This window comes from Pristiophorus japonicus, unplaced genomic scaffold (assembly GCF_044704955.1).
Source record: "Pristiophorus japonicus isolate sPriJap1 unplaced genomic scaffold, sPriJap1.hap1 HAP1_SCAFFOLD_683, whole genome shotgun sequence".
Taxonomy (NCBI): Eukaryota; Metazoa; Chordata; class Chondrichthyes; family Pristiophoridae; genus Pristiophorus; species Pristiophorus japonicus.
The window spans coordinates 1,179-73,044 of NW_027254596.1; the positions used below are offsets into that span (position 1 = coordinate 1,179).

Genomic DNA, 71,866 nt, shown 5'->3' on the forward strand with positions numbered 1-71,866 from the left:
TCTCTTCCCGTTTCCCTCTCTCTCTCCCCGTTTCCCTCTCTCTCTCCCAGTGTGTCTCTCTCCCCGTGTCCCTCTCTCTCCCCGTGTCCCTCTCTCTCCCCGTGTCTCTCTCTCTCTCCCCGTGTGTCTCTCTCTCTCTCCCCGTGTCTCTCTCTCTCTCTCCCCGTGTGTCTCTCTCTCCCCGTGTCCCTCTCTCTCTCCCCGTGTCCCTCTCTCTCCCCGTATGTCTCTCTCTCCCCGTGTGTCTCTCTCTCTCCCCGTGTGTCTCTCTCTCTCCCCGTGTGTCTCTCTCTCTCCCCGTGTCCCTCTCTCTCTCCCCGTGTCCCTCTCTCTCTCCCCGTGTGTCTCTCTCTCTCTCCCAGTGTGTCTCTCTCTCTCCCCGTGTGTCTCTCTCTCTCCCCGTGTGTCTCTCTCTCTCCCCGTGTGTCTCTCTCTCTCTCCCCGTGTCCCTCTCTCTCTCCCCGTGTGTCTCTCTCTCCCCGTGCCCCGCTCTCTCCCCGTGTCCCTCTCTCCCCGTGCCCCGCTCTCTCCCCGTGTCTCTGGTGTAGACACATTGGTGAAGATGGGAGTGCTGTGTTGAGTCACCAAATCTATTAGCGTTGGATCATGGGACTCCCAGGATGGTTGAAGGTGATCTCGACGGACCTTGGGTCTCGTTCTGTCCAGCGATTCCTTCAAATAGTGATCTAATTTCCCCTTAGAAGATGCAGTGGTCTTAGCCCGAAACCCTCCCTGGGGCAAAACAACGCTCCCTGTCAATAAATTCCTCCCAACGTCTGTCCTTCCTGGGTTAGTGATTCTATAGTGATGACCCCTGACCCCCCCCCCCCCACCCAGAGGTCACCGCCTGTCCCCATTACATCGACCCTTTCTCCGGCCTTGACCCTGCCCCAGGCCCTCGCGGCCTACCTCCCAGGCATCTCAGTTCCCCAAGTTCCCCATGCAGGGAGGAGTTTGTGAAGTCTCGCTCACCTTTCTGGAGATGGTTCTTCACCTTGTCTCGGTCGGTGTGTGCAGGAGGGGCCAGGGAGAAGGCCTTCTGCAAACACCTCTTCGCAGGCCCGAAATCTCCGAGGCTGAGGTGAATCTGGGGACAGGAAGCGGGGCTTTAATCATAGAATCATAGCAATCAATGGTACCGGCCTGTGATAGAGCTCGCCAATTAGTCCCACTCCCCGCTCTTTCTCCAGGGCCCTACAAATGTCTCCTTTTCAAGTATCCAATTCCTTTTTGAAAGTTACTATTGAATCCGCTCCCACCGGCCTCTCAGGCAGCACGTTCAAGACCACAACAACTCGCTGAGTAACAAAGAATTCTCATCTCCTCTCTGGTTCTTTCATCAATCAGCCTTAAATCTGTGTCCTCTGCTTACCGACCCTTCCGGCAGTGGAAACAGTCTCCCAACTTACGCCATCAAAACCCCCATGATTTTGAACACCTCTATCTGTTATGTTGAGAATAACTCCACAAGACTGTATACTGTAAGCTCAAACTGTTGTGAGCTTGGTCTCTTTAATGTAACTCCAGAGTGAGGAGAGAGCATGGTAGACACCCTTTTATACCTGCTAGCCCGGGGTGTGCAGGTGACCCTGGGGTCTCCCACAGGTGCGCCCCCTGGTGGCAAGTCTTACACACTAGTAAAGTTTACAAGGTCCCACACAAGAGGTTGGTGTGCAAAATTAAAGCACATGGTATTGGGGATAATGTACTGACGTGGATAGAGAACTGGTTGGCAGACAGGAAGCAGAGAGTCGGGATAAACGGGTCCTTTTCAGAATGGCAGGCAGTGACTAGTGGAGTGCCGCAGGGCTCAGTGCTGGGACCCCAGCTATTTACAGTATACATCAATGATTCAGATGAAGGAATTGAGTGTAATATCTCCAAGTTTGCAGATGACACTAAACTGGGTGGCGGTGTGAGCTGTGAGGAGGATGCTAAGAGGCTGCAGGGTGACTTGGACAGGTTAGGTGAATGGGCAAATGCATGGCAGATGCAGTATAATGTGGATAAATGTGAGGTTATCCACTTTGGTGGTAAAAACACGAAGGCAGAATATTATCTGAATGGTGACAGATTAGGAAAAGGGGAGGTGCAACGAGACCTGGGTGTCATGGTACATCAGTCACTGAAAGTTGGCATGCAGGTACAGCAGGCGGTGAAGAAGGCAAATGGTATGTTGGCCTTCATAGCTAGGGGATTTGAGTATAGGAGCAGGGAGGTCTTACTGCAGTTGTACAGGGCCTTAGTGAGGCCTCACCTGGAATATTGTGTTCAGTTTTGGTCTCCTAATCTGAGGAAGGACGTTCTTGCTATTGAGGGAGTGCAGCGAAGGTTCACCAGACTGATTCCAGGGATGGCAGGACTGACATATGAGGAGAGACTGGATCGACTAGGCTTGTATTCAATGGAATTTAGAAGAATGAGAGGGGATCTCATAGAAACATAGAAAATTCTGACGGGTTTAGACAGGTTAGATGCAGGAAGAATGTTCCCGATGTTGGGGAAGTCCAGAACCAGGGGTCACAGTCTAAGGATAAGGGGTAAGCCATTTATGACCGAGATGAGGAGAAACTTCTTCACTCAGAGAGTTGTTAACCTGTGGAATTCTCTACCACAGAGAGTTGTTGGGGCCACTTCGTTAGAGATATTCAACAGGGAGTTAGATGTGTCCCTCACGGCTAAAGGTATCAAGGGGTATGGAGAGAAAGCAGGAATAGGGTACTGAGGGAATGATCAGCCATGATCTTATTGAATGGCAGTGAAGGCTCGAAGGGCCGAATGGCCTACTCCTGCACCTATTTTCTATGTTTCTGTGTTTACACTATCAAAGAAGGTTCACTCGGTTGATTCCGGAGATGAGGAGGTTGACTTATGAGGAAAGGTTGAGTAGGTTGGGCCTCTACTCATTGGAATTCAGAAGAATGAGAGGTGATCTTATCGAAATGTATAAGATTATGAGGGGGCTCGACAAGGTGGATGCAGAGAGGATGTTTCCACTGATAGGGGAAACTAAAACCAGGGGACATAGTCTCAGAATAAAGAGCCGCTCATTTAAAACTGTGATGAGAAGGAATTGCTTCTCTCAGAGGGTTGTAAATCTGTGGAATTCTCTGCCCCAGAGAGCTGTGGAGGCTGGGTCATTGAATACATTTAAGGCGGAGATAGACAGATTTTTGAGCGATAAGGGAGTAAAGGGTTATGGGGAGCGGGCAGGGAAGTGGAGCTGAGCCCATGATCAGATCAGACATGCTCGTAATAAATGGTGGAGCAGGCTCGAGGGGCCGAATGGCCGACTCCTGCTCCTATTTCGTATCCGGTTGGGATGGAGTGTAGAATGTTTCAGTATAAGGGGTGTCGCAGTTGTGTGGGGTGGACTGGTTGGGCTGGGTACTCTTTGCCTTTCCGCCATTGTTCATTGGTTTATATGTAACCTTCAGGGCTGTTGACCGAGGGCCGTGCGGCTCTTTGTCGGCCGACGCGGACACAATAGGCCGAAATGGCCTCCTTCTGCGCTGTAAATTTCTATGTTCTCCCCTTAACCTTCTCTGCTCTCAGGAGAACAACCCCAGCTTCTCCAGTCTATCCACATAACCGAAGTCCCTCATCCCTGCAACCATTCCAGTAAATCTCCCCTGCTCCCTCTCCAAGGCCTAGAGGTCCAACCTAAAGTAAAAAGAATGCTGCATTTTCCACCCTTCTCTCGCGGTCTCGGAGGGTCTGGTTCCATGTCCAAAGAGGGAGATTTGACCCCTTGCTCTTTGGCCGTGGCTTGGCTACCCCTTCACGGAAACACTGATGACCGTGATCACCAGTAGCAACCCGCAACGTGTTTCCTTCAACCACCTGAAGGAAATTACAATCTCCATTGCCTCGTTTCCCAAGAGAACAAGTCAAATTTCCCAAATGTTCCCATTGCAGAGACATGAGGGAGAGCTGCACTGTCGGAGGGGCAGTACTGAGGGAGAGCTGCACTGTCGGAGGGGCAGTACTGAGGGAGTGATGCACTGTCGGAGGGACAGTACTGAGGGAGTGACGCACTGTCGGAGGGGCAGTACTGAGGGAGTGCTGCACTGTCGGAGGGGCTGTACTAAGGGAGTGACGCACTGTCGGAGGGGCAGTACTGAGGGAGTGACGCACTGTCGGAGGGGCAGTACTGAGGGAGTGACGCACTGTCGGAGGGGCAGTACTGAGGGAGTGACGCAGTGTCGGAGGGTCAGTACTGAGGGAGTGACGCACTGTCGGAGAGGCAGTACTGAGGGAGTGACGCACTGTCGGAGGGGCAGTACTGAGGGAGTGACGCACTGTCGGAGGGGCAGTACTGAGGGAGTGACGCACTGTCGGAGGGGCAGTACTGAGGGAGTGCCGCACTGTCGGAGGGGCAGTACTGAGGGAGTGCCGCACTGTCGGAGGGGCAGTACTGAGGGAGTGCCGCACTGTCGCAGGGGCAGTACTGAGGGAGTGCCGCACTGTCGGAGGGGGCAGTACTGAGGGAGTGATGCACTGTGGGAGGGGCAGTACTGAGGGAGTGCTGCACTGTCGGAGGGGCAGTACTGAGGGAGTGCTGCATTGTCGGAGGGACAGTACTGAGGGAGTGCCGCACTGTCGGAGGGGCAGTACTGAGGGAGTGCCGCACTGTCGGAGGGGCAGTACTGAGGGAGTGCTGCACTGTCGGAGGGGCAGTACTGAGAAAGGGCTGCACTGTCGGAGGTGCAGTACTGAGGGAGCGCTGCACTGTCGGAGGGGCAGTACTGAGGGAGTGACGCACTGTCGGAGGGGCAGTACTGAGGGAGTGACGCACTGTCGGAGGGGCAGTACTGAGGGAGTGATGCACTGTCCGAGGGGCAGTACTGAGGGAGTGATGCACTGTCGGAGGGGCAGTACTGAGGGAGTGATGCACTGTCCGAGGGGCAGTACTGAGGGAGTGATGCACTGTCGGAGGGGCAGTACTGAGGGAGTGCTGCACTGTCGGAGGGGCAGTACTGAGGGAGTGCTGCATTGTCGGAGGGACAGTACTGAGGGAGTGCCGCACTGTCGGAGGGGCAGTACTGAGGGAGTGCCGCACTGTCGGAGGGGCAGTACTGAGGGAGTGCTGCACTGTCGGAGGGGCAGTACTGAGAAAGGGCTGCACTGTCGGAGGTGCAGTACTGAGGGAGCGCTGCACTGTCGGAGGGGCAGTACTGAGGGAGTGACGCACTGTCGGAGGGGCAGTACTGAGGGAGTGACGCACTGTCGGAGGGGCAGTACTGAGGGAGTGATGCACTGTCCGAGGGGCAGTACTGAGGGAGTGATGCACTGTCGGAGGGGCAGTACTGAGGGAGTGATGCACTGTCCGAGGGGCAGTACTGAGGGAGTGATGCACTGTCGGAGGGGCAGTACTGAGGGAGTGCCGCACTGTCGGAGGGGCAGTACTGAGGGAGTGCCGCACTGTCGGAGGGGCAGTACTGAGGGAGTGCCGCACTGTCGCAGGGGCAGTACTGAGGGAGTGCCGCACTGTCGGAGGGGGCAGTACTGAGGGAGTGATGCACTGTGGGAGGGGCAGTACTGAGGGAGTGCTGCACTGTCGGAGGGGCAGTACTGAGGGAGTGCTGCATTGTCGGAGGGACAGTACTGAGGGAGTGCCGCACTGTCGGAGGGGCAGTACTGAGGGAGTGCCGCACTGTCGGAGGGGCAGTACTGAGGGAGTGCTGCACTGTCGGAGGGGCAGTACTGAGAAAGGGCTGCACTGTCGGAGGGGCAGTACTGAGGGAGCGCTGCACTGTCGGAGCGGCAGTACTGAGGGAGTGACGCACTGTCGGAGGGGCAGTACTGAGGGACTGACGCACTGTCGGAGGGGCAGTACTGAGGGAGTGATGCACTGTCCGAGGGGCAGTACTGAGGGAGTGATGCACTGTCGGAGGGGCAGTACTGAGGGAGTGATGCACTGTCCGAGGGGCAGTACTGAGGGAGTGATGCACTGTCCGAGGGGCAGTACTGAGGGAGTGCCGCACTGTCGGAGGGGCAGTACTGAGGGAGTGCTGCACTGTCGGAGGGGCAGTACTGAGGGAGTGCTGCATTGTCGGAGGGACAGTACTGAGGGAGTGCCGCACTGTCGGAGGGGCAGTACTGAGGGAGTGCCGCACTGTCGGAGGGGCAGTACTGAGGGAGTGCTGCACTGTCGGAGGGGCAGTACTGAGGGAGTGCTGCACTGTCGGAGGGGCAGTACTGACGGAGTGATGCACTGTCGGAGGGGCAGTACTGAGGGAGTGATGCACTGTCGGAGGAGCAGTACTGAGGGAGTGATGCACTGTCGGAGAGGCAGTACTGAGGGAGTGCTGCACTGTCGGAGGGGCAGTACTGAGGGAGTGATGCACTGTCGGAGAGGCAGTACTGAGGGAGTGCTGCACAGGAGTAGTTAACACATAAGGAGAAATTCGGGCAGATGACTAAAAGCTTGTTCAAAGATGTAGGTAGGGTGGGGGAGGTCGCGGGGTGGGGGAGGTCGCGGGGTGGGGGAGGTCGCGGGGTGGGGGAGGTCGCGGGGTGGGGGGGGTCGCGGGGTGGGGGGGTCGCGGGGTGGGGGGGGTCGCGGGGTGGGGGGGGTCGCGGGGTGGGGGAGGTCGCGGGGTGGGGGAGGTCGCGGGGTGGGGGAGGTCGCGGGGTGGGAGGGGTCGCGGGGTGGGGGAGGTCGCGGGGTGGGGGAGGTCGCGGGGTGGGGGAGGTCGCGGGGTGGGGGAGGTCGCGGGGTGGGGGAGGTCGCGGGGTGGGGGAGGTCGCGGGGTGGGGGAGGTCGCGGGGTGGGGGAGGTCGCGGGGTGGGGGAGGTCGCGGGGTGGGGGAGGTCGCGGGGTGGGGGAGGTCGCGGGGTGGGGGGGGTCGCGGGGTGGGGGGGGTCGCGGGGTGGGGGGGGTCGCGGGGTGGGGGGGGTCGCGGGGTGGGGGAGGTCGCGGGGTGGGGGAGGTCGCGGGGTGGGGGAGGTCGCGGGGTGGGGGAGGTCGCGGGGTGGGGGAGGTCGCGGGGTGGGGGAGGTCGCGGGGTGGGGGAGGTCGCGGGGTGGGGGAGGTCGCGGGGTGGGGGGGGTCGCGGGGTGTGGGAGGTCGCGGGGTGGGAGGGGTCGCGGGGTGGGAGGGGTCGCGGGGTGGGAGGGGTCGCGGGGTGGGAGGGGTCGCGGGGTGGGAGGGGTCGCGGGGTGGGAGGGGTCGCGGGGTGGGAGGGGTCGCGGGGTGGGAGGGGTCGCGGGGTGGGAGGGGTCGCGGGGTGGGAGGGGTCGCGGGGTGGGAGGGGTCGCGGGGTGGGAGGGGTCGCGGGGTGGGAGGGGTCGCGGGGTGGGAGGGGTCGCGGGGTGGGAGGGGTCGCGGGGTGGGAGGGGTCGCGGGGTGGGAGAGGTCGCGGGGTGGGAGAGGTCGCGGGGTGGGAGAGGTCGCGGGGTGGGAGAGGTCGCGGGGTGGGAGAGGTCGCGGGGTGGGGGAGGTCGCGGGGTGGGGGAGGTCGCGGGGTGGGGGAGGTCGCGGGGTGGGGGAGGTCGCGGGGTGGGGGAGGTCGCGGGGTGGGGGAGGTCGCGGGGTGGGGGAGGTCGCGGGGTGGGAGGGGTCGCGGAGTGGGAGAGGTCGCGGGGTGTGGGAGGTCGCGGAGTGTGGGAGGTCGCGGAGTGTGGGAGGTCGCGGGGGTCGTGGGGTGGGGCAAGTCGCGGGGGTCGCGGGGTGGGGGAGATCGCGGGGTGGGGGAGGTCGCGGAGTGTGGGAGGTCGCGGGGTGGGGGAGGTCGCGGGGTGGGGGAGGTCGCGGGGTGGGGGAGGTCGCGGGGTGGGGGAGGTCGCGGGGTGGGGGAGGTCGCGGGGTGGGGGAGGTCGCGGGGTGGGGGAGGTCGCGGGGTGGGGGAGGTCGCGGGGTGGGAGGGGTCGCGGGGTGTGGGAGGTCGCGGGGTGGGAGGGGTCGCGGGGTGGGAGGGGTCGCGGGGTGGGAGGGGTCGCGGGGTGGGAGGGGTCGCGGGGTGGGAGGGGTCGCGGGGTGGGAGGGGTCGCGGGGTGGGAGGGGTCGCGGGGTGGGAGGGGTCGCGGGGTGGGAGGGGTCGCGGGGTGGGAGAGGTCGCGGGGTGGGAGAGGTCGCGGGGTGGGAGAGGTCGCGGGGTGGGAGAGGTCGCGGGGTGGGGGAGGTCGCGGGGTGGGGGAGGTCGCGGGGTGGGGGAGGTCGCGGGGTGGGGGAGGTCGCGGGGTGGGAGGGGTCGCGGGGTGGGAGGGGTCGCGGGGTGGGAGGGGTCGCGGGGTGGGAGAGGTCGCGGGGTGGGGGAGGTCGCGGAGTGGGAGAGGTCGCGGGGTGTGGGAGGTCGCGGAGTGTGGGAGGTCGCGGAGTGTGGGAGGTCGCGGGGGTCGTGGGGTGGGGCAAGTCGCGGGGGTCGCGGGGTGGGGGAGATCGCGGGGTGGGGGAGGTCGCGGAGTGTGGGAGGTCGCGGAGTGTGGGGGAGGTCGCGGGGTGGGAGAGGTCGCGGGGTGGGAGAGGTCGCGGGGTGGGGGAGGTCGGGGGGTGGGGGAGGTCGCGGAGTGTGGGAGGTCGCGGGGTGGGAGGGGTCGCGGGGTGGGGGAGGTCGCGGGGTGGGGGAGGTCGCGGGGTGGGGGAGGTCGCGGGGTGGGGGAGGTCGCGGGGTGGGGGAGGTCGCGGGGTGGGGGAGGTCGCGGGGTGGGGGAGGTCGCGGGGTGGGGGAGGTCGCGGGGTGGGAGGGGTCGCGGGGTGGGAGGGGTCGCGGGGTGGGAGGGGTCGCGGGGTGGGAGGGGTCGCGGGGTGGGAGAGGTCGCGGGGTGGGAGAGGTCGCGGGGTGGGGGAGGTCGCGGGGTGGGGGAGGTCGCGGGGTGGGGGAGGTCGCGGGGTGGGGGAGGTCGCGGGGTGGGGGAGGTCGCGGGGTGGGGGAGGTCGCGGGGTGGGGGAGGTCGCGGGGTGGGGGAGGTCGCGGGGTGGGGGAGGTCGCGGGGTGGGGGAGGTCGCGGGGTGGGGGAGGTCGCGGGGTGGGAGGGGTCGCGGGGTGGGAGGGGTCGCGGGGTGGGAGGGGTCGCGGGGTGGGAGAGGTCGCGGGGTGGGGGAGGTCGCGGGGTGGGGGAGGTCGCGGGGTGGGGAGTGGTCGTGGGGTGGGGGAGGTCGCGGGGTGGGAGAGGTCGCGGGGTGGGAGAGGTCGCGGGGTGGGGGAGGTCGGGGTGGGGGAGGTCGCGGGGTGGGAGGGGTCGCGGGGTGGGGAGTGGTCGTGGGTTTGGTCCAATCCCCAGTGTGGGGGGCAGGGGTCTGACCGGATACACTGGCCTTACGCGAAGCCGCTCACGGACCCACCTCCCCCATGCTGGCGAAGCAGTCGCTCTCCCAGAATGCATTCCTGGCCTTCTGCGCGCTCTCCTGCGCGGCCTCAAATCTCGGCAGGGCCAGCGCGTACTGACCATGGTCCTGGTGGATGCTTCCTAACACATAGTTTGCTCGGTGCAAGTCTGAAAATAGATTGTTCTGCCTGATGGGAAAGGACAAGAAACAAAATATATTAAACAATAAAAACAAAAAAGCTTCCTCTTGTGTCTCACGGCCCAATAATTCTGACCACCTTCGACTACTTTCAAATGAAATGTGCTCACCCATCACCCCCTGTGCTCACTGACCCGTGTCCTAACTCGCACCAAGTCCCGCTCACCCATCACCCCCTGTGCTCACTGCCCCGTGTCCTAACTCGCACCAAGTCCCGCTCACCCATCACCCCCTGTGCTCACTGCCCCGTGTCCTAACTCGCACCGAGTCCCGATCACCCATCACCCCCTGTGCTCACTGCCCCCGTGTCCTAACTCGCACCCAGTCCCACTCACCCATCACCCCCTGTGCTCACTGCCCCGTGTCCTAACTCACACCGAGTCCCACTCACACATCACCCCCTGTGCTCACTGACCCGTGTCCTAACTCGCACCCAGTCCCACTCACCCATCACCCCCTGTGCTCACTGCCCCGTGTCCTAACTCACACCGAGTCCCACTCACACATCACCCCCTGTGCTCACTGACCCGTGTCCTAACTCGCACCCAGTCCCACTCACCCATCACCCCCTGTGCTCGCTGACCCGTGTCCTAACTCACACCCAGTCCCACTCACCCATCACCCCCTGTGCTCACTGACCCGTGTCCTAACTCACACCGAGTCCCACTCACCCATCACCCCCTGTGCTCGCTGACCCGTGTCCTAACTCACACCCAGTCCCGCTCACCCATCACCCCCTGTGCCCCATGTCCTAACTCGCACCGAGTCCCACTCACCCATCACCCCCTGTGCTCACTGCCCCCGTGTCCTAACTCGCACCAAGTCCCACTCACCCATCACCCCCTGTGCTCACTGACCCCGTGTCCTAACTCGCACCAAGTCCCACTCACCCATCACCCCCTGTGCTCACTGACCCGTGTCCTAACTCACACCGAGTCCCACTCACCCATCACCCCCTGTGCTCACTGACCCGTGTCCTAACTCACACCAAGTCCCACTCACCCATCACCCCCTGTGCTCACTGACCCCGTGTCCTAATTCACACCGAGTCCCACTCACCCATCACCCCCTGTGCTCACTGACCCGTGTCCTAACTCGCACCAAGTCCCACTCACCCATCACCCCCTGTGCTCATTGACCCGTGTCCTAACTCACACCCAGTCCCGATCACCCATCACCCCCTGTGCTCACTGACCCCGTGTCCTAACTCACACCCAGTCCCACTCACCCATCACCCCCTGTGCTCACTGACCCCGTGGCCTAACTCACACCGAGTCCCACTCACCCATCACCCCCTGTGCTCAATGTCCCACTCACCCATCACCCCTGTGCTCACTGCCCCCGTGTCCTAACTCGCACCAAGTCCCACTCACCCATCACCCCCTGTGCTCGCTGACCCGTGTCCTAACTCACACCCAGTCCCACTCACCCATCACCCCCTGTGCTCGCTGACCCGTGTCCTAACTCACACCGAGTCCCACTCACCCATCACCCCCTGTGCTCGCTGACCCGTGTCCTAACTCACACCCAGTCCCACTCACCCATCACCCCCTGTGCTCACTGTCCCCGTGTCCTAACTCGCACCAAGTCCCACTCACCCATCACCCCCTGTGCTCGCTGCCCCCGTGTCCTAACTCGCACCCAGTCCCGATCACCCATCACCCCCTGTGCTCACTGCCCCATGTCCTAACTCGCACAAAGTCCCGTTCACCCATCACCCCCTGTGCTCACTGACCCCGTGTCCTAACTCGCACCAAGTCCCACTCACCCATCACCCCCTGTGCTCACTGACCCGTGTCCTAACTCACACCCAGCCCCGATCACCCATCACCCCCTGTGCTCACTGAACCGTGTCCTAACTCACACCCAGTCCCGATCACCCATCACCCCCTGTGCTCACTGACCCCGTGTCCTAACTCACACCCAGTCCCACTCACCCATCACCCCCTGTGCTCACTGACCCCGTGGCCTAACTCACACCGAGTCCCACTCACCCATCACCCCCTGTGCTCACTGCCCCCGTGTCCTAACTCGCACCCAGTCCCACTCACCCATCACCCCCTGTGCTCACTGCCCCCGTGTTCTAACTCGCACCCAGTCCCGATCACCCATCACCCCCTGTGCTCACTGCCCCATGTCCTAACTCGCACAAAGTCCCGTTCACCCATCACCCCCTGTGCTCACTGACCCCGTGTCCTAACTCACACCCAGTCCCACTCACCCATCACCCCCTGTGCTCGCTGACCCATGTCCTAACTCACACCGAGTCCCACTCACCCATCACCCCCTGTGCTCAATGTCCCACTCACCCATCACCCCTGTGCTCACTGCCCCCGTGTCCTAACTCGCACCAAGTCCCACTCACCCATCACCCCCTGTGCTCGCTGACCCGTGTCCTAACTCACACCCAGTCCCACTCACCCATCACCCCCTGTGCTCACTGTCCCCGTGTCCTAACTCACACCCAGTCCCACTCACCCATCACCCCCTGTGCTCGCTGACCCCGTGTCCTAACTCACACCCAGTCCCACTCACCCATCACCCCCTGTGCTCACTGCCCCGTGTCCTAACTCACACCCAGTCCCACTCACCCATCACCCCCTGTGTTCACTGACCCCGTGTCCTAACTCGCACCAAGTCCCGCTCACCCATCACCCCCTGTGCTCGCTGACCTACATTGGCTCACAGTTTGGCCTCGCCTCGATTTCAAAATTCTCATCCTTGTGTTCAAATCCCTTCTTGGCCCTCGCCCCTCCCTATCTCTGTGACCTCTGCCCTCCCCACAACCCTCCCACCCGAGATATCTGCACTCCTCCAATTTTAACCCCTTGCTCATCTCCGATTCCTTTCTCCCCACCTTCGGTGAGTACACAACAACTTGCATTCATATAGCACCTTAACGTTAAAACATCCCCGGGGCTTCCCAGCAGCTGAAATCACACAAGTCCTGACACCGAGCCACACTGGGAGATATTGGGACAAGTGGCCAAACGCTTTCAGGAGCGTTTTAAAGGATGCGAGAGAGAGACGGGGTGGTTTCGGGAGGGAATTTTGGAGTTTGGGGTCCAGACAGCGGCAGGCCCGGCCTCCGATGGTGAGCAATGGAAATTGGAGGATGGTCAGGAGGCCAGAATTGGAGGAGGGCAGAGATCTCAGAGGGTTGTCGGGGCTGGAGAGGATTATAGAGATAGGAAGGGGTGCAGGGCTGGAGGAGGTTACAGAGATAGGGAGGGCTGTAGGAGCTGGAGGAGGTTACAGAGATAGGGAGGGGTGTAGGGGTGGAGGAGGTTACAGAGATAGTGAGGGTTGTAGGGCTGGAGGAGGTTACAGATAGGGAGGGGTGTAGGGGCTGGAGGAGGTTACAGATAGGGAGGGGTGTAGGAGCTGGAGGAGGTTACAGAGATAGGGAGGGGTGTAGGGTTGGAGAAGGTTACAGAGATAGTGAGGGTTGTAGGGGCTGGAAGGGGTTACAGTGTTAGGGAGGGGTGTAGGGGCTGGAGGAGGTTACAGATAGGGAGGCGTGTAGGGGCTGGAGGAGGTTACAGATAGGGAGGGGTGTAGGGGCTGGAGGAGATTACAGATAGGGAGGGGTGTAGGGGCTGGAGGAGGTTACAGATAGGGAGGGGTGTAGGGGCTGGAGGAGGTTACAGATAGGGAAGGGTGTAGGGGCTGGAGGAGGTTACAGATAGGGAGGGATGTAAGGGCTGGAGGAGGTTACAGATAGGGAGGGGTGTAGGGGCTGGAGGAGGTTACAGATAGGGAGGGGTGTAAGGGCTGGAGGAGGTTACAGATAGGGAGGGGTGTAGGGGCTGGAGGAGGTTACAGATAGGGAGGGGTGTAAGGGCTGGAGGAGGTTACAGATAGGGAGGGGTGTAGGGGCTGGAGGAGGTTACAGATAGGGAGGAGTGTAGGGGCTGGAGGAGGTTACAGATAGGGAGAGGTGTAAGGGCTGGAGGAGGTTACAGATAGGGAGGGGTGTAGGGGCTGGAGGAGGTTACAGATAGGGAGGAGTGTAGGTGTTGTTGGCAAGGCCAGCATCAACTGGGCTTGTATTCACTGGAGTTCAGAAGAATGAGAGGAGATCTCATAGAAACGTTTAAAATTCTGACGGGTTTAGACAGGTTAGATGCAGGAAGAATGTTCCCAATGTTGGGGAAGTCCAGAACCAGGGGTCACAGTCTAAGGATAAGGGGTAAGCCATTTAGGACCATGAGGAGGAATTTCTTCACCCAGAGAGTGGTGAACCTGTGGAATTCTCTACCACAGAAAGTTGTTGAGGCCAATTCACTAAATATATTCAAAAAGGAGTTAGATGAAGTCCTTACTACTCGGGGGATCAAGGGGTATGGGGAGAAAGCAGGAATGGGGTACTGAAGTTGAATGTTCAGCGATGAACTCATTGAATGGCGGTGCAGGCTAGAAGGGCCGAATGGTCTACTCCTGCTCCTATTTTCTATGTTTCTATGTATTGCCTATCCCTAATTGCCCCAGAGAAGGTGGTGGTGAGCCGCCTTCTTGAACTGTTGCAGACCATGTGGTGAAGGTGCTCCCACAGTGCTGTTAGGGAGGGAGTTGGATGCAGCAATGATGAAGGAACACTTGCTGACTCACCTCTGTCTCTGAGACATCTCGGGGGGGGGGGGGGGCGGGGGGGTTGTGGGATTGGAGGAGATTACAGAGATAGTGAGGGGCGAGGCTATGGAGGGATTTGCAAACAAGGATGAGAATTTTGAAACTGAGTTGTTGCTTTAGTGGGGGCCAATGTCGGTCAGTGAGCACAGGGGGTGATGGGTGAGCGGGAGATGGTGCGAGTTAGGACACGGGTCAGCGAGCACAGGGGGTGATGGGTGAGCGGGAGATGGTGCGAGTTAGGACACGGGTCAGCGAGCACAGGGGGTGATGGGTGAGCGGGAGATGGTGCGAGTTAGGACACGGGTCAGCGAGCACAGGGGGTGATGGGTGAGCGGGAGATGGTGCGAGTTAGGACACGGGTCAGCGAGCACAGGGGGTGATGGGTGAGCGGGAGATGGTGCGAGTTAGGACACGGGTCAGCGAGCACAGGGGGTGATGGGTGAGCGGGAGATGGTGCGAGTTAGGACACGGGTCAGCGAGCACAGGGGGTGATGGGTGAGCGGGAGATGGTGCGAGTTAGGACACGGGTCAGCGAGCACAGGGGGTGATGGGTGAGCGGGAGATGGTGCGAGTTAGGACACGGGTCAGCGAGCACAGGGGGTGATGGGTGAGCGGGAGATGGTGCGAGTTAGGACACGGGCTGCCGAGTTTTGGATCACCTCTAGTTTACGTGGGGTAGAATGTGGGAGGCCAGCCAGGCGTAGGTTGGAATAGTCAAGTTGCGAGGTATCGAAGGCAGCGGATGAGCTGAGGCGGAGGCAGAGACCGGCGGTGTTCTGGAGGTGGGAATAGGTGGCCTTGGTGACGGAGAGGAGATGGGGTCGGGAGCTTGCCTTGAGGACAAGGTTGCAAACAGTGTGGTTCAGCTTCAGACAGCTGTCACAGAGAGGGATGGAGTCGGGGACCAGGGTTAACGTCTCATCCAAAAGATAGCACTGCCAGCAGAGTAGCGCTCCCTCAGTATTGCCCCTCCCGACAGTCTGGGAGTGTCAGCCTGGATTTTGCGATCAGGTCCCTGGAGTGGGACTTGAACCCACAACCTTCTGACGGAGGGGCGTGGGTGCGGCCCACTGAGCCACGGCTGACACAGTCACACCTTCGTCACCATCACAGGCAGTGCCTCGGAATCGAGGAAGACTTGCTTCCACTCTTAACATGAGTCCTTAGCTGACCGAACTTCATGTTGGAGGAGCTGGAAATGCCTGTGCGTGAGTTCTTTTAACGTGGGGTGGCCGTTCCACACCGGCTATAACACGGGCTTTAGCAGAGCGAGGTCTTGGTCCAGTGGTGAGGGGGGTCCGAGATGACTGGAGACCAGGCACAGCTGTATGGGCCTCGTTGCCTGGGGCGAGATGTTGGCCTCAGACTTGGCACCGAGTTGCGCTCTTGATGGTACCTCCAGCTCTTGAACTATCAGGAGAACAGGCAGAGGCCCTAAAACCGCACATACCAGTTCCATTTGCACAGGTCGACTTTGCCGATTCCGGTCACCCACTCCAAACACCCCGCTCATAATCCTAAAGCTCATCCCGCCCACACTCTCTGGGTAGGTGCACCTAGCCGGATCTGAGGAATGACGGGAGAGCATGGTTCCAAGGGTCTCCGGCAGTGGGAGGTGCGTCACAGGGTAGTGGGTACTCACTGTGCAATGACCATACTCCGCTGGATATACTCCATACTGTGGGCAGATTCCTTCATCAGGTTCCACACAATGCCCAGGTTCAGGTACAGCCCGACACGCATCCTCTTCTCCTCCAACGCCGTCAGTTTATGAACGTTCGAACCTGTGCAAACAAGGGTCATTTCAAAAAATGTCCCAGCAGATTCTCTGCGAGGACCTCCTGTCGGGAGGTCAAGGGCATTACACTCACTGTCAGCAACAAACCTGCATTTATATAGCGCCTTTAATACAGAGAAACGCCCACGGTGCCGCACAGGAGCAGAATCTGACTAAGATGGATGGCGAGTCAAGGAAGGAGATATGGGATCACTTGGTCACAGAGGGTTTCCAATGAGCGTCTTAGAGGAGGAGAGATATCGAGAGCCGGAGAGGTTCAAGGAGGGAATTCCAGTATTTAGGGCTCAGGCAGCTGAAGGCACGGCCAATGGTGGACTGATTCAGTGGGGGATAGACAGGAGGCCAGAATTGGAGGAGCGGAGACATCCTGGAGGGTTGTGGGGCTGGAGGAGGTTACAGACATAGGGAGGGTTGTGAGGCTGGAGGAGGTTACAGAAATAGGGAGGGAGTGAGGAGGTTACAGAGATGGGGAGAGAGTGAGGAGGTTACAGAGATAGGGAGGGAGTGAGGAGGTTACAGAGATAGGGAGGGAGTGAGGAGGTTACAGAGATAGGGAGGGAGTGAGGAGGTTACAGAGATAGGGAGTAGGGCTGGTGGAGGTTACAGAGATAGGGAGCGGTGTAGGGGCTGGTGGAGGTTACAGAGATAGGGAGGGTTTGTGAGGCTGGTGGAGGTTACAGAGATAGGGAGGGTTGTGAGGCTGGAGGAGGTTACAGAGATAGGGAGCGGTGTAGGGGCTGGTGGAGGTTACAGAGATAGGGAGCGGTGTAGGGGCTGGTGGAGGTTACAGAGATAGGGAGGGTTGTGGGGCTGGAGGAGGTTACAGAGATAGGGAGGGTTTGTGAGGCTGGTGGAGGTTACAGACATAGGGAGGGGTTGTGAGGCTGGTGGAGGTTACAGAGATAGGGAGCGGTGTAGGGGCTGGTGGAGGTTACAGAGATAGGAAGCGGTGTAGGGGCTGGTGGAGGTTACAGAGATAGGGAGGGTTGTGAGGCTGCAGGAGGTTATAGAGATAGGGATGGGGTGAGGAGGTTACAAAGATAGGGAGGGGTGGAGGGGCTGGAGGAGATGAGGAGATTACAGAGATTGGGAGGGTTGGAGGACTGGAGGGGGTTACAGATAGAGAGGGTTGGAGGACTGGAGGGGGTTACAGAGATTGGGAGGGGGTGAGGGGGTTACAGAGATAGGGAGGGGGTGAGGGGGTTATAGAGATAGGGAGGGGGTTACAGAGATGGAGAGGGAGTGAGGAGGTTACAGAGATAGGGAGGGAGTGAGGAGGTTACAGAGATAGGGAGGGGGTGAGGGGGTTACAGAGATGGGGAGAGAGTGAGGAGGTCACAGAGATAGGGAGGGAGTGAGGAGCTTACAGAGATAGGGAGGGGGTGAGGGGCTTACAGAGATGGGGAGGGAGTGAGGAGGTTACAGAGATAGGGAGGGAGTGAGGAGGTTACAGAGATAGAGAGGGGGTGAGGAGGTTACAGAGATAGAGAGGGAGTGAGGGGGTTACAGAGATAGGGAGGGAGTGAGGGGGTTACAGAGATAGGGAGGACTGGAGGAGGTTACAGAGATGGGGAGGGGGTGAGGGGGTTACAGAGATAGGGAGGACTGGAGGAGGTTACAGAGATGGGGAGGGGTGAGGAGGTTACAGAGATAGGGAGGGAGTGAGAAGGTTACAGAGATAGAGAGGGGGCGAGGAGGTTACAGAGATAGGGAGGGAGTGAGGAGGTTACAGAGATAGGGAGGGAGTGAGGAGGTTACAGAGATAGGGAGGGAGTGAGGAGGTTACAGAGATAGGGAGGGAGTGAGGAGGTTACAGAGATGGGGAGGGAGTGAGGAGGTTGCAGAGATAGGGAGGGGGTGAGGAGGTTACAGAGATGGGGAGAGAGTGCGGAGGTTACAGAGATAGGGAGGGAGTGCGGAGGTTACAGAGATAGGGAGAGAGTGCGGAGGTTACAGAGATGGGGAGGGAGTGCGGAGGTTACAGAGATAGGGAGAGAGTGCGGAGGTTACAGAGATGGGGAGGGAGTGCGGAGGTTACAGAGATAGGGAGAGAGTGCGGAGGTTACAGAGATGGGGAGGGAGTGAGGAGGTTACAGAGATAGGGAGGACTGGAGGAGGTTACAGAGATAGGGAGGACTGGAGGAGGTTACAGAGATAGGGAGGGAGTGAGGAGGTTACAGAGATAGGGAGGACTGGAGGAGGTTACAGAGATAGGGAGGGAGTGAGGGGGTTACAGAGATAGGGAGGGAGTGAGGAGGTTACAGAGATGGGGAGGGATCTGGCCGTGGGTGGATGTAAGGGATTTAATTCTCCCTCTTTGCTGCCAAGACCCTAATCCAGTCGTTGATCGCCCCGAGGGTTGGGTCCCCCTCACAAACTACAACTTATGGTCCACACTGCACAAAGTCTCATGTCCCCATCGCCCCTGTCCTCACAGATCGACATCAGAACAAACATGTTGTACCTTGCAGCTTCCCATCCACTATCTCCAGGCTTCTCACAAAGGCCTTTTGAGCTTCCTGTAAGGCCTCGCTGGATAGGTCGCATTGGTGCATGAACAAGTACGTCCGGCCAATCAGCATCCAGGCTCGCTGCTCCTCAACGTAATTTCTGATTGACTGAGCCAATTCCAAATAGGCGCTGTGGTGCTGAGGGAGAAGGGGATGGACACGTCACCGAGAGGGAGGGAGGGAGGGAGGGGACCTTCTGTGGGTCTTGGACCCATCAAACCAGGCGTATAATACACAAATACACTGTAAACACTCACTCCCTCCACCACCTCCAACACTCACTCCCTCCACCATCGCCAACACTCACTCCCTCCACCACCGACAACACTCACTCCCTCCACCATCGCCAACACTCACTCCCTCCACCACCGCCAACACTCACTCCCTCCACCACCGCCAACACTCACTCCCTCCACCACCGACAACACTCACTCCCTCCACCACCGCCAACACTCACTCCCTCCACCACCGACAACACTCACTCCCTCCACCACCGCCAACACTCACTCCCTCCACCACCGCCAACACTCACTCCCTCCACCACCGCCAACACTCACTCCCTCCACCACCACCAACACTCACTCCCTCCACCACCGCCAACACTCACTCCCTCCACCACCGCCAACACTCACTCCCTCCACCATCGCCAACACTCACTCCCTCCACCACCAACAACACTCACTCCCTCCACCACCGACAACACTCACTCCCTTCACCACCTCCAACACTCACTCCCTCCACCATCGCCAACACTCACTCCCTCCACCACCGACAACACTCACTCCCTCCACCACCGACAACACTCACTCCCTTCACCACCTCCAACACTCACTCCCTCCACCATCGCCAACACTCACTCCCTCCACCACCGACAACACTCACTCCCTCCACCACCGACAACACTCACTCCCTCCACCACCGCCAACACTCACTCCCTCCACCACCGACAACACTCACTCCCTCCACCACCGACAACACTCACTCCCTCCACCCCCGACAACACTCACTCCCTCCACCACTGACAACACTCACTCCCTCCACCACCGCCAACACTCACTCCCTCCACCACCGACAACACTCACTCCCTCCACCACCGCCAACACTCACTCCCTCCACCACCGACAACACTCACTCCCTCCACCACCGCCAACACTCACTCCCTCCACCACCGACAACACTCACTCCCTCCACCACCGCCAACACTCACTCCCTCCACCACCGACAACACTCACTCCCTCCACCACCGCCAACACTCACTCCCTCCACCACCGCCAACACTCACTCCCTCCACCACACACAACACTCACTCCCTCCACCACACACAACACTCACTCCCTCCACCACCACCAACACTCACTCCCTCCACCACCGCCAACACTCACTCCCTCCACCACCGCCAACACTCACTCCCTCCACCATCGCCAACACTCACTCCCTCCACCACCAACAACACTCACTCCCTCCACCACTGACAACACTCACTCCCTTCACCACCGACAACACTCACTCCCTCCACCACCGCCAACACTCACTCCCTCCACCACACACAACACTCACTCCCTCCACCACCACCAACACTCACTCCCTCCACCACCGCCAACACTCACTCCCTCCACCATCGCCAACACTCACTCCCTCCACCACCGACCACACTCACTCCCTCCACCACCAACAACACTCACTCCCTCCACCACCTCCAACACTCACTCCCTCCACCATCGCCAACACTCACTCCCTCCACCACCAACAACACTCACTCCCTCCACCACCGACAACACTCACTCCCTCCACCACCGCCAACACTCACTCCCTCCACCACCGACAACACTCACTCCCTCCACCACCGCCAACACTCACTCCCTCCACCACCGCCAACACTCACTCCCTCCACCACCGACAACACTCACTCCCTCCACCACCGCCAACACTCACTCCCTCCACCACCGCCAACACTCACTCCCTCCACCACCGACAACACTCACTCCTCCACCACCTTAAACATTCACTCCCTCCACCACCGGCGCACCGTGGCTGCAGTGTGTACCATCTACAAGATTCACAGGCAACTCGCCAAGGCTTCTTCGGCAGCACCTCCCAAACCCGCGACCTCTACCCTCTAGAAGGACAAGGGCAGTAGACACATGGGAACACCACCACCTCCACGGCATCAACGTCTTGAGAATGAATTAAAGAAAGGGTTACTGACTGAAGGTACGGTCATGTCGCAGTTAATCCAGAGCACGTGAGTTCATATATCACCATATATAATATATATCATAGAATAACAGAAATTTACAGCACGGAAGGAGGCCATTCGGCCCATCGTGTCCGCGCCGGCCGACTAAGAGCCACCCAGCCTAATCCCACTTTTCAGCTCTGGGTCCGTAGCCCTGCAGGTTACGGCACTTCAGGTGCACATCCAGGTACTTTTTAAATGTGGTGAGGGTTTCTGTCTCTACCACCCTTTCAGGCAGTGAGTTCCAGACCCCCACCACCCTCTGGGTGAAGACATTTCCCTCAAATCCCCTCTAAACCTCCCCCCAATTACTTTATATCTATGCCCCCTGGTTGTTGACCCCTCTGCCAAGGGAAACAGGTCCTTCCTATCCACTCTATCCAGGCCCCTCATAATTTTATACACCTCAATCAGGTCTCCCCTCAGCCTCCTCTGTTCCAAAGTAAACAGACCCAGTCTATCCAATCTGTCCTCAGATATATATATTTATATCTATACAGTGCAGTAATACACACTGGCATAGAAATTTAATCTCGCCCCAAAATGGGTGAGATGGGGTGAGTATGGGGGAGGGGGGGCGAGCAAGTGAGGGGCAGGTAGGGGGTACAGTGAGTAGGGGGAGGGAGGAACGGGAGGGAGAAGGGATGTAGGAGGCGTGGCCCTGTTGCGTCGTCCCAAACGGCACGCAATATTCAAGCTGCCGGCTCATTATCACCACTCAGGCCTGCAGGCCGTGCCTCCCCACCGCCCCCCTCCCCCTCTGCTGCTGATTGGCTGCACCCCTATCGGTAGGTCGGACATCGCCCAGCTCTGGCACCACTGAAAGGCAGCCAGCATCTCTGAAAGGGGAGGCTGCGTTCAGTGCAGAGCACCGGGGAAAGTTAGAAAGGACAGAAGTGGCCACAGCAAGCATCGATAGGGTACCACGCTTCCCCGAGGCAGCCTTGGCGGCTCTGGTCCGGGGGCTTGGCCGGAGGGAGATCCTGTTCCCGGCCCCCCCCCCACGGTGAGGAAACATAAAAACATAGAAAATAGGTGCAGGAGTAGGCCATTCGGCCCTTCGAGCCTGCACCGCCATTCAATAAGATCATGGCTGATCATTCCCTCAGTACCCCTTTCCTGCTTTCTCTCCATACCCCTTGATCCCTTTAGACGTAAGGACCACATCTAACTCCCTCTTGAATATATCCAATGAACTGGCATCAACAACTCTCTGCGGTAGAGAATTCCACAGGTTAACAACTCTCTGAGTGAAGAAGTTTCTCCTCATCTCGGTCCTAAATGGCTTACCCCATATCCTTAGACTGTGACCCCCTGGTTCTGGACTTCCCCAACATCGGGAACATTCTTCCTGCATCGAATCTGTCCAGTCCTGTCAAAATTTTATGTTTCTATGAGATCCACTCTCATCCTTCTAAACTCCAGTTGATCCAATCTCTCCTCATAAGTCAGTCCTGCCATCCCGGGAATCAGTCTGGTGAACCTTCGCTGCACTCCCTCAATAGCAAGAACGTCCTTCCTCAGATTAGGAGACCAAAACTGAACACAATATTCCAGGTGAGGCCTCTCTGTAAGATCTCCCTGCTCCTATACTCAAATCCCCTAGCTATGAAGGCCAACATACCATTTGCCTTCATCACCGCCTGCTGTACCTGCATGCCAACCTTCAATGACTGATGTACTATAACACCCAGGTCTCGTTGCACCTCCCCTTTTCCTAATCTGCTGCCATTCAGATAATATTCTGCCTTCATGTTTTTGCCACCAAAGTGGATAACCTCACATTTATCCACATTATACTGCATCTGCCATGCATTTGCCCACTCACCTAACCTTGCCAAATCACCCTGCAGCCTCTTAGCATCCTCCTCACAGCTCACACCGCCACTCAGCTTAGTGTCATCTGCAAATTTGGAGATATTACATTCAATTCCTTCATCTAAATCATTGATGTATATTGTAAATAGCTGGGGTCCCAACACTGAGCCCTGCGGCACTCCACTAGTCACTGCCTGCCATTCTGAAAAGGACCCGTTTATCCCGACTCTCTGCTTGCTGTCTGCCAACCAGTTCTCTATCCACATCAATACATTACCCCCAATACCATGTACTTTAATTTTGCACATCAATCTCTTGTGTGGGACCTTGTCAAAAGCCTTTTGAAAGTCCAAATACACCACATCCACTGGTTCTCCCTTGTCCACTCTACTAGTTACATCCTCAAAAAATTCTAGAAGATTTGTCAAGCATGATTTCCCTTTCATAAATCCATGCTGACTTGGACCGATCCTGTCACTGCTTTCCAAATGCGCTGCTATTACATCTTTAATAATTGATTGCAACATTTTCCCCACCACCGATGTCAGGCTGACCGGTCTATAATTACCCGTTTTCTCTCTCCCTCCTTTTTTAAAAAGTGGTGTTACATTAGCTACCCTTCAGTCCATAGGAACTGATCCAGAGTCGATAGACTGTTGGAAAATGATCACCAATGCATCCACTATTTCTAGGGCCACTTCCCTAAGTACTCTGGGATGCAGACTATCAGGCCCTGGGGATTTATCGGCCTTCAATCCCATCAATTTCCCTAACACAATTTCCTGACTAATAAGGATTTCCTTCAGGTCCTCCTTCTCACTAGTGTAGGATTCACAAAAGTCTGGGACCCCTACTCAATGGACATGTGTCTGGAATTTAAAAGGGAACCGTGCTAGACTTCTGGAGGAGAAATGTGGACAGAAATATCTCACTATTAGGCGCCTTTGGACTAAACTAGGGTCTTTTAGATTGAGTTTGAACATTTTAAATTGTATGCTGGGTCTGCATAGGGAAATGGGATCCTTATAGGGCTGCTAACCCACCTGGGAGGCAGGTTCCAGGGAGACATTAGCAGTCTAACAAAAGCCCACTTACCAGGGACCCAGATACATACATATTTTAATAGTTCTTAAAACGGCTATACAGAAAAACCCTGGCATCAGCAAAACACACAAGAGACAGTATCAAGACCTGATTACATTCTAACAGCACCATTCGAAAACCCCATCAACACCTTTGGGAATCTTGTATCAGGCTAATGCTCAATCAGCTCACCAAAATTCTCACAAAAGGGATTACATTCGAGTTGATCAGCCTGCCAAAATCGCACAAAAGCAGTCATCAAATATCAATTGTGCACCCGCGTTTTGGCGTGAAATTTTAAGCAGCCTCTCAGGTATAACTGGGGGCCTTGCTGGTAGCTTGGGCTGAGAAAACACTTTTGAAGAAACGTACCCGAGAACATTCTGGAAAAGCACTTGGACTCTGGGCTCTTTGACTCTGGCTTTGAAACATCTAACTTGCCACATGAGGTTACAGCAACGCAACAAGAAGAACCGAACAAGAAGCCTCGGAGTCACTGAAAAAAACCAACAATCATCCAACGCTGACTCAAGGAAAAAACGTATTTACCATCAAAACATCGACCAGTGCTAATACCGAAGATACCGCAACCAGCCAAAGAATCCACAAGATTGAGGAGAGAGAAAGCAGTGTCAACTGGTCTAAAGTGTGGAGAAATCCTTTGGTGAGCATAGTCCCTGCAATTTCAGAGTCTAACTTAGTCAGTGTAGTGGTGGGAGGTGGGTTTCGTTTCACTGCATAACCTCTGTACCCGTTGTGTATACGTTTTCTCCCTTTTTCTGTACATTTTGTTATATGCTATTAAGTTAATTAGTGTGGTGTGCTATTTTCTAAATAAAATATTTGTTCTTGCACCAAACAGTTGTCTGTCTACATCTATCACATCCCCTAAATAATTCCAAGCCCTAGAACCAAGGAGTGGGATGATTCGAACCATCAAGGTCAGAAAAGGCCACCACCTACACTAGACCCTCGGTCCCCTAGTATTTACGGAAGGTTATTTGTGTCTTCCTTCGTGAAAACAGAACCAAAGTATTTGTTCAACTGGTCTGCCATTTCTTTGTTCCCCATTATAAATTCACCTGATTCTTACTGCAAGGGACCTACGTTAGTCTTCACTAATCTTTTTCTCTTCATATATCTATAGAAGCTTTTGCAGTCAGTTTTTATGTTCCCAGCAAGCTTCCTCTCGCACTCTATTTTCTCCCTCTTAATTAAACCCTTTGTCCTCCTCTGCTGAATTATAAAATTCTCCCAGTCCTCAGGTTTGCTGCTTTTTCTGGCCAATTTATATGCCTTTTCCTTAGATTTAACACTATCCCTAATTTCCCTAGTTAGCCACGGTTGAGCCACCTTTCCCATTTTATTTTTACTCCAGACAGCGATGTACAATTATTGAAGTTCATCCATATGATCTTTAAATGTTTGCCATTGCCTATCCACCACCAACCCTTTAAGTATCATTCACCAGTCTATTCTAGCCAATTCACGTCTCATACCATCGAAGTGACCTTTCCTCAAGTTCTCTGAATTAACTGTGTCACTCTCCATCTTAATAAAGAATTCTACCATATTACGGTCACTCTTCACCAAGGGGCCTTGCACAACAAGATTGTTGATTAGTCCTTTCTCATTACACATCACCCAGTCTCAGATGGCCAGCCATCTAGTTGGTTCCTCGACATATTGGTTCCTCGACATACATTCCAGGAAATCCTCCTCTACCGCATTGCTACCAGTTTGATTAGCCTAATCAATACGTAAATGAAAGTCACCCATCCAGGTAAGGCCTCCATCACCAGTGAGCACAGGTCACAGAGGAGGTCAGTGTCTGGAGCTTCGTTGCCAGGACATGGGTATGATGCCAGAAAAAGTTCAATGACCTCATCACAGGCTTTAAGTTAAGTAACTACTCTAACTTTCTGCTGGCAACTCCACCAGCTCCATCCTCACTATTCACAATAAATTCTTGCATTTCTATAGCACCTTTCACAACCACCGCACGTCTCAAAGGGCTTTACAGCCAATGAAGTACTTTTGGAGTGTAGTCACTGTTGTAATGTGGGAAACGCGGCAGCCAATTTGCGCACAGCAAGCTCCCACACACAGCAACGTGATCATGATCAGATAATCTGTTTTGTTATGTTGATTGATAAATATTGGGCCAGGACATCGAGAATAACCCCCCCCTGCTCTTCTTCAAAATAGTGCCGTGGGATCTTTTACACCCACCTCAGAGAAAAGACGGGGCCTCGGTTTAACGTCTCATCCAAAAGATGGCACCTCCGACAGTGCGCCGCTCCCTCAGCACTGCACTGGAGAGTCAGCCTAGATTTATGTGCTGGAGTCTCTAGAGTGGGACTTGAACCCACAACCTTCTGACTCCGAGACGAAGGTGTTAACCCACTGAGCCACGGCTGACACTGCCTCCCTCCTCTCGCCCACTTCACTCTCCTCCAGTCACTACACCTTCCCACTCCTTGCACTCACCACTATTGCAACCCTCACTACCCCCCCAGCCTCCCCGGGTCTCCGGCTCTCCCATTTACCTGCAGGGAAGACTCGCAATTCCTCAGCTTCAGGAAGCACTCGCCGATCATCCGATGCGCGATGCCACAGCCAATCACATCTCGCCGCGCTGTCAACAGCCGCAACTCCTCTTCGTGCTCCTGAATGGCTTCCTGGAACTGCCCTGTCGGAGGTCGAGAGAGAGAGTGAGAGCGGGGATCGAGGGAGAGTGTGTGAGGGAGTGAGAGAGTGAGTGACGATCAAGAGAGAGAGAGAGGGAGAGTGAGTGAGGGAGAGCGAGTGAGTGAGAGTGTGAGAGAGGATCGAGAGAGAGAGAGAAAGGGAGAGTGTGTGAGGGAGTGAGAGAGGATCGAGAGAGAGAGTGAGAGAGGGGATCGAGGGAGAGTGTGTGAGGGAGTGAGACAGTGAGTGACGATCAAGAGAGAGAGAGAGGGAGAGTGAGTGAGGGAGAGCGAGTGAGTGAGAGTGTGAGAGAGGATCGAGAGAGAGAGAGAGGGAGAGTGTGTGAGGGAGTGAGAGAGGATCGAGAGAGAGAGAAAGGGAGAGTGTGTGAGGGAGTGAGAGAGTGAGAGAGGATTGAGAGAGAGAGTGAGAGAGGGGATCGAGGGAGAGTGTGTGAGGGAGTGAGAGAGTGAGTGACGATCAAGAGAGAGAGAGAGGGAGAGTGAGTGAGGGAGAGCGAGTGAGTGAGAGTGTGAGAGAGGATCGAGAGAGAGAGAGCGGGAGAGTGTGTGAGGGAGAGCGAGTGAGTGAGAGTGTGAGAGAGGATCGAGAGAGAGAGAGGGAGAGTGTGTGAGGGAGTGAGAGAGTGAGAGAGGATCGAGAGAGAGAGTGAGAGTAAGAGAGAGGGGATCGAGAGAGAGTAATGGAGAGGGGATCGAGAGAGTGAGTGAGAGAGGGAGAGTGAGAGTGATGGAGAGGGAATCGAGAGAGAGTGAGTGAGAGAGGGGATCGAGAGAGAGAGAGAGAGAGAGTGAGTGAGTGAGAGAATGAGAGTGTGAGAGAGGATCGAGAGAGAGTGATGGAGAAAGGGGATCGAGAGAGCGAGAGAGAGCAATGGAGAGGGGATCGAGAGAGTGAGTGAGAGAGGGAGAGTGAGAGTGATGGAGAGGGAATCGAGAGAGAGTGAGTGAGAGAGGGGATCGAGAGAGAGAGAGAGAGACAGAGAGTGATGGAGAGAGGGGATCAGGAGAGAGAGAGAGTGATGGAGAGAGGGGATCGAGAGAGAGTGAGTGAGTGAGAGAGGGGATCGAGAGAGAGAGAGTGATGGAGAGAGGGGATCGAGAGAGAGAGAGAGTGATGGAGAGAGGGGATCGAGAGAAAGAGTGAGTGAGAGTGAGAGAGGGGATCGAGAGAGAGAGTGAAGAGAGGATTGAGAGAAAGAGAGAGTGATGGGGGCATAACCTTAGAATAAGGGGCCGCCCATTAAAAACTGAGATGAGGAGGAATTTCTTCTCTCAGAGGAATTCGCTGCCTCAGAGAGCTATGGAAGCTGGGACATGGAATAAATTTAAGACAGAAATAAAAAATGACTGCAGAAGCTTCTATAGATATGTCAAGAGAAAAAGATTAGTGAAGACAAACGTTGGTTCCTTGCAGTCGGATTTGCGTAAATTTATAACGGGGAACAAAGAAATGGCAGACCAATTGAACAAGAACTTTGGTTCTGTCTTCTCAAAGGAAGACACACATAACCTTCCCGATGTACTTAAACATTTCTTAAACAATAAGGGTTATGGGGAGTGGGCAGGGAAGTGGAGCTGAGTCCATGATCGGATCAGTCATGATCGTATTAAATGGTGGAGCAGGCTCGAGGGGCCAAATGGCCGACTCCTGCTCCTATTTCTTATGTTTGTTCTTCGGGTCTTATGGAAATATAGAAACATAGAAAATAGGTGCAGGAGTAGTCCATTCGGCCCTTCGAGCCTGCACCACCATTCAATAAGATCATGGCTGAACATTCCCTCAGTACCCTTTCCCTGCTTTCTCTCCATACCCCTTGATCCCTTTAGCCGTAAGGGCCATATCTAACTCCCTCTTGAATAAATCTAATGAATTGGCCTCAACAACTCTCTGTGAAGAGAATTCCACAGGTTAACACTCTCTGAGTGAAGAAGTTTCTCCTCATCTCAGTCCTAAATGGCTAACCCCTTATCCTTAGACTGTGTCCCCTGGTTCTGGACTTCCCCAACATCGGGAACATTCTTCCTGCATTTAACCTGTCCAGTCCCGTCAGAATTTTATATGTTTCTATGAGATCCCCTCTCATCCTTCTAAACTCCAGTGAATACAGATCCAGTTGATCTCTCCTCATGTGTCAGTCCTGCCATCCCGGGAATCAGTCTGGTGAACCTTCGCTGCACTCCCTCAATAGCAAGAACGTCCTTCCTCAGATTAGGAGACCAAAACTGAACACAATATTCCAGGTGAGGCCTCACCAAGGCCCTGAACAACTGCAGTAAGACCTCCCTGCTCCTATACCCAAATCCCCTAGCTATGAAGGCCTGCTGTACCTGTTTGCCAACCTTCAATGACTGATGTACCAAGACACCCAGGTCTCGTTGCACCTCCTCTTTTCCTAATCTGCTGCCATTCAGATAATATTCTGCCTTCCTGTTTTTGCCACCAAAATGGATAACCTCACACTTATCCACATTATACTGCATCTGCCATGCATTTTCCCACTCACCTAACCCTGCAACCTCTTAGCATCCTCCTCACAGCTCACACCGCCACCCAGCTTAGTGTCATCTGCAAACCTGGAGATATTACATTCAATTCCTTCATCTAAATCATTAATGTATATTGTAAATAGCTGGGGTCCCAGCATTGAACCCTGCGGCACCCCACTAGTCACTGCCTGCCATTCTGAAAAGGACCCGTTTATTCCTTACATTAGCTACCCTCCAGTCCATAGGAACTGATCCAGAGTCTATAGAATGTTGGAAAATGACCATCAATGCGTCCACTATTTCTAGGGCCACTTCCTTAAGTTCTCTGGGATGCAGACTATCAGGCCCTGGGGATTTATCGGCCTTCAATCCCATCAATTTCCCTAACACAATTTTCTGACAAATAAGGATTTCCTTCAGTTCCTCCTTCTCGCTAGAGCCTCGGTTCCCTAGTATTTCCAGAAGGTTATTTGTGTCTTCCTTAGTGAAGACAGAACCAAAGTATTTGTCCAATTGGTCTGCCATTTCTTTGTTCCCCATTATAAATTCACCTGATTCTGACTGCAAGGAATCTACTCTATTCCCCTTGCAAATCCATTGGCCTTCCTGATCACTTGCTGTACCTGCATATTAAATTATTGTGTTTCATGCACAAGGACCCCCAGGTCCCGCTGTACTGCAGCATTTTGTAATCTCTCCCCATTTAAGTACTTTGTAGACACAGCCTACACAGATATACATAAACACACACAGCCCTACACAGATATACAGACACACAGACCCAGACACTGCCCTACACAGGTATACAGACCCAGACACTGCCCTACACAGATATACAGACCCAGACACTGCCCTACACAGATATACAGGCACACAGACCCAGACACTGCCCTACACAGATATACAGACCCAGACACTGCCCTACACAGATATACAGACCCAGACACAGCCCTACACAGATATACAGACACACAGACCTAGTCACTGCCCTACACAGATACACAGACACACAGACTCAGACACTGCGCTACACAGATATACAGGCACACAGATCCAGACACTGCCCTACACAGATACACAGACACACAGATCCAGACACTGCCCAACACAGATATACAGACCCAGACACTGCCCTACACAGATATACAGCCACACAGACCCAGACACTGCCCTACAGAGATATACAGACCCAGACTCTGCCCTACACAGATATACAGACCCAGACACTGCCCTACACAGATATACAGACACACAGACTCAAACACTGCCCTACACAGATATACAGACCCAGACACTGCCCTACACAGATATACAGACACACAGACCCAGACACTGCCCTACACAGATATACAGACCCAGACACTGCCCTACACAGATATACAGCCACACAGACCCAGACACTGCCCTACACAGATATACAGACCCAGACTCTGCCCTACACAGACAAACAGACCCAGACACTGCCCTACACAGATATACAGACACACAGACCCAAACACTGCCCTACACAGATATACAGATACACAGACCCAGACACTGCCCTACACAGATATACAGACCCAGACACTGCCCTACACAGATATACAGACACACAGACCCAGACACTGCCCTACACAGATATACAGACACACAGACCCAGACACTGCCCTACACAGATATACAGGCCCAGACACTGCCCTACAAAGATATACAGACACACAGACCCAGACACTGCCCTACACAGATATACAGACACACAGACCCAGACACTGCCCTACACAGATATACAGACCCAGACACTGCCCTACACAGATATACAGCCACACAGACCCAGACACTGCCCTACACAGATATACAGACCCAGACTCTGCCCTACACAGATATACAGACCCAGACACTGCCCTACACAGATATACAGACACACAGACCCAAACACTGCCCTACACAGATATACAGATACACAGACCCAGACACTGCCCTACACAGATATACAGACCCAGACACTGCCCTACACAGATATACAGACACACAGACCCAGACACTGCCCTACACAGATATACAGACACACAGACCCAGACACTGCCCTACACAGATATACAGGCCCAGACACTGCCCTACAAAGATATACAGACACACAGACCCAGACACTGCCCTACACAGATATACAGACACACAGACCCAGACACTGCCCTACACAGATATACAGACACAGACACTGCCCTACAAAGATATACAGACACACAGACCCAGACACTGCCCTACACAGATATACAGGCACACAGACCCAGACACTGCCCTACACAGATATACAGACCCAGACACTGCCCTACACAGATATACAGACCCAGACACTGCCCTACAAAGATATACAGACACACAGACCCAGACTCTGCCCTACACAGACAAACAGACCCAGACACTGCCCTACACAGACACACAGACCCAGACACTGCCCTACACAAATATACAGACCTAGACACTGCCCCACACTGATATACAGACCCAGACACTGCCCTACACAGATATACAGACACAGACACTGCCCTACAAAGATATACAGACACACAGACCCAGACACTGCCCTACACAGATATACAGGCACACAGACCCAGACACTGCCCTGCACAGATATACAGACCCAGACACTGCCCTACACAGATATACAGACCCAGACACTGCCCTACAAAGATATACAGACACACAGACCCAGACTCTGCCCTACACAGACAAACAGACCCAGACACTGCCCTACACAGATATACAGATCCAGACACTGCCCTACAAAGATATACAGACACACAGACCCAGACACTGCCCTACACAGATACACAGATCCAGACACTGTCCTACACAGATATACAGACCCAGACACTGCCCTACTCAGATATACAGACCCAGACACTGCCCTGCAAAGATATACAGACACACAGACCCAGACTCTGCCCTACACAGACACACAAACCGAGACACTGCCCTACACAGACACACAGACCCAGACACTGCCCAACACAGATATACAGACCGAGACACTGCCCTACACAGATACATAGACACAGAGGCCCAGACACTGCCCTACACAAATATACAGACCCAGACACTGCCCCACACTGATATACAGACACAGAGGTACAGACACTGCCCTACACAGATATACAGACCCAGACACTGCCCTACACAGATACACAGACACAGAGGCCCAGACACTGCCCTACACAAATATACAGACCCAGACACTGCCCCACACTGATATACAGACACAGAGGCCCAGACACTGCCCTACACAGATATACACAGACCCAGACACTGCCCATTCCCACTATTCAGATTTACCGTTCTTCCTGAAGTTCTCTCCCAGCTGATGACAGACCTCAGCCATTCCCTTGGTCCTGTTTCTCTTCTGAGCCTTGACCTTCGTATCCAGGAGCACTGCCGGGTTTAAACCACAAGGTCAATCTGCTCCCGGAGATCTCAACACACAGTGCACATAGCTCAACTTGTCAGAGTGTCAACAACTCTCGACACATCAACTTCATGGGACAGTGTAGAGGGAGCTTTACTCTGTATCTAACCCCGTGCTGTACCTGCCCTGGGAGTGTTTGATGGGACAGTGTAGAGGGAGCTTTACTCTGTATCTAACCTGTGCTGTAGCTGTCCTGGGAGTGTTTGATGGGACAGTGTAGAGGGAGCTTTACTCTGTATCTAACCTGTGCTGTACCTGCCCTGGGAGTGTTTGATGGGACAGTGTAGAGGGAGCTTTACTCTGTATCTAACCCCGTGCTGTACCTGCCCTGGGAGTGTTTGATGGGACAGTGTAGAGGGAGCTTTACTCTGTATCTAACCCCGTGCTGTACCTGCCCTGGGAGTGTTTGATGGGACAGTGTAGAGGGAGCTTTACTCTGTATCTAACCTGTGCTGTAGCTGTCCTGGGAGTGTTTGATGGGACAGTGTAGAGGGAGCTTTACTCTGTATCTAACCTGTGCTGTACCTGCCCTGGGAGTGTTTGATGGGACAGTGTAGAGGGAGCTTTACTCTGTATGTAACCCCCTGTACCTGCCCTGGGAGTGTTTGATGGGACAGTGTAGAGGGAGCTTTACTCTGTATCTAACCCCGTGCTGTACCTGCCCTGGGAGTGTTTGATGGGACAGTGTAGAGGGAGCTTTACTCTGTATCTAACCCCCTGTACCTGCCCTGGGAGTGTTTGATGGGACAGTGTAGAGGGAGCTTTACTCTGTATCTAACCCGTGCTGTACCTGCCCTGGGAGTGTTTGATGGGGACAGTGTAGAGGAAGCTTTACTCTGTATCTAACCCGTGATGTACCTGCCCTGGGAGTGTTTGATGGGACAGTGTAGAGGGAGCTTTACTCTGTATCTAACCCGTGCTGTACCTGCCCTGGGAGTGTTTGATGGGACAGTGTAGAGGGAGCTTTACTCTGTATCTAACCCGTGCTGTACCTGTCCTGGGAGTGTTTGATGGGACAGTGTAGAGGGAGCTTTACTCTGTATCGAACCCCGTGCTGTACCTGCCCTGGGAGTGTTTGATGGGACAGTGTAGAGGGAGCTTTACTCTGTATCTAACCCCGTGCTGTACCTGCCCTGGGAGTGTTTGATGGGACAGTGTAGAGGGAGCTTTACTCTGTATCTAACCCGTGCTGTACCTGCCCTGGGAGTGTTTGATGGGACAGTGTAGAGGGAGCTTTACTCTGTATCTAACCCCGTGCTGTACCTGCCCTGGGAGTGTTTGATGGGACAGTGTAGAGGGAGCTTTACTCTGTATCTAACCCCGTGCTGTACCTGCCCTGGAGTGTTTGATGGGACAGTAAAACGTGCCAAGGGAGTTCACAGGAACATATGAAACAAAATTTGACACCGAGTTGCCTGAGGAGTTATTAGGACAGATGTACAAATACTGTCAGAGGGAGGTTTTAAGGAGCGTCTTAAAGGATGAGAGAGGCGGGGAGGTTTAGGGAGGGAATCGCTGAGCTTGGGGCCCAGGCAGCTGAAGGCACGGCCACCAATGGTGGAGTGATTATAATCGGGGATGTGTGGAGGCCAGAATTGGAGGAGTGCCGATATCTCGGAGGGTTGTGAGGCTGCAGGAGGTGACAGATTAGAAATGTTTAGCTTTAAACAGCTTGTGGCCCGGCTGCGAGAGTGCTGAGCTACTGTCAACAGGCTGGGTAATGGCGGGAAGGGACGGCCCTTGTTTGGGAAAGTGAAACTGAAAGCAAGAAAGTGAATGCCGTTAATCCGATAACTCACATTCCGAACATAAAGAGGCAGGAGACTGGGCGCTGTAAATAGCTTGGGGCAACAGGGTTCTCACCAAGGGAGGGGAGGGGAGGGCCAGGACTGGGGAACAGGAGAGGGCCAGGACTGGGGAACAGGAGAGGGCCAGGACTGGGGAACAGGAGAGGGTCAGGACTGGGAAACAGGAGAGGGCCAGGAGTGGGGAGGGCCAGGACTGGGGAGGGCCAGGACTGGGGAACAGGAGAGGGCCAGGACTGGGGAACAGGAGAGGGCCAGGACTGGGCAACAGGAGAGGGCCAGGAGTGGGGAGGGCCAGGACTGGGGAACAGGAGAGGGCCAGGACTGGGGAACGGGAGAGGGCCAGGAGTGGGGAGGGCCAGGACTGGGGAACAGGAGAGGGCCAGGACTGAGGAACAGGAGAGGGCCAGGACTGGGCAACAGGAGAGGGCCAGGACTGGGGAACAGGAGAGGGTCAGGACTGGGGAGGGCCAGGACTGGGCAACAGGAGAGGGCCAGGAGTGGGGAGGGCCAGGACTGGGCAACAGGAGAGGGCCAGGACTGGGGAACAGGAGAGGGTCAGGACTGGGCAACAGGAGAGGGCCAGGAGTGGGGAGGGCCAGGACTGGGGAACAGGAGAGGGCCAGGACTGGGCAACAGGAGAGGGCCAGGAGTGGGGAGGGCCAGGACTGGGCAACAGGAGAGGGCCAGGACTGGGGAACAGGAGAGGGCCAGGAGTGGGGAGGGCCAGGACTGGGGAACAGGAGAGGGCCAGGAGTGGGGAGGGCCAGGACTGGGGAACAGGAGAGGGCCAGGACTGGGCAACAGGAGAGGGCCAGGAGTGGGGAGGGCCAGGACTGGGGAACAGGAGAGGGCCAGGAGTGGGGAGGGCCAGGACTGGGCAACAGGAGAGGGCCAGGAGTGGGGAGGGCCAGGACTGGGCAACAGGAGAGGGCCAGGAGTGGGGAGGGCCAGGACTGGGGAACAGGAGAGGGCCAGGACTGGGCAACAGGAGAGGGCCAGGAGTGGGCAACAGGAGAGGGCCAGGAGTGGGGAGGGCCAGGACTGGGGAACAGGAGAGGGCCAGGACTGAGGAACAGGAGAGGGCCAGGACTGGGAAACAGGAGAGGGCCAGGACTGGGAAACAGGAGAGGGCCAGGACTGGGAAACAGGAGAGAGCCAGGACTGGGCAACAGGAGAGGGCCAGGACTGGGGAACGGGAGAGAGCCAGGACTGGGGAGGGCCAGGACTGAGGAACAGGAGAGGGCCAGGACTGGGCAACAGGAGAGGGCCAGGACTGGGAAACAGGAGAGGGCCAGGACTGGGAAACAGGAGAGGGTCAGGACTGGGAAACAGGAGAGGGCCAGGACTGGGCAACAGGAGAGGGCCAGGACTGGGGAACGGGAGAGAGCCAGGACTGGGGAGGGCCAGGACTGAGGAACAGGAGAGGGCCAGGACTGGGCAACAGGAGAGGGCCAGGACTGGGGAACGGGAGAGAGCCAGGACTGGGGAGGGCCAGGACTGAGGAACAGGAGAGGGCCAGGACTGGGCAACAGGAGAGGGCCAGGACTGGGGAACAGGAGAGGGCCAAGTCTGGGGAACAGGGTGTGACATGTGTTGGGGGGAGCAGTTTGCAAACCTCACAGTACACACACTCAAAGCCGCTTTGCGATTTCCTGCTTGTGTGGAGCGGCTCGCACTTGTTCAACTTCACATAGGTCTCCTGGTCCATTGTACTCACAGCGGATCTCCTGGGAATCGCTCAGTGCCAGGTCCTGGGAATCGCTGAGTGCCAGGTCCTGGGGGTCTCTCAGTGTCTGGGGATCTTTCAGTGTCTGGTCCCAGGGGTCTCTCAGTATCTGGTCCTGGGGGTCTCTCAGTATCTGGTCCTGGGGGTCTCTCAGTATCTGGGGGTCTCTCAGTATCTGAGGGTCTCTCGGTATCTGGTCATGAGGGTCTCTCAGTATCTGGTCCTGAGGGTCTCTCAGTATCTGGTCCTGGGGGTCTCTCAGTATCTGGTCCTGGGGGTCTCTCAGTATCTGGTCATGAGGGTCTCTCAGTATCTGGTCCTGGGGGTCTCTCAGTATCTGGGGGTCTCTCAGTATCTGGTCCTGAGGGTCTCTCAGTATCTGGTCCTGGGGGTCTCTCAGTATCTGGTCCTGGGGGTCTCTCAGTATCTGGTCATGAGGGTCTCTCAGTATCTGGTCCTGGGGGTCTCTCAGTATCTGGTCCTGGGGGTCTCTCAGTATCTGGGGGTCTCTCAGTATCTGGTCCTGGGGGTCTCTCAGTATCTGGGGGTCTCTCAGTATCTGGTCCTGGGGGTCTCTCAGTATCTGGTCCTGGGGGTCTCTCGGTGCCCGGTCCTGGGGCGGTGTATCACTCTCACACTCCATGGCCATCTAACCGATCTCCACGCAGCCTCGCTATTCTGGACCGCCTCGCTTCCTGCTTGAGTCGGGCTTGTGGGTCTTAGCTCGTCCTAAATTGGCAGCCGGAGTCCCCAGTGAAGCAAAGGAAGAGGCCATGTTGGTGATGGGAGGTCCGGCACACAGGAGCTGACGGGCAGACAGACTGCGAGCAGTGCAGTGAACATCTGAGCGTGCACTGCCGCTGCAGGAGGAGCCCCAGTCTGGCCCCAGTCTAACATCTGATCAGAGGCTGCTGCAGTGGGCCCTGGGCTTGCGGGAGGCCGCTGTTCAGGATCCCCAGCGGACCCCCTGCAGTCTTTTTAAATAAAAACTTGATTCCACAACAGGCTTTGTTCAGCGTTTGTTTGTAGGTGGGTAATAGAAAGATCTCTATCTGTGCAGTGAATACTTGTGTTTGAAAGGTGAAATTAAGCTTTTTTTAAAACCGACTTCATACATTACTGCTGCTCCAGGAGAATACTAAATAGAACTATTATAGTGCACCATGTATCTGACCGAGTACCAGACATTCCAGTAAACCATCACAGAATTGCTTTTTAGAGTTTTCTGGCAGCAGCAAAAAGTACTTAAATTACATGTAACACTTCAAACATTTTTAACCCTTTCTCCTCAGTTTGTTAATTCAAAACAAGGTCTCCGAGCTGAGCAGATGGAACAAACCATTGACCCATCTATGACCCACTTTCAATGTAACAGGAGGTGAACCTGGAGCAGGGGCGAGAACCTTCGCCATTTCTTCCCCCCTGAAGTGGGACACAGTTGCTGTAATGTGTTATACCAGCAGCTCAGCTGAGAATAGCAAAACTGCAGCATGTACTGTACCAGGCAACACTAGTGAAGCCAGAGATGTCACTGCGATGGTGCCCCAAAAATGACGGAACAGTCAGGAGCTTGTAGAGCTGCACTCGGTGCAGTCTTGCTCCGGAGCCCGGAGCTGGGATGTGATCTGTGGTTACTGCACACAGAGCTGTCTTTACTGCCACCTTGCTGTGTGAGGGGGCTCTGCAATTGGTCACACGAGGATGTTGCCTGGATTGGAACATTTTGGCTATGAGGAAAGATTGGATAGGCTGGGGTTTGTTTTCTTTGGAACAGAGGAGGCTGAGGGGAGACCTGATTGAGATGTATAAAATTATGAGGGGTCTGGATAGAGTGGATAGGAAGGACCTGTTTCCCTTGGCAGAGGGGTCAACAACCAGGGGACATAGATTTAAAGTAATTGGGGGGAGGTTTAGAGGGGATTTGAGGGAAAATTTCTTCACCCAGAGGGTGGTGGGGGTCTGGAACTCACTGCCTGAAAGGGTGGTAGAGGCAGAAACCCTCAACACATTTAAAAAGTACTTGGATGTGCACCTGAAGTGCTGTAACCTACAGGGCTACGGACCGAGAGCGGGAAAGTGAGATTAGGCCGGATAGCTCTTTGTCGGCCGGGACAGACACGATGGGTTGAAATAGCCTCCTTCCGTGCTGTAAATTTCTATGATTTCCAGAGATCCGTGTAAATATTAACACACTGAGCCTGTAAATATTAATACACTCCAAGCCCCCTGTAAATATTAACAAACCGAGCCCTGTAAATATTAACACTCTGGCTGGGAACTCAACATCCAGGGGTATTCAACAATCAGGAAGGATAGACAGAAAGGAAAAGGAGGTGGGGTAGCATTGCTGGTTATAGAGGAAATTAATGCAATAGTAAGGAGGAACATTAGCCTGGATGATGTGGAATTGGTATGGGTGGAGCTGCGGAATACCAAGGGGCAGAAAACACTAGTGGGAGTTGTGTACATGCCACCAAACAGTAGTAGTGAGGTTGGGGACAGCATCAAACAAGAAATTAGGGATGCGTGCAATAAAGGTACAGCAGTTATCATGGGCGACTTTAATCTACATATAGATTGGACTAACCAAACTGGTAGCAATACGGTGGAGGAGGATTTCCTGGCGTGTATTAGTGATGGTTTTCTAGACCAATATATCGAGGAACCAACTAGAGGGCTGGCCATCCTAGACTGGGTGATGTGTAATGAGAAAGGACTAATTAGCAATCTTGTTGTGCGAGGCCCCTTGGGGAAGAGTGACAATAATATGGTAGAACTCTTCATTAAGATGGAGAGTGACACAGTTAATTCAGAGACGAGGGCCCTGAACTTAAGGAAAGGTAACTTTGATGGTATGAGACGTGAATTGGCTAAATAGATTGGCGAATGATACTTAAAGGGTTGATGGTGGATAGGCAATGGCAAACATTTAAAGATCACATGGATGAACTTCAACAATTGGACATCCCTGTCAGGAGTAAAAATAAAACAGGGAAGGTGGCTCAACCGTGGCTAACAAGGGAAATTAAGGATAGTGTTAAATCCAAGTAAGAAGCTTAAAAATTGGCCAGAAAAAGCAGCAAACCTGAGGACTGGGAGAAATTTATAATTCAGCAAAGGAGGACAAAGTGTTTAATTAGGAGGAGGAAAATAGAGTATGAGAGGAAGCTTGCTGGGAACATAAAAACTGATATCTAGAGAAGTGTTTGCAATGTGAAGAGGAAAAGATTAGTGAGGACAAACGTAGGTCCCTTGCAGTCAGATTCAGGTGAATTTATAATGGGGAACAAAGAAATGGCAGACCAGTTGAACAAATACTTTGGTTCTGTCTTCATGAAGGAAGTCACAAATAACCTTCCGGAAATACTAGGGGCCCGAGGCCCTAGTGAGCAGGAGGAACTGAAGGAAATCCTTATGAGGCAGGAAATTGTGTTAGGGAAATTGATGGGATTGAAGGCCGGTAAATCCCCGGGGCCTGATAGTCTGCATCCCAGAGTACTTAAGGAAGTGGCCCTGGAAAAAGTGGATGCATTGGTGATCATTTTCCAACTGTATATCTACTCTGGATCAGTTCCTATGGACTGGAGGGTAGCTAATGTAACTCCACTTTTAATAAAAGGAGGGAGAGAGAAAATGGATAATTATAGAAACATAGAAACATAGAAAATAGGTGCAGGAGTAGGCCATTTGGCCCTTCTAGCCTGCACCGCCATTCAATGAGTTCATGGCTGAACATGCAACCTCAGTACCCCATTCCTGCTTTCTCGCCACACCCCTTGATCCCCCTAGTAGTAAGGACTATATCTAACTCCTTTTTGAATATATTTAGTGAATTGGCCTCAACAATTTTCTGTGGTAGAGAATTCCACAGGTTCACCACTCTCTGGGTGAAGAAGTTTCTCCTCATCTCAGTCCTAAATGGCTTACCCCTTATCCTTAGATTGTGACCCCTAGTTCTGGACTTCCCCAACATTGGGAACATTCTTCCTGCATCTAAACCCGTCAGAATTTTAAACATTTCTATGAGGTCCCCTCTCATTCTTCTGAACTCCAGTGAATACAAGCCCAGTTGATCCAGTCTTTCTTGATATGTCAGTCCCACCATCCCGGGAATCAGTCTGGTGAACCTACGCTGCACTCCCTCAATAGCAAGAATGTCCTTCCTCAAGTTAGGAGACCAAAACTGTACACAATACTCCAGGGTGTGGCCTCACCAAGGCCCTGTACAACTGTAGCAACACCTCCCTGCCCCTGTACTCAAATCTCCTCGCTATGAAGGCCAACATGCCATTTGCTTTCTTAACCGCCTGCTGTACCTGCATGCCAACCTTCAATGACTGATGTACCATGACACCCAGGTCTCGTTGCACCTCCCCTTTTCCTAATCTGTCACCATTCAGATAATAGTCTGTCTCTCTGTTTTTACCACCAAAGTGGATAACCTCACATTTATCCACATTATACTTCATCTGCCATGCATTTGCCCACTCACCTAACCTATCCAAGTCACTCTGCAGCCTCATAGCATCCTCCTCGCAGCTCCCACTGCCAACCAACTTAGTGTCATCCGCAAAACTGGTTAGCCTGACATCAGTAATGGGAGATATGTTGGAATCAATTATTAAAGATGAAATAGCAGCGCATTTGGAAAGCAGTGACAGGATCGGTCCAAGTCAGCATGGATTTATGAAAGGGAAATCATGCTTGACAAATCTTCTAGAATTTTTTGAGGGTGTAACTAGTAGAGTGGACAAGGGAGAACCAGTGGATGTGGTGTATTTGGACTTTCAAAAGGTTTTTGACAAGGTCCCACACAAGAGATTGGTGTGCAAAATTAAAGCACATGGTATTGGGAGTAATATACTGACGTGGATAGAGAATTCGTTGTCAGACAGGAAGCAGAGAGTCGGGATTAACGGGTCCTTTTCAGAATGGCAGGCAGTGACTATGTGGAGTGCCGCAGGGCTCAGTGCTGGGACCCCAGCTATTTACAATATACATCAATGATTTAGATGAAGGAATTGAGTGTAATATTTCCAAGATGACACAAAGCTGGGTGGCGGTGTGAGCTGTGAAGAGGACGCTAAGAGGCTGCAGGGTGACTTGGACAGGTTAGGTGAGTGTGCAAATGCATGGCAGATGCAGTATAATGTGGATAAATGTGAGGTTATCCACTTTGGGGGCAAAAACGCGAAGGCAGAATATTATCTGAATGGTGGCAGATTAGGAAAAGGGGAGGTGCAACGAGACCTGGGTGTCATGGTTCATCAGTCATTGAAGATTGGCATGCAGGTACAGCAGGCGGTGAAGAAGGCAAATGGTATGTTGGCCTTCATAGCTAGGAGATTGAGTATAGGAGCAGGGAGGTCTTACTGCAGTTGTACAGAGCCTTGGTGAGGCCTCAGCTGGAATATTGTGGTCAGTTTTGGTCTGAAGAAACACGTTCTTGCTATTGAGGGAGTGCAGGTTCACCAGGATGGCAGGACTGACATATGAGGAGAGACTAGATCGACTGGGCCTGTATTCACTGGAGTTTAGAAGGATGAGAGGGGATCTCATAGAAACGTATAAAATTCTGACGGGACTGGACAGGTTAGATGCAGGTCGAATGTTCCCAATGTTGGGGAAGGCCAGAACCAGGGGACGCAGTCAATAAGATCATGGCTGATCATTCCTTCAGTACCCCATTCCTGCTTTCTCGCCATACCCCTTGATCCCCCCAGTAGCAAGGACCACATCGAACTCCTTCTTGAACACATTCAGTGAACTGGCCTCCACAACTCTCCGTGGCAGAGAATTTCACAGGTCCACCACTCTCCGGGTGAAGAAGTCTCTCCCCATGTCGGCCCCAAATGTCCCACCCCTAATCCCTAGACCGCGACCCCTGGCTCTGGACCTCCCCAACATTAATAAGAACATAAGAACATAAGAATTAGGAATAGGAGTAGGCCATCTAGCCCCTCGAGCCTGCTCCGCCATTCAATTAGATCTGGCCGTGGACTCAGCTCCACTTACCCGCCCTCTCCCCGTAACCCATAATTCCCTTGTTGGTTAATAATCTATCGATCTGTGATTTGAATCTATTCAATGAGCTAGCCTCAACTGCTTCCTTGGGCAGAGAATTGCACAGATTCACAACCCTCTGGGAGAAGAAATTCCTTCTCAACTCGGTTTTAAATTGGCTCCCCCGTATTTTGAGACTGTGCCCCCTAGTTCTAGTCTCCCCGACCAATGTAAATAACCTCTCTGCCTCTATCTTGTCTATCCCCTTCATTATTTTAAATGTTTCTATAAGATCACGCCTCATCCTTCTGAACCCCCAACGAGTAAAGACCCAGTCTACTCAATCTATCATCATAAGGTAACCCCCTCATCTCCGGAATCAGCCTAGTGAATCGTCTCTGTACCCCTTCCAAAGCTAATATATCCTTCCTTGAGTAAGGTGACCAAAACTGCACACAGTACTCCAGGTGCGGCCTCACCAATACCCTGTACAGTTGCAGCAAGACCTCCCTGCTTTTGTACTCCATCCCTCTCGCAATGAAGGACAACATTCCATTTGCCTTCCTGATTACCTGCTGCACCTGCAAACTAACTTTTTGGGATTCATGCACAAGGACCCCCAGGTCCCTCTGCACCGCAGCATGTTGTAATTTCTCCCCATTCAAATAATATTCCCTTTTACTGTTTTTTTTCCCCAAGGTGGATGACCTCACATTTTCCGACATTGTATTCCATCTGCCAAACCTTAGCCCATTCGCTTAACCTATCTAAATCTCTTTGCAGCCTCTCTGTGTCCTCTACACGACCCACTTTCCCACTAATCTTAGTGTCATCTGCAAATTCCAGGTCATCTATGTATATTGTAAACAGTTGTGGTCCCAGCACCGATCCCTGTGGCACATCACTAACCACCGATTTCCAACCCAAAAAGGACCCATTTATCCCGACTCTCTGCTTTCTGTTAGCCAGCCAATTCTCGATCCATGCTAATACATTTCCTCTGACTCCGCGTACCTTTATCTTGTGCAGTAACCTTTTGTGTGGCACCTTATCGAATGCCTTTTGGAAATCTAAATAAACCACATCCATCGGTACACCTCTATCCACCATGCTTGTTATATCCTCAAAGAATTCCAGGAAATTAGTTAAACATGATTTCCCCTTCATGAATCCATGTTGCGTCTGCTTGATTGCACTATTCCTATCTAGATGTCCCGCTATTTCTTCCTTAATGATAGCTTCAAGCATTTTCCCCACTACAGATGTTAAACTAACCGGCCTATAGTTACCTGCCTTTTGTCTGCCCCCTTTTTTAAACAGAGGCGTTACATTAGCTCCTTTCCAATCCACTGGTACCTCCCCAGAGTCCAGAGAATTTTGGTAGATTATAACGAATGCATCTGCTATAACTTCCGCCATCTCTTTTAATACCCTGGGAAGCATTTCATCAGGACCAGGGGACTTGTCTACCTTGAGTCCCGATAGCCTGCCCAGCACTACCCCCCTAGTGATAGTGATTGTCTCGTGACCAGCAATTTTTGGCATGGTTTTTGTGTCTTCCACTGTGAAGACCGAAGCAAAATAATTGTTTAAGGTCTCAGCCATTTCCACATTTCCCATTATTAAATCCCCTTTCTCATCTTCCAAGGGACCAACATTTACTTTAGTCACTCTTTTCCGTTTTATATATTGGTAAAAGCTTTTACTATCTGTCTTTATGTTTTGCGCAAGTTTAAATTTGTAATCTATCTTCCCCTTCTTTATTGCTTTCTTAGTCATTCTTTGCTGTCGTTTAAAATTTTCCCAATCTTCTAGTTTCCCCTAACCTTGGCCACCTTATACGCATTGGTTTTTAATTTGATACTCTCCTTTATTTCCTTGGTTATCCACGGCTGGTTATCCCTTCTCTTACCGCCCTTCTTTTTCACTGCAATATATTTTTGTTGAGCACTATGAAAGAGCTCCTTAAAAGTCCTCCACTGTTCCTCAATTGTTCCACCGTTTAGTCTGTGTTCCCAGTCCACTTTAGCCAACTCTGCCCTCATCCCACTGTAGTCCCCTTTGTTTAAGCATAGTACGCTTGTTTGAGACACTACTTCCTCACCCTCAATCTGGATTACAAATTCAACCATACTGTGATCACTCATTCCGAGAGGATCTTTTACTCGGAGATCGTTTATTATTCCTGTCTCATTACACAGGACCAGATCTAAGACACATTGCTCCCTCGTAGGTTCTGTAACATACTGTTCTAAGAAACAATCCCGTATGCATTCTATGAATTCCTCCTCAAGGCTACCTCGTGCGATTTGATTTGACCAATCGATATGCAGGTTAAAATCCCCCACGATTACTGTTGTTCCTTTTTCACATGCCTCCATTATTCCCTTGATTATTGCCCGCCCCACCGTGAAGTTATTATTTGGGGGCCTATAAACTACGCCCACCAGTGACTTTTTCCCCTTACTATCTCTAATCTCCACTCACAATGATTCAACATTTTGTCCATTAGAGCCAATATCGTCTCTCACAACTGCCCTGATATCATCGTTTATTAACAGAGCTACCCCACCTCCTTTCCCTTCTTGTCTATCTTTCCGAATTGTCAGATACCCCTGTATGTTTAATTCCCAGTCTTGGCCACCCTGCAACCATGTTTCTGTAATGGCCACCAAATCATACCCATTTGTATGATTTGTGCCGTCAACTCATTTGCTTTATTTCGAATGCTGCGTGCGTTTAGAGTGTTTTAATACTAGTTTTTAAACCATGATTTTTAGTTTTAACCCCTCCTGCAGCCCCTTTATATTCATACATATTGTCCCTTTCTATCACTTGTGGTTTACACTTACCCCAGTGCTACTCTGCTCTGTTGCCTCTTGCCTTTTGCATTCTTTCTTGGGGTTCTGTTCACCTGAGCTCTCACCCACTCTAACTAGCTCAGAGCCCTCTCCTGGGTTCCCATCCCTCTGCCAAGCTAGTTTAAAGCCCTCTCAACCGTACTATCAAAACCACCCGCGAGAACATTGGTCCCGTCTCTGTTGAGGTGTAACCTGTCCAACTTGTACAGGTCCCACCTTCCCAAGAAGCGGTCCCAATTGTTCAGGAAACTAAAGCTCTCCCTCCTACACCAACGGGAGAGTGGAGAGCACCAGTTCTCACTGTCACAGGACGGGAGAGTGGAGAGCACCAGTTCTCACTGTCACAGGACGGGAGAGTGGAGAGCACCAGTTCCAACTATCGCAGGACAGAGAGTGGAGAGCACCAGTTCAAACTGTCACAGGACGGGAGAGTGGAGAGCACCAGTTCCCACTGTCACAGGACAGAGAGCGGAGAGCACCAGTTCCCACTGTCACAGGACAGAGAGTGGAGAGCACCAGTTCCCACTGTCACAGGACAGAGAGCGGAGAGCACCAGTTCCAACTGTCACAGGACAGAGAGTGGAGAGCACCAGTTCCCACTGTCACAGGACAGAGAGTGGAGAGCACCAGTTCCCACTGTCACAGGACAGAGAGTGGAGAGCACCAGTTCCCACTGTCACAGGACAGAGAGTGGAGAGCACCAGTTCCCACTGTCACAGGACAGAGAGCTGAGAGCACCAGTTCCCACTGTCACAGGACAGAGAGTGGAGAGCACCAGTTCCCACTGTCACAGGACGGGAGAGTGGAGAGCACCAGTTCCCACTGTCACAGGACGGGAGAGTGGAGAGCACCAGTTCCCACTGTCACAGGACAGAGAGCGGAGAGCACCAGTTCCCACTGTCACAGGACGGGAGAGTGGAGAGCACTAGTTCTCACTGTCACAGGACAGAGAGTGGAGAGCACCAGTTCCCACTGTCACAGGACGGGAGAGTGGAGAGCACCAGTTCCCACTGTCACAGGACGGGAGAGTGGAGAGCACCAGTTCCCACTGTCACAGGACAGAGAGCGGAGAGCACCAGTTCCCACTGTCACAGGAGAGAGAATGGAGAGCACCAGTTCCCACTGTCACAGGACAGAGAGTGGAGAGCACCAGTTCCCACTGTCACAGGACGGGAGAGTGGAGAGCACCAGTTCCCACTGTCACAGGACAGAGAGCGGAGAGCACCAGTTCCCACTGTCACAGGACAGAGAGTGGAGAGCACCAGTTCCCACTGTCACAGGACGGGAGAATGGAGAGCACCAGTTCCCACTGTCACAGGACAGAGAGTGGAGAGCACCAGTTCCCACTGTCACAGGACAGAGAGTGGAGAGCACCAGTTCCAACTGTCACAGGACAGAGAGTGGAGAGCACCAGTTCCAACTGTCACAGGACAGAGAGTGGAGAGCACCAGTTCCCACTGTCACAGGACAGAGAGTGGAGAGCACCAGTTCCAACTGTCACAGGACAGGAGAGTGGAGAGCACCAGTTCCCACTGTCACAGGACAGAGAGTGGAGAGCACCAGTTCCCACTGTCACAGGACAGAGAGTGGAGAGCACCAGTTCCCACTGTCACAGGACAGAGATTGGAGAGCACCAGTTCCAACTGTCACAGGACAGGAGAGTGGAGAGCACCAGTTCCCACTGTCACAGGACAGAGAGTGGAGAGCACCAGTTCCCACGGTTACAGGACAGAGAGTAGAGAGCACCAGTTCCCACTGTCACAGGACAGGAGAGTGGAGTGCACCAGTTCCCACTGTCACAGGACAGAGAGTGGAGAGCACCAGTTCCCACGGTTACAGGACAGAGAGTAGAGAGCACCAGTTCCCACTGTCACAGGACAGGAGAGTGGAGTGCACCAGTTCCCACTGTCACAGGAGAGAGAGTGGAGAGCACCAGTTCCCACTGTCACAGGACAGAGAGTGGAGAGCACCAGTTCCAACTGTCGCAGGACAGAGAGTGGAGAGCACCAGTTCCAACTGTCACAGGACAGAGAATGGAGAGCACCAGTTCCCACTGTCACAGGAGAGAGAGTGGAGAGCACCAGTTCCCACTGTCACAGGAGAGAGAGTGGAGAGCACCAGTTCCCACTGTCACAGGACAGAGAGTGGAGAGCACCAGTTCCAACTGTCGCAGGACAGAGAGTGGAGAGCACCAGTTCCAACTGTCGCAGGACAGAGAGTGGAGAGCACCAGTTCCAACTGTCACAGAACAGAGAGTGGAGAGCACCAGTTCCCACTGTCACAGGACAGAGAGTGGAGAGCACCAGTTCCCACGGTCACAGGACAGAGAGTGGAGAGCACCAGTTCCAACTGTCGCAGGACAGAGAGTGGAGAGCACCAGTTCCCACTGTCACAGGACAGAGAGTGGAGAGCACCAGTTCCCACTGTCGCAGGACAGAGAGTGGAGAGCACCAGTTCCAACTGTCGCAGGACAGAGAGTGGAGAGCACCAGTTCCCACTGTCACAGGACAGAGAGTGGAGAGCACCAGTTCCCACTGTCGCAGGACAGAGAGTGGAGAGCACCAGTTCCCACTGTCACAGGACAGAGAGTGGAGAGCACCAGTTCCCACTGTCACAGGAGAGAGAGTGGAGAGCACCAGTTCCCACTGTCACAGGAGAGAGAGTGGAGAGCACCAGTTCCCACTGTCACAGGACAGAGAGTGGAGAGCACCAGTTCCAACTGTCACAGGAGAGAGAGTGGAGAGGACCAGTTCCCACTGTCACAGGAGAGAGAGTGGAGAGCACCAGTTCCCACTGTCACAGGACAGAGAGTGGAGAGCACCAGTTCCCACTGTCACAGGAGAGAGAGTGGAGAACACCAGTTCCCACTGTCGCAGGACAGAGAGTGGAGAGCACCAGTTCCCACTGTCACAGGACAGAGAGTGGAGAGCACCAGTTCCCACTGTCACAGGAGAGAGAGTGGAGAGCACCAGTTCCCACTGTCACAGGACAGAGAGTGGAGAGGACCAGTTCCCACAGTCACAGGAGAGAGAGTGGAGAGCACCAGAACCAACTGTCACAGGACAGAGAGTGGAGAGCACCAGTTCCCACTGTCACAGGAGAGAGAGTGGAGAGCACCAGTTCCCACTGTCACAGGACAGAGAGTGGAGAGCACCAGTTCCAACTGTCACAGGACAGAGAGTGGAGAGCACCAGTTCCCACTGTCACAGGACAGAAAGTGGAGAGCACCAGTTCCCACTGTCACAGGACGGGAGAGTGGAAAGCACCAGTTCCCACTGTCACAGGACAGAGAGTGGAGAGCACCAGTTCCCACAGTCACAGGACAGAGAGTGGAGAGCACCAGTTCCCACGGTTACAGGACAGAGAGTAGAGAGCACCAGTTCCCACAGTCACAGGACAGAGAGTGGAGAGCACCAGTTCCCACAGTTACAGGACAGAGAGTGGAGAGCACCAGTTCCCACAGTCACAGGAGAGAGAGTGGATGGCACCAGTTCCAACTGTCGCAGGACGGGAGAGTGGAGAGCACCAGTTCCAACTGTCGCAGGACAGAGAGTGGAGAGCACCAGTTCCCACTGTCACAGGACAGAGAGTGGAGAGCACCAGTTCCCACTGTCACAGGACGGGAGAGTGGAAAGCACCAGTTCCCACTGTGACAGGACAGAGAGTGGAGAGCACCAGTTCCCACAGTCACAGGACAGAGAGTGGAGAGCACCAGTTCCCACTGTCACAGGACAGAGAGTGGAGAGCACCAGTTCCCACTGTCACAGGAGAGAGAGTGGATGGCACCAGTTCCAACTGTCGCAGGACGGGAGAGTGGAGAGCACCAGTTCCAACTGTCGCAGGACAGAGAGTGGAGAGCACCAGTTCCCACTGTCACAGGACAGAGAGTGGAGAGCACCAGTTCCCACTGTCACAGGAGAGAGAGTGGAGAGCACCAGTTCCCACGGTTACAGGACAGAGAGTAGAGAGCACCAGTTCCCACTGTCACAGGACAGAGAGTGGAGAGCACCAGTTCCCACTGTCACAGGACAGAGAGTGGAGAGCACCAGTTCCCACTGTCACAGGACAGAGAGTGGAGGGCACCAGTTCCCACTGTTACAGGACGGGAGAGTGGAGAGCACCAGCTCCAACTGTCGCAGGACAGAGAGTGGAGAGCTCCAGTTCCCACTGTCGCAGGACAGAGAGTGGAGAGCACCAGTTCCCACTGTCACAGGAGAGAGAGTGGAGAGCACCAGTTCCCACTGTCACAGGAGAGAGAGTGGAGAGCACCAGTTCCCACTGTCACAGGACAGAGAGTGGAGAGGACCAGTTCCCACAGTCACAGGAGAGAGAGTGGAGAGCACCAGAACCAACTGTCACAGGACAGAGAGTGGAGAGCACCAGTTCCCACTGTCACAGGAGAGAGAGTGGAGAGCACCAGTTCCCACTGTCACAGGACAGAGAGTGGAGAGCACCAGTTCCAACTGTCACAGGACAGAGAGTGGAGAGCACCAGTTCCCACTGTCACAGGACAGAGACTGGAGAGCACCAATTCCAACTGTCACAGGACGGGAGAGTGGAGAGCACCAGTTCCCACTGTCACAGGACGGGAGAGTGGAGAGCACCAGTTCCCACGGTCACAGGACAGAGAGTGGAGAGCACCAGTTCCAACTGTCACAGGACAGAGAGTGGAGAGCACCAGTTCCCACTGTCACAGGAGAGAGAGTGGATGGCACCAGTTCCAACTGTCGCAGGACGGGAGAGTGGAGAGCACCAGTTCCAACTGTCGCAGGACAGAGAGTGGAGAGCACCAGTTCCCACTGTCACAGGACAGAGAGTGGAGAGCACCAGTTCCCACTGTCACAGGACGGGAGAGTGGAAAGCACCAGTTCCCACTGTGACAGGACAGAGAGTGGAGAGCACCAGTTCCCACAGTCACAGGACAGAGAGTGGAGAGCACCAGTTCCCACTGTCACAGGACAGAGAGTGGAGAGCACCAGTTCCAACTGTCACAGGACAGAGAGTGGAGAGCACCAGTTCCAACTGCCACAGGAGAGAGAGTGGAGAGCATCAGTTCCCACTGTCACAGGAGAGAGAGTGGAGAGCACCAGTTCCCAGTGTCACAGGAGAGAGAGTGGAGAGCACCAGTTCCAACTGTCACAGGACAGAGAGTGGAGAGCACCAGTTCCCACTGTCACAGGATAGAGAGTGGAGAGCACCAGTTCCCACTGTCACAGGACAGAGAGTGAAGAGCACCAGTTCCCACTGTCTCAGGACAGAGAGTAGAGAGCACCAGTTCCCACTGCCACAGGACAGAGAGTGGAGAGCACCAGTTCCCACTGTCACAGGACAGAGAGTGGAGAGCACCAGTTCCCACTGTCACAGGATAGAGACTGGAGAGCACCAGTTCCCACTGTCACAGGACTGGAGAGTGGAGAGCACCAGTTCCCACTATCACAGGACAGAGAGTGGAGAGCACCAGTTCCAACTGTCACAGGACAGAGAGTGGAGAGCACCAGTTCCCACTGTCACAGGACAGAGAGTGGAGAGCACCAGTTCCCACTGTCACAGGACAGAGAGTGGAGAGCACCAGTTCGAAATGTCACAGGACAGAGAGTGGAGAGCACCAGTTCCCACTGTCACAGGAGAGAGAGTGGAGAGCACCAGTTCCCACTGTCACAGGACAGAGAGTGGAGAGCACCAGTTCCCACTGTCACAGGACAGAGAGTGGAGAGCACCAGTTCCAACTGTCACAGGACAGAGAGTGGAGAGCACCAGTTCCCACTGTCACAGGACAGAGAGTGGAGAGCACCAGTTCCCACTGTCACAGGACAGAGAGTGGAGAGCACCAGTTCCCACTGTCACAGGACAGAGAGTGGAGAGCACCAGTTCCAACGGTCTCAGGACAGAGAGTGGAGAGCACCAGTTCCAACTGTCACAGGACAGAGAGTGGAGAGCACCAGTTCCAACTGTCACAGGACAGAGAGTGGAGAGCACCAGTTCCCACTGTCACAGGACAGAGAGTGGAGAGCACCAGTTCCAACTGTCACACGACGGGAGAGTGGAGAGCACCAGTTCCCACTGTCACAGGACAGAGAGTGGAGAGCACCAGTTCCCACTGTCACAGGACAGAGAGTGGAGAGCACCAGTTCCCACTGTCACAGGACAGAGAGTGGAGAGCACCAGTTCCCACTGTCACAGGACAGAGAGTGGAGAGCACCAGTTCCAACTGTCACAGGACAGAGAGTGGAGAGCACCAGTTCCAACTGTTGCAGGAGAGAGAGTGGGGAGCACCAGTTCCCACTGTCACAGGACAGAGAGTGGAGAGCACCAGTTCCCACTGTCACAGGACAGAGAGTGGAGAGCACCAGTTCCAACTGTCACAGGAGAGAGAGTGGAGAGCACCAGTTCCCACTATCACAGGACAGAGAGTGGAGAGCACCAGTTCCCACAGTCACAGGACGGGAGAGTGGAGAGCACCAGTTCCAACTGTCACAGGACGGGAGAGTGGAGAGCACCAGTTCCAACTGTCGCAGGACAGAGAGTGGAGAGCACCAGTTCCAACTGTCACAGGACAGAGAGCGGAGAGCACCAGTTCCCACTGTCACAGGACAGAGAGTGGAGAGCACCAGTTGCCACTGTCACAGGAGAGAGAGTGGAGAGCACCAGTTCCCACTGTCACAGGAGAGAGAGTGGAGAGCACCAGTTCAAACTGTCACAGGACAGAGAGTGGAGAGCACCAGTTCCCACTGTCACAGGACGGGAGAGTGGAGAGCACCAGTTCCCACTGTCACAGGATAGAGAGTGGAGAGCACCAGTTCCCACTGTCACAGGACAGAGAGTGAAGAGCACCAGTTCCCACTGTCTCAGGACAGAGAGTAGAGAGCACCAGTTCCCACTGTCACAGGACAGAGAGTGGAGAGCACCAGTTCCCACTGTCACAGGACAGAGAGTGGAGAGCACCAGTTCCCACTGTCACAGGATAGAGACTGGAGAGCACCAGTTCCCACTGTCACAGGACTGGAGAGTGGAGAGCACCAGTTCCCACTGTCACAGGACAGAGAGTGGAGAGCACCAGTTCCAACTGTCACAGGACAGAGAGTGGAGAGCACCAGTTCCCACTGTCACAGGACAGAGAGTGGAGAGCACCAGTTCCCACTGTCACAGGACAGAGAGTGGAGAGCACCAGTTCGAAATGTCACAGGACAGAGAGTGGAGAGCACCAGTTCCCACTGTCACAGGAGAGAGAGTGGAGAGCACCAGTTCCCACTGTCACAGGACAGAGAGTGGAGAGCACCAGTTCCCACTGTCATGGGACAGAGAGTGGAGAGCACCAGTTCCAACTGTCACAGGACAGAGAGTGGAGAGCACCAGTTCCCACTGTCACAGGACAGAGAGTGGAGAGCACCAGTTCCCACTGTCACAGGACAGAGAGTGGAGAGCACCAGTTCCCACTGTCACAGGACAGAGAGTGGAGAGCACCAGTTCCAACTGTCTCAGGACAGAGAGTGGAGAGGACCAGTTCCAACTGTCACAGGACAGAGAGTGGAGAGCACAAGTTCCCACTGTCACAGGACAGAGAGTGGAGAGCACCAGTTCCCACTGTCACAGGACAGAGAGTGGAGAGCACCAGTTCCCACTGTCACAGGACAGAGAGTGGAGAGCACCAGTTCCCACTGTCACAGGACAGAGAGTGGAGAGCACCAGTTCCAACTGTCACAGGACAGAGAGTGGAGAGCACCAGTTCCAACTGTTGCAGGAGAGAGAGTGGGGAGCACCAGTTCCCACTGTCACAGGACAGAGAGTGGAGAGCACCAGTTCCCACTGTCACAGGACAGAGAGTGGAGAGCACCAGTTCCAACTGTCACAGGACAGAGAGTGGAGAGCACCAGTTCCCACTATCACAGGACAGAGAGTGGAGAGCACCAGTTCCCACAGTCACAGGACGGGAGAGTGGAGAGCACCAGTTCCAACTGTCACAGGACGGGAGAGTGGAGAGCACCAGTTCCAACTGTCGCAGGACAGAGAGTGGAGAGCACCAGTTCCAACTGTCACAGGACAGAGAGCGGAGAGCACCAGTTGCCACTGTCACAGGAGAGAGAGTGGAGAGCACCAGTTCCCACTGTCACAGGAGAGAGATTGGAGAGCACCAGTTCAAACTGTCACAGGACGGGAGAGTGGAGAGCACCAGTTCCCACTGTCACAGGACGGGAGAGTGGAGAGCACCAGTTCCCACTGTCACAGGACGGGAGAGTGGAGAGCACCAGTTCCCACTGTCACAGGACAGAGAGCGGAGAGCACCAGTTCCAACTGTCACAGGACAGAGAGCGGAGAGCACCAGTTCCCACTGTCACAGGACAGAGAGTGGAGAGCACTAGTTCCCACTGTCACAGGACGGGAGAGCGGAGAGCACCAGTTCCAACTGTCACAGGACAGAGAGCGGAGAGCACCAGTTCCAACTGTCACAGGACAGAGAGCGGAGAGCACCAGTTCCCACTGTCACAGGACGGGAGAGTGGAGAGCACCAGTTCCAACTGTCGCAGGAGAGAGAGTGGAGAGCACCAGTTCCCACTGTCACAGGACAGTGAGTGGAGAGCACCAGTTCCCACTGTCACAGGACAGAGAGTGGAGAGCACCAGTTCCAAATGTCACAGGAGAGAGAGTGGAGAGCACCAGTTCCCACTGTCACAGGATAGAGAGTGGAGAGCACCAGTTCCCACTGTCACAGGACAGAGAGTGAAGAGCACCAGTTCCCACTGTCTCAGGACAGAGAGTAGAGAGCACCAGTTCCAACTGTCACAGGACAGAGAGTGGAGAGCACCAGTTCCCACTGTCACAGGATAGAGAGTGGAGAGCACCAGTTCCCACTGTCACAGGACAGAGAGTGAAGAGCACCAGTTCCCACTGTCTCAGGACAGAGAGTAGAGAGCACCAGTTCCAACTGTCACAGGACAGAGAGTGGAGAGCACCAGTTCCCACTGTCACAGGACAGAGAGTGGAGAGCACCAGTTCCCACTGTCACAGGACAGAGACTGGAGACCACCAGTTCCCACTGTCACAGGACTGGAGAGTGGAGAGCACCAGTTCCCACTGTCACAGGACAGAGAGTGGAGAGCACCAGTTCCAACTGTCACAGGACAGAGAGTGGAGAGCACTAGTTCCCACTGTCACAGGAGAGAGAGTGGAGAGCACCAGTTCCCACTGTCACAGGACAGAGAGTGGAGAGCACCAGTTCCGACTGTCACAGGACAGAGAGTGGAGAGCACCAGTTCCCACTATCACAGGACAGAGAGTGGAGAGCACCAGTTCCCACTGTCACAGGACGGGAGAGTGGAGAGCACCAGTTCCAACTGTCACAGGACAGAGAGTGGAGAGCACCAGTTCCCACTGTCACAGGACAGAGAGTGGAGAGCACCAGTTCCCACTGTCACAGGACAGAGAGTGGAGAGCACCAGTTCCCACTGTCACAGGACAGAGAGTGGAGAGCACCAGTTCCAACTGTCACAGGACAGAGAGTGGAGAGCACCAGTTTCCACTGTCACACGAGAGGGAGTGGAGAGCACCAGTTCCCACTGTCACAGCATAGAGAGTGGAGTGCACCAGTTCCCACTGTCACAGTACAGAGAGTGGAGAGCACTAGTTCCCACTGTCACAGAACAGAAAATGGAGAGCACCAGTTCCAACTGTCACAGGACAGAGAGTGGAGAGCACCAGTTCCCACTGTCACAGGACAGAGACTGGAGAGCACCAATTCCAACTGTCACAGGACGGGAGAGTGGAGAGCACCAGTTCCCACTGTCACAGGACGGGAGAGTGGAGAGCACCAGTTCCCACGGTCACAGGACAGAGAGTGGAGAGCACCAGTTCCCACTGTCACAGGACAGAGAGTGGAGAGCACCAGTTCCAACTGTCACAGGACAGAGAGTGGAGAGCACCAGTTCCCACTGTCACAGGAGAGAGAGTGGAGAGCACCAGTTCCAACTCTCGCAGGACGGGAGAGTGGAGAGCAGCAGTTCCAACTGTCGCAGGACAGAGAGTGGAGAGCACCAGTTCCCACTGTCACAGGACGGGAGAGTGGAGAGCACCAGTTCCCACTGTGACAGGACAGAGAGTGGAGAGCACCAGTTCCCACTGTCACAGGACAGCGAGTGGAGAGCACCAGTTCCAACTGTCACAGGACAGAGAGTGGAGAGCACCAGTTCCCACTGTCACAGGACAGAGAGTGGAGAGCACCAGTTCCCACTGTCACAGGACAGAGAGTGGAGAGCACCAGTTCCCACTGTCACAGGACAGAGAGTGGAGAGCACCAGTTCCCACTGTCACAGGACAGAGAGTGGAGAGCACCAGTTCCAACTGTCACAGGACAGAGAGTGGAGAGCACCAGTTCCAACTGTTGCAGGAGAGAGAGTGGGGAGCACCAGTTCCCACTGTCACAGGACAGAGAGTGGAGAGCACCAGTTCCCACTGTCACAGGACAGAGAGTGGAGAGCACCAGTTCCAACTGTCACAGGACAGAGAGTGGAGAGCACCAGTTCCCACTATCACAGGACAGAGAGTGGAGAGCACCAGTTCCCACAGTCACAGGACGGGAGAGTGGAGAGCACCAGTTCCAACTGTCACAGGACGGGAGAGTGGAGAGCACCAGTTCCAACTGTCGCAGGACAGAGAGTGGAGAGCACCAGTTCCAACTGTCACAGGACAGAGAGCGGAGAGCACCAGTTGCCACTGTCACAGGAGAGAGAGTGGAGAGCACCAGTTCCCACTGTCACAGGAGAGAGATTGGAGAGCACCAGTTCAAACTGTCACAGGACGGGAGAGTGGAGAGCACCAGTTCCCACTGTCACAGGACGGGAGAGTGGAGAGCACCAGTTCCCACTGTCACAGGACGGGAGAGTGGAGAGCACCAGTTCCCACTGTCACAGGACAGAGAGCGGAGAGCACCAGTTCCAACTGTCACAGGACAGAGAGCGGAGAGCACCAGTTCCCACTGTCACAGGACAGAGAGTGGAGAGCACTAGTTCCCACTGTCACAGGACGGGAGAGTGGAGAGCACCAGTTCCAACTGTCACAGGACAGAGAGCGGAGAGCACCAGTTCCAACTGTCACAGGACAGAGAGCGGAGAGCACCAGTTCCCACTGTCACAGGACGGGAGAGTGGAGAGCACCAGTTCCAACTGTCGCAGGAGAGAGAGTGGAGAGCACCAGTTCCCACTGTCACAGGACAGTGAGTGGAGAGCACCAGTTCCCACTGTCACAGGACAGAGAGTGGAGAGCACCAGTTCCAAACGTCACAGGAGAGAGAGTGGAGAGCACCAGTTCCCACTGTCACAGGATAGAGAGTGGAGACCACCAGTTCCCACTGTCACAGGACAGAGAGTGAAGAGCACCAGTTCCCACTGTCTCAGGACAGAGAGTAGAGAGCACCAGTTCCAACTGTCACAGGACAGAGAGTGGAGAGCACCAGTTCCCACTGTCACAGGATAGAGAGTGGAGAGCACCAGTTCCCACTGTCACAGGACAGAGAGTGAAGAGCACCAGTTCCCACTGTCTCAGGACAGAGAGTAGAGAGCACCAGTTCCAACTGTCACAGGACAGAGAGTGGAGAGCACCAGTTCCCACTGTCACAGGACAGAGAGTGGAGAGCACCAGTTCCCACTGTCACAGGACAGAGAGTGGAGAGCACCAGTTCCAACTGTCACAGGACGGGAGAGTGGAGAGCACCAGTTCCAACTGTCACAGGACAGAGAGTGGAGAGCACCAGTTCCCACTGTCACAGGAGAGAGAGTGGAGAGCACCAGTTCCCACTGTCACAGGAGAGAGAGTGGAGAGCACCAGTTCCCACTGTCACAGGACAGAGAGTGGAGAGCACCAGTTCCAACTGTCACAGGACAGAGAGTGGAGAGCACCAGTTTCCACTGTCACACGAGAGGGAGTGGAGAGCACCAGTTCCCACTGTCACAGCATAGAGAGTGGAGTGCACCAGTTCCCACTGTCACAGTACAGAGAGTGGAGAGCACTAGTTCCCACTGTCACAGAACAGAAAATGGAGAGCACCAGTTCCAACTGTCACAGGACAGAGAGTGGAGAGCACCAGTTCCCACTGTCACAGGACAGAGACTGGAGAGCACCAATTCCAACTGTCACAGGACGGGAGAGTGGAGAGCACCAGTTCCCACTGTCACAGGACGGGAGAGTGGAGAGCACCAGTTCCCACGGTCACAGGACAGAGAGTGGAGAGCACCAGTTCCCACTGTCACAGGACAGAGAGTGGAGAGCACCAGTTCCAACTGTCACAGGACAGAGAGTGGAGAGCACCAGTTCCCACTGTCACAGGAGAGAGAGTGGAGAGCACCAGTTCCAACTCTCGCAGGACGGGAGAGTGGAGAGCAGCAGTTCCAACTGTCGCAGGACAGAGAGTGGAGAGCACCAGTTCCCACTGTCACAGGACGGGAGAGTGGAGAACACCAGTTCCCACTGTGACAGGACAGAGAGTGGAGAGCACCAGTTCCCACTGTCACAGGACAGCGAGTGGAGAGCACCAGTTCCCACTGTCACAGGAGAGAGAGTGGAGAGCACCAGTTCCCACTGTCACAGGACAGAGAGTGGAGAGCACCAGTTCCCACTGTCACAGGACAGAGAGTGGAGAGCACCAGTTCCAACTGTCACAGGACAGAGAGTGGAGAGCACCAGTTCCCACTGTCACAGGACAGAGAGTGGAGAGCACCAGTTCCCACTGTCACAGGACGGGAGAGTGGAGAGCACCAGTTCCAACTGTCACAGGACAGAGAGTGGAGAGCACCAGTTCGAAATGTCACAGGACAGAGAGTGGAGAGCACCAGTTCCCACTGTCACAGGACAGAGAGTGGAGAGCACCAGTTCCCACTGTCACAGGACAGAGAGTGGAGAGCACCAGTTCCCACTGTCACAGGACAGAGAGTGGAGAGCACCAGTTCCAACTGTCACAGGACAGAGAGTGGAGAGCACCAGTTCCCACTGTCACAGGACAGAGAGTGGAGAGCACCAGTTCCCACTGTCACAGGACAGAGAGTGGAGAGCACCAGTTCCCACTGTCACAGGACAGAGAGTGGAGAGCACCAGTTCCCACTATCACAGGACAGAGAGTGGAGAGCACCAGTTCCAACTGTCACAGGACAGAGAGTGGAGAGCACCAGTTCCAACTGTCGCAGGAGAGAGAGTGGGGAGCACCAGTTCCCACTGTCACAGGACAGAGAGTGGAGAGCACCAGTTCCCACTGTCACAGGACAGAGAGTGGAGAGCACCAGTTCCAACTGTCACAGGACAGAGAGTGGAGAGCACCAGTTCCCACTATCACAGGACAGAGAGTGGAGAGCACCAGTTCCCACAGTCACAGGACGGGAGAGTGGAGAGCACCATTTCCAACTGTCACAGGACGGGAGAGTGGAGAGCACCAGTTCCAACTGTCGCAGGACAGAGAGTGGAGAGCACCAGTTCCAACTGTCACAGGACAGAGAGCGGAGAGCACCAGTTGCCACTGTCACAGGAGAGAGAGTGGAGAGCACCAGTTCCCACTGTCACAGGAGAGAGAGTGGAGAGCACCAGTTCAAACTGTCACAGGACAGAGAGTGGAGAGCACCAGTTCCCACTGTCACACGACGGGAGAGTGGAGAGCACCAGTTCCCACTGTCACAGGACAGAGAGCGGAGAGCACCAGTTCCAACTGTCACAGGACAGAGAGCGGAGAGCACCAGTTCCAACTGTCGCAGGAGAGAGAGTGGAGAGCACCAGTTCCCACTGTCACAGGACAGTGAGTGGAGAGCACCAGTTCCCACTGTCACAGGACAGAGAGTGGAGAGCACCAGTTCCAAATGTCACAGGAGAGAGAGTGGAGAGCACCAGTTCCCACTGTCACAGGATAGAGAGTGGAGAGCACCAGTTCCCACTGTCACAGGACAGAGAGTGGAGAATACCAGTTCCAACTGTCACAGGAGAGAGAGTGGAGAGCACCAGTTCCCACTGTCACAGGACAGAGAGTGGAGAGCACCAGTTCCCACTGTCACAGGACAGAGAGTGGAGAATACCAGTTCCAACTGTCACAGGAGAGAGAGTGGAGAGCACCAGTTCCAACTGTCACAGGACAGAGAGTGGAGAGCACCAGTTCCCACTGTCACAGGACAGAGAGCGGAGAGCACCAGTTCCCACTGTCACAGGACAGAGAGTGGAGAGCACCAGTTCCCACTGTCACAGGACAGAGAGTGGAGAGCACCAGTTCCCACTGTCACAGGACGGGAGAGTGGAGAGCACCAGTTCCCACTGTCACAGGACGGGAGAGTGGAGAGCACCAGTTCCCACTGTCACAGGACAGAGAGTGGAGAGCACCAGTTCCCACTGTCACAGGACAGAGAGTGGAGAGCACCAGTTCCCACTGTCACAGGAGAGAGAGTGGAGAGCACCAGTTCCCACTGTCACAGGAGAGAGAGTGGAGAGCACCAGTTCCAACTGTCACAGGACGGGAGAGTGGAGAGCACCAGTTCCCACTGTCACAGGACAGAGAGTGGAGAGCACCAGTTCCAACTGTCACAGGACAGAGAGTGGAGAGCACCAGTTCCAACTGTCACAGGACAGAGAGTGGAGAGCACCAGTTTCCACTGTCACACGAGAGGGAGTGGAGAGCACCAGTTCCCACTGTCACAGCATAGAGAGTGGAGAGCATCAGTTCCCACTGTCACAGGACGGGAGAGTGGAGAGCACCAGTTCCCACTGTCACAGGACAGAGAGTGGAGAGCACCAGTTCCCACTGTCACAGGACAGAGAGTGGAGAGCACCAGTTCCAACTATCGCAGGACAGAGAGTGGAGAGCACCAGTTCCAACTATCGCAGGACGGGAGAGTGGAGAGCACCAGTTCCCACTGTCACAGGACAGAGAGCGGGGAGCACCAGTTCCAACTGTCACAGGACAGAGAGCAGAGAGCACCAGTTCCCACTGTCACAGGACAGAGAGTGGAGAGCACTAGTTCCCACTGTCACAGGACGGGAGAGTGGAGAGCACCAGTTCCAACTGTCACAGGACAGAGAGCGGAGAGCACCAGTTCCAACTGTCACAGGACAGAGAGCGGAGAGCACCAGTTCCCACTGTCACAGGACGGGAGAGTGGAGAGCACCAGTTCCAACTGTCGCAGGAGAGAGAGTGGAGAGCACCAGTTCCCACTGTCACAGGACAGTGAGTGGAGAGCACCAGTTCCCACTGTCACAGGACAGAGAGTGGAGAGCACCAGTTCCAAATGTCACAGGAGAGAGAGTGGAGAGCACCAGTTCCCACTGTCACAGGATAGAGAGTGGAGAGCACCAGTTCCCACTGTCACAGGACAGAGAGTGAAGAGCACCAATTCCCACTGTCTCAGGACAGAGAGTAGAGAGCACCAGTTCCCACTGTCACAGGACAGAGAGTGGAGAGCACCAGTTCCCACTGTCACAGGATAGAGAGTGGAGAGCACCAGTTCCCACTGTCACAGGACAGAGAGTGAAGAGCACCAGTTCCCACTGTCTCAGGACAGAGAGTAGAGAGCACCAGTTCCAACTGTCACAGGACAGAGAGTGGAGAGCACCAGTTCCCACTGTCACAGGACAGAGAGTGGAGAGCACCAGTTCCCACTGTCACAGGACAGAGACTGGAGACCACCAGTTCCCACTGTCACAGGACTGGAGAGTGGAGAGCACCAGTTCCCACTGTCACAGGACAGAGAGTGGAGAGCACCAGTTCCAACTGTCACAGGACAGAGAGTGGAGAGCACTAGTTCCCACTGTCACAGGAGAGAGAGTGGAGAGCACCAGTTCCCACTGTCACAGGACAGAGAGTGGAGAGCACCAGTTCCGACTGTCACAGGACAGAGAGTGGAGAGCACCAGTTCCCACTATCACAGGACAGAGAGTGGAGAGCACCAGTTCCCACTGTCACAGGACGGGAGAGTGGAGAGCACCAGTTCCAACTGTCACAGGACAGAGAGTGGAGAGCACCAGTTCCCACTGTCACAGGACAGAGAGTGGAGAGCACCAGTTCCCACTGTCACAGGACAGAGAGTGGAGAGCACCAGTTCCCACTGTCACAGGACAGAGAGTGGAGAGCACCAGTTCCAACTGTCACAGGACGGGAGAGTGGAGAGCACCAGTTCCAACTGTCACAGGACAGAGAGTGGAGAGCACCAGTTCCCACTGTCACAGGAGAGAGAGTGGAGAGCACCAGTTCCCACTGTCACAGGAGAGAGAGTGGAGAGCACCAGTTCCCACTGTCACAGGACAGAGAGTGGAGAGCACCAGTTCCAACTGTCACAGGACAGAGAGTGGAGAGCACCAGTTTCCACTGTCACACGAGAGGGAGTGGAGAGCACCAGTTCCCACTGTCACAGCATAGAGAGTGGAGTGCACCAGTTCCCACTGTCACAGTACAGAGAGTGGAGAGCACTAGTTCCCACTGTCACAGAACAGAAAATGGAGAGCACCAGTTCCAACTGTCACAGGACAGAGAGTGGAGAGCACCAGTTCCTACTGTCACAGGACAGAGAGTGGAGAGCACCAGTTCCCACTGTCACAGGACAGAGACTGGAGAGCACCAGTTCCAACTGTCACAGGACAGAGAGTGGAGAGCACCAGTTCCCACTGTCACAGGACAGAGACTGGAGAGCACCAATTCCAACTGTCACAGGACGGGAGAGTGGAGAGCACCAGTTCCCACTGTCACAGGACGGGAGAGTGGAGAGCACCAGTTCCCACGGTCACAGGACAGAGAGTGGAGAGCACCAGTTCCCACTGTCACAGGACAGAGAGTGGAGAGCACCAGTTCCAACTGTCACAGGACAGAGAGTGGAGAGCACCAGTTCCCACTGTCACAGGAGAGAGAGTGGAGAGCACCAGTTCCAACTCTCGCAGGACGGGAGAGTGGAGAGCAGCAGTTCCAACTGTCGCAGGACAGAGAGTGGAGAGCACCAGTTCCCACTGTCACAGGACGGGAGAGTGGAGAGCACCAGTTCCCACTGTGACAGGACAGAGAGTGGAGAGCACCAGTTCCCACTGTCACAGGACAGCGAGTGGAGAGCACCAGTTCCCACTGTCACAGGAGAGAGAGTGGAGAGCACCAGTTCCCACTGTCACAGGACAGAGAGTGGAGAGCACCAGTTCCCACTGTCACAGGACAGAGAGTGGAGAGCACCAGTTCCAACTGTCACAGGACAGAGAGTGGAGAGCACTAGTTCCCACTGTCACAGGACAGAGAGTGGAGAGCACCAGTTCCCACTGTCACAGGACGGGAGAGTGGAGAGCACCAGTTCCAACTGTCACAGGACAGAGAGTGGAGAGCACCAGTTCGAAATGTCACAGGACAGAGAGTGGAGAGCACCAGTTCCCACTGTCACAGGACAGAGAGTGGAGAGCACCAGTTCCCACTGTCACAGGACAGAGAGTGGAGAGCACCAGTTCCCACTGTCACAGGACAGAGAGTGGAGAGCACCAGTTCCAACTGTCACAGGACAGAGAGTGGAGAGCACCAGTTCCCACTGTCACAGGACAGAGAGTGGAGAGCACCAGTTCCCACTGTCACAGGACAGAGAGTGGAGAGCACCAGTTCCCACTGTCACAGGACAGAGAGTGGAGAGCACCAGTTCCCACTATCACAGGACAGAGAGTGGAGAGCACCAGTTCCAACTGTCACAGGACAGAGAGTGGAGAGCACCACTTCCAACTGTCACAGGAGAGAGAGTGGAGAGCACCAGTTCCCACTATCACAGGATGGGAGAGTGGAGAGCACCAGTTCCCACTGTCACAGGACAGAGAGTGGAGAGCACCAGTTCCAACTGTCACAGGACGGGAGAGTGGAGAGCACCAGTTCCCACTGTCACAGGACAGAGAGCGGAGAGCACCAGTTCCAACTGTCACAGGACAGAGAGCGGAGAGCACCAGTTCCCACTGTCACAGGACAGAGAGTGGAGAGCACCAGTTCCCACTGTCATAGGACAGAGAGTGGAGAGCACCAGTTCCAACTGTCACAGGACGGGAGAGTGGAGAGCACCAGTTCCCACTGTCACAGGACAGAGAGCGGAGAGCACCAGTTCCAACTGTCACAGGACAGAGAGCGGAGAGCACTAGTTCCCACTGTCACAGGACAGAGAGTGGAGAGCACTAGTTCCCACTGTCACAGGACGGGAGACTGGAGAGCACCAGTTCCAACTGTCACAGGACAGAGAGCGGAGAGCACCAGTTCCAACTGTCACAGGACAGAGAGCGGAGAGCACCAGTTCCAACTGTCGCAGGAGAGAGAGTGGAGAGCACCAGTTCCCACTGTCACAGGACAGTGAGTGGAGAGCACCAGTTCCCACTGTCACAGGACAGAGAGTGGAGAGCACCAGTTCCAAATGTCACAGGAGAGAGAGTGGAGAGCACCAGTTCCCACTGTCACAGGATAGAGAGTGGAGAGCACCAGTTCCCACTGTCACAGGACAGAGAGTGGAGAATACCAGTTCCAACTGTCACAGGAGAGAGAGTGGAGAGCACCAGTTCCCACTGTCACAGGACAGAGAGTGGAGAGCACCAGTTCCCACTGTCACAGGACAGAGAGTGGAGAGCACCAGTTCCAACTGTCACAGGACAGAGAGTGGAGAGCACCAGTTCCAACTGTCACAGGAGAGAGAGTGGAGAGCACCAGTTCCAACTGTCACAGGACAGAGAGTGGAGAGCACCAGTTCCCACTGTCACAGGACAGAGAGCGGAGAGCACCAGTTCCCACTGTCACAGGACAGAGAGTGGAGAGCACCAGTTCCCACTGTCACAGGACAGAGAGTGGAGAGCACCAGTTCCCACTGTCACAGGACGGGAGAGTGGAGAGCACCAGTTCCCACTGTCACAGGACGGGAGAGTGGAGAGCACCAGTTCCCACTGTCACAGGACAGAGAGTGGAGAGCACCAGTTCCCACTGTCACAGGACAGAGAGTGGAGAGCACCAGTTCCCACTGTCACAGGAGAGAGAGTGGAGAGCACCAGTTCCCACTGTCACAGGAGAGAGAGTGGAGAGCACCAGTTCCAACTGTCATAGGACAGAGAGTGGAGAGCACCAGTTCCCACTGTCACAGGACAGAGAGTGGAGAGCACCAGTTCCCACTGTCACAGGACAGAGAGTGGAGAGCACCAGTTCCCACTGTCACAGGACAGAGAGTGGAGAGCACCAGTTCCCACTGTCACAGGACAGAGAGTGGAGAGCACCAGTTCCAACTGTCACAGGACAGAGAGTGGAGAGCACCAGTTCCAACTGTCACAGGACAGAGAGTGGAGAGCACCAGTTTCCACTGTCACACGAGAGGGAGTGGAGAGCACCAGTTCCCACTGTCACAGCATCGAGAGTGGAGAGCATCAGTTCCCACTGTCACAGGACGGGAGAGTGGAGAGCACCAGTTCCCACTGTCACAGGACAGAGAGTGGAGAGCACCAGTTCCCACTGTCACAGGACAGAGAGTGGAGAGCACCAGTTCCAACTATCGCAGGACAGAGAGTGGAGAGCACCAGTTCCAACTATCGCAGGACGGGAGAGTGGAGAGCACCAGTTCCCACTGTCACAGGACAGAGAGCGGGGAGCACCAGTTCCAACTGTCACAGGACAGAGAGCAGAGAGCACCAGTTCCCACTGTCACAGGACAGAGAGCAGAGAGCACCAGTTCCCACTGTCACAGGACGGGAGAGTGGAGAGCACTAGTTCCCACTGTCACAGGACGGGAGAGTGGAGAGCACCAGTTCCAACTGTCACAGGACAGAGAGCGGAGAGCACCAGTTCCAACTGTCACAGGACAGAGAGCGGAGAGCACCAGTTCCCACTGTCACAGGACGGGAGAGTGGAGAGCACCAGTTCCAACTGTCGCAGGAGAGAGAGTGGAGAGCACCAGTTCCCACTGTCACAGGACAGTGAGTGGAGAGCACCAGTTCCCACTGTCACAGGACAGAGAGTGGAGAGCACCAGTTCCAAATGTCACAGGAGAGAGAGTGGAGAGCACCAGTTCCCACTGTCACAGGATAGAGAGTGGAGAGCACCAGTTCCCACTGTCACAGGACAGAGAGTGAAGAGCACCAGTTCCCACTGTCTCAGGACAGAGAGTAGAGAGCACCAGTTCCCACTGTCACAGGACAGAGAGTGGAGAGCACCAGTTCCCACTGTCACAGGACAGAGAGTGGAGAGCACTAGTTCCCACTATCACAGGACAGAGAGTGGAGAGCACCAGTTCCCACTGTCACAGGACAGAGAGTGGAGAGCACGAGTTCCAACTGTCACAGGACAGAGAGTGGAGAGCACCAGTTCACACTGTCACAGGACATAGAGTGGAGAGCACCAGTTCCCACTGTCAGAGGACAGAGAGTGGAGAGCACCAGTTCCAACTGTCACAGGACAGAGAGTGGAGAGCACCAGTTCCCACTGTCACAGGACAGAGAGTGGAGAGCACCAGTTCCCACTGTCACAGGAGAGAGAGTGGAGAGCACCAGTTCCAACTGTCACAGGACAGAGAGTGGAGAGCACCAGTTCCCACTGTCACAGGACAGAGAGTGGAGAGCACCAGTTCCCACTGTCACAGGACAGAGAGTGGAGAACACCAGTTCCCACTGTCACAGGACAGAGAGTGGAGAGCACCAGTTCCCACTGTCGCAGGACAGGAGAGTGGAGAGCACCAGTTCCCACTGTCACAGGAGAGAGAGTGGAGAGCACCAGTTCCAACTGACACAGGACGGGAGAGTGGAGAGCACCAGTTCCCACTGTCACAGGGCAGAGTGTGGAGAGCACCAGTTTCCACTGTCACAGGACAGAGAGTGGAGAGCACCAGTTTCCACTGTCACACGAGAGGGAGTGGAGAGCACCAGTTCCCACTGTCACAGCATAGAGAGTGGAGTGCACCAGTTCCCACTGTCACAGTACAGAGAGTGGAGAGCACCAGTTCCCACTGTCACAGAACAGAGAATGGAGAGCACCAGTTCCCACTGTCACAGGACAGAGAGTGGAGAGCACCAGTTCCCACTGTCACAGGACAGAGAGTGGAGAGCACCAGTTCCAACTATCGCAGGACAGAGAGTGGAGAGCACCAGTTCCAACTATCGCAGGACAGAGAGTGGAGAGCAGCAGTTCCCACTGTCACAGGACAGAGAGTGGAGAGCACCAGTTCCCACTGTCACAGGAGAGAGAGTGGAGAGCACCAGTTCCCACTGTCACAGGACAGAGAGTGGAGAGCACCAGTTCCCACTGTCACAGGACAGAGAGTGGAGAGCACCAGTTCCCACTGTCACAGGACAGAGAGTGGAGAGCACCAGTTCCAACTATCGCAGGACAGAGAGTGGAGAGCAGCAGTTCCCACTGTCACAGGACAGAGAGTGGAGAGCACCAGTTCCCACTGTCACAGGAGAGAGAGTGGAGAGCACCAGTTCCCACTGTCACAGGACAGAGAGTGGAGAGCACCAGTTCCCACTGTCACAGGACAGAGAGTGGAGAGCACCAGTTCCAACTGTCGCAGGACGGGAGAGTGGAGAGCACCAGTTCCAACTGTCGCAGGACAGAGAGTGGAGAGCACCAGTTCCCACTGTCACAGGACAGAGAGTGGAGAGCACCAGTTCCCACTGTCACAGGACACAGAGTGCAGAGCACCAGTTCCAACTGTCACAGGACAGAGACTGGAGAGCACCAGTTCCCACTGTCACAGGACTGGAGAGTGGAGAGCACCAGTTCCCACTGTCACAGGACAGAGAGTGGAGAGCACCAGTTCCAACTATCACAGGACAGAGAGTGGAGAGCACCAGTTCCCACTGTCACAGGACAGAGAGTGGAGAGCACCAGTTCCCACTGTCACAGGACAGAGATTGGAGAGCACCAGTTCCCACTGTCACAGGACAGTGAGTGGAGAGCACCAGTTCCCACTATCACAGGACAGAGAGTGGAGAGCACCAGTTCCCACAGTCACAGGACGGGAGAGTGGAGAGCACCAGTTCCAACTGTCACAGGACGGGAGAGTGGAGAGCACCAGTTCCAACTGTCGCAGGACAGAGAGTGGAGAGCACCAGTTCCAACTGTCACAGGACAGAGAGCGGAGAGCACCAGTTGCCACTGTCACAGGAGAGAGAGTGGAGAGCACCAGTTCAAACTGTCACAGGAGAGAGAGTGGAGAGCACCAGTTCCCACTGTCACAGGACGGGAGAGTGGAGAGCACCAGTTCCCACTGTCACAGGACAGAGAGTGGAGAGCACCAGTTCCCACTGTCACACGACGGGAGAGTGGAGAGCACCAGTTCCCACTGTCACAGGACGGGAGAGTGGAGAGCACCAGTTCCCACTGTCACAGGACAGAGAGTGGAGAGCACCAGTTCCCACTGTCACAGGACAGAGAGTGGAGAGCACCAGTTCCAACTGTCACAGGATAGAGACTGGAGAGCACCAGTTCCCACTGTCACACGACGGGAGAGTGGAGAGCACCAGTTCCCACTGTCACAGGACGGGAGAGTGGAGAGCACCAGTTCCCACTGTCACAGGACAGAGAGTGGAGAGCACCAGTTCCCACTGTCACAGGACAGAGAGTGGAGAGCACCAGTTCCCACTGTCACAGGACAGAGAGTGGAGAGCACCAGTTCCAACTGTCACAGGACAGAGAGTGGAGAGCACCAGTTCCAACTGTCACAGGACAGAGAGTGGAGAGCACCAGTTCCCACAGTCACAGGACAGAGAATGGAGAGCACCAGTTCCCACTGTCACAGGACGGGAGAGTGGAGAGCACCAGTTCCAACTGTCACAGGACAGAGAATGGAGAGCACCAGTTCCCACTGTCACAGGACGGGAAAGTGGAGAGCACCAGTTCCCACTGTCACAGGAGAGAGAGTGGAGTGCACCAGTTCCCACTGTCACAGGACAGTGCAGCACTCCCTCAGTACTGACCCTCCGACAGTGCAGCGCTCCCTCAGTACTGCCCCTCCAACAGTGCAGCACTCCCTCAGTACTGCCCCTCCGACAGTGCAGCGCTCCCTCAGTACTGCCGCTCCGACAGTGCAGCACTCCCTCAGTGCTGCCCCTCCGACAGTGCAGAGCTCTCTCAGTACTGCTGCTCCGACAGTGCAGCGCTCCCTCAGTACTGCCCCTCCGACAGTGCAGCTCTCCCTCAGTACTGCACCTCTGACAGTGCAGCTCTCCCTCAGTACTGCCACTCTGACAGTGCAGCGCTCCCTCAGTACTGTCCCTCGGACAGTGCAGCACTCCGTCAGTACTGCCCCTCCAAGAGTGCAGCACTCCCTCAGTACTGCCCCTCCGACAGTGCAGCACTCCCTCAGTACTGCCCCTCCGACAGTGCAGCACTCCCTCAGTACTGACCCTCCGACAGTGCAGCGCTCCTTCAGTACTGACTCTCCGACAGTGCAGCGCTCCCTCAGTACTGACCCTCCGACAGTGCAGCGCTCCTTCAGTACTGACTCTCCGACAATGCAGCTCTCCCTCAGTACTGACCCTCCGACAGTGCAGCGCTCCTTCAGTACTGACTCTCCGACAGTGCAGCGCTCCCTCAGTACTGACCCTCCGACAGTGCAGCGCTCCCTCAGTACTGACCCTCCGACAGTGCAGCGCTCCTTCAGTACTGACTCTCCGACAATGCAGCGCTCCCTCAGTACTGCCCCTACGACAGTGCAGCGCTCCCTCAGTACTGACCCTCCGACAGTGCAGCGCTCCCTCAGTACTGACTCTCCGACAGTGCAGCGCTCCCTCAGTACTGCCCCTACGACAGTGCAGCACTCCCTCAGTACTGCACCTCCAACAGTGCAGCACTCCCTCAGTACTGCACCTCCAACAGTGCAGCGCTCCCTCAGTACTGCCCCTCCGACAGTGCAGCGCTCCTTCAGTACTGCACCTCCGACAGTGCAGCTCTCCCTCAGTACTGCCCCTCCGACAGTGCAGCGCTCCCTCATTACTGCACCTCTGACAGTGCAGCGCTCCCTCAGTACTGCCACTCTGACAGTTCAGCGCTCCCTCAGTACTGTCCCTCCGACAATGCAGCACTCCGTCAGTACTGCCCCTCCGAGAGTGCAGCACTCCCTCAGTACTGCCCCTCCGACAGTGCAGCACTCCCTCAGTACTGCCCCTCTGATAGTGCAGCACTTCCGCAGTACTAACCTCCGACAGTGCAGCGCTCCCTCAGTACTGACCCTCCGACAGTGCAGCGCTCCCTCAGTACTGACCCTCCGACAGTGCAGCGCTCCCTCAGTACTGACTCTCCGACAGTGCAGCTCTCCCTCAGTACTGACCCTCCGACAGTGCAGCGCTCCCTCAGTACTGCCCCTCCGACAGTGCAGCACTCCCTCAGTACTGCGCCTCCAACAGTGCAGCGCTCCCTCAGTACTGCCCCTCCGACAGTGCAGCGCTCCCTCAGTACTGACCCTCCGACAGTGCAGCGCTCCCTCAGTACTGCCACTCCGACAATGCAGCGCTACCTCAGTGCTGCCCCTCCGACAGTGCAGCACTCCGTCAGTACTGCCCCTCCGACAGTGCTGCACTCCCTCAGTACTGCCCTCCGACAGTGCAGCACTCCCTCAGTACTGCCCTCCGACAGTGCAGCACTCCCTCAGTACTGCCCCTCCGACAGTGCAGCACTCCCTCAGTACTGCCCCTCCGACAATGCAGCACTCCCTCAGTACTGCCCCTCCGACAGTGCAGCACTCCCTCAGTACTGCACCTCCGACAGTGCAGCGCTCCCTCAGTACTGACCCTCCGACAGTGCAGCATTCCCTCAGTACCGACCCTCCGACAGTGCAGTGCTCCCTCAGTACTGCACCTCCAACAGTGCAGCGCTCCCTCAGTACTGCACCTCCAACAGTGCAGCGCTCCCTCAGTACTGACCCTCCGACAGTGCAGCGCTCCCTCAGTACTGCCCCTCCGACAGTCCAGCCCTCCCTCAGTACTGCCCCTCCGACAGTGCAGCTCTCCCTCAGTACTGCGACTCTGACAATGCAGCACTCCCTCAGTACTGTCCCTCCGACAGTGCAGCTCTCCCTCAGTACTGCCACTCTGACAGTGCAGCGCTCCCTCAGTACTGTCCCTCCGACAGTGCAGCACTCCGTCAGTACTGCCCCTCCGAGAGTGCAGCGCTCCCTCAGGACTGCCCCTCTGACAGTGCAGCACTTCCTCAGTACTGTCCCTCCGACAGTGCAGCGCTCCCTCACTACTGACTCTCCGACAGTGCAGCTTTCCCTCAGTACTGACCCTGCGACAGTGCAGCGCTCCCTCAGTACTGACCCTCCGACAGTGCAGCGCTCCCGCAGTACTGCCCCTCCGACAGTGCGGCACTCCCTCAGTACTGCCCCTCCGACAGTGCAGCGCTCCCTCAGTACTTCCCCTCCGACAGTGCAGCGCTCCCTCAGTACTGCCCCTCCGACAGTGCAGCGCTCCCTCAGTACTGCCCCTCCGACAATGCAGCGCTACCTCAGTACTGCCCCTCCGACAGTGCAGCACTCCGTCAGTACTGCCCCTCCGACAGTGCTGCACTTCTCAGTACTGCCCTCCGACAGTGCAGCACTCCCTCAGTACTGCCCTCCGACAGTGCAGCACTCCCTCAGTACTGCCCCTCCGACAGTGCAGCACTCCGTCAGTACTGCCCCTCCGACAGTGCGGCACTCCCTCAGTACTGCCCCTCCGACAGTGCTGCGCTCCCTCAGTGCTGCCCCTCCGACAGTGCGGCACTCCCTCAGTACTGCCCCTCCGACAGTGCAGCGCTCCCTCAGTACTGCCGCTCCGACAGTGCAGCACTCCCTCAGTACTACCCCTCCGACAGTGCAGCGATCCCTCAGTACTGGGCTCCGACAGTGCAGCTCTCCCTCAGTACTGCACCTCTGACAGTGCAGCTCTCCCTCAGTACTGCCACTCTGACAGTGCAGCGCTCCCTCAGTACTGTCCCTCCGACAGTGCAGCACTCCGTCAGTACTGCCCCTCCGACAGTGCGGCGCTCCCTCAGTGCTGCCCCTCCGACAGTGCAGCGCTCCCTCAGTACTGCCGCTCCGACAGTGCAGCACTCCCTCAGTACTGCACCTCTGACAGTGCAGCTCTCCCTCAGTACTGCCACTCTGACAGTGCAGCGCTCCCTCAGTACTGCCCCTCCGAGTGTGCAGCACTCCCTCAGTACTGACCCTCCGACAGTGCAGCGCTCCCTCAGTACTGCCCCTCCGACAGTGCAGCACTCCCTCAGTACTGCACCTCCAACAGTGCAGCACTCCCTCAGTACTGCACCTCCAACAGTACAGCGCTCTCTCAGTACTGACCCTCCGACAGTGCAGCGCTCCCTCAGTACTGCCCCGCCGACAGTGCAGCACTCCCTCAGTATTGCACCTCCAACAGTGCGACGCTCCCTCAGTGCTGCCCCTCCGACAGTGCAGCGCTCCCTCAGTACAGCCCCTCCGACAGTGCAGCGCTCCCTCAGTACTGCCCCTCCGACAGTGCAGCGCTCCCTCAGTACTGCACCTCCGACAGTGCAGCGCTCCCTCAGTACTGCCCCTCCGACAGTGCAGCGCTCCCTCAGTACTGCCCCTCCGACAGTGCAGCTCTCCCTCAGTACTGCCCCTCCGACAGTGCAGCGCTCCCTCAGTACTGCCCCTCCGACAATGCAGCGCTCCCTCAGTACTGCCCCTCCGACAGTGCAGCGCTCCCTCAGTACTGCCCCTCCGACAGTGCAGCGCTCGATCAGTACTGTCCCTCCGACAGTGCAGCACTCCGTCAGTACTGCCCCTCCAACAGTGCAGCACTCCCTCAGTACTGCCCCTCCGACAGTGCAGCACTCCCTCAGTGCTGCCCCTCCGACAGTGAAGCGCTCCCTCAGTACTGCTGCTCCGACAGTGCAGCACTCCCTCAGTACTGCCCCTCCGACAGTGCAGCGGTCCCTCAGTACTGCCCCTCCGACAGTGCAGCTCTCCCTCAGTACTGCACCTCTGACAGTGCAGCTCTCCCTCAGTACTGCCACTCTGACAGTGCAGCGCTCCCTCAGTACTGTCCCTCGGACAGTGCAGCACTCCGTCAGTACTGCCCCTCCTAGAGTGCAGCACTCCCTCAGTACTGCCCCTCCGACAGTGCAGCACTCCCTCAGTACTGCCCCTCTGACAGTGCAGCACTCCCTCAGTACTGACCCTCCGACAGTGCAGCGCTCGTTCAGTACTGACTCTCCGACAGTGCAGCGCTCCCTCAGTACTGACCCTCCGACAGTGCAGCGCTCCTTCAGTACTGACTCTCCGACAGTGCAGCGCTCCCTCAGTACTGCCCCTACGACAGTGCAGCGCTCCCTCAGTACTGACCCTCCGA

The 71,866-nt window shown here is 55.2% G+C and overlaps 1 protein-coding gene across 1 annotated transcript; it reads right to left on the minus strand.

The window, feature by feature from the left end:
* Positions 1–972: 972 nt before the first annotated feature.
* LOC139256042 (tonsoku-like protein) lies at positions 973–36,376 on the minus strand (the record flags this gene model as incomplete). The annotated part of the gene is made up of 7 exons (XM_070874118.1): positions 35,712–36,376; positions 32,057–32,152; positions 26,096–26,238; positions 18,364–18,547; positions 15,744–15,885; positions 9,287–9,458; positions 973–1,087 (listed from the first exon to the last, which is right to left on the minus strand). Coding segments are annotated over exons 1-7 (1,510 nt in total), but the record flags the coding sequence as incomplete, so codon positions are not given.
* Positions 36,377–71,866: the final 35,490 nt, after the last annotated feature.